The 68,637-nt window shown below is 43.7% G+C and overlaps 1 protein-coding gene across 3 annotated transcripts; it reads right to left on the bottom strand.

Annotated features, from left to right (window-relative positions):
• Nucleotides 1-15,622: 15,622 nt before the first annotated feature.
• Nucleotides 15,623-52,790, bottom strand: GATAD2B (GATA zinc finger domain containing 2B). 3 transcript variants are annotated; one of them, XM_019955053.2, is made up of 11 exons: nt 52,551-52,790; nt 31,174-31,509; nt 26,833-26,962; nt 26,110-26,241; nt 25,681-25,809; nt 25,081-25,251; nt 24,027-24,342; nt 23,171-23,373; nt 22,131-22,241; nt 21,856-21,973; nt 15,623-21,200 (listed from the first exon to the last, which is right to left on the bottom strand). In XM_019955053.2, exons 1-11 carry the CDS (start codon nt 52,586-52,588, stop codon nt 21,067-21,069), a joined length of 1,818 nt encoding a protein of 605 aa, XP_019810612.2. In that variant the 5' UTR covers nt 52,589-52,790; the 3' UTR covers nt 15,623-21,066. The 3 variants fall into 3 exon arrangements, with proteins under 3 accessions (XP_019810612.2, XP_019810623.1, XP_070641746.1); XM_019955064.2 differs by having other exon boundaries at nt 24,027-24,339; XM_070785645.1 differs by lacking the exon at nt 52,551-52,790 and adding an exon at nt 41,765-45,116.
• Between the last annotated feature and the right edge of the window lie 15,847 nt (nt 52,791-68,637).

Here is a 68,637-nt window from a genome sequence, read left to right as displayed (position 1 = left end):
TTCTGCCCGGCTGTGCTCACGGACCGCCTGTCGGGTGTTCACAAAATGGAGACAAGGACGCAGCTCGGAGTCGAGGGAGGTCTGGGCATGACTTTGCAGAGCTGGCTGGCTCTCCTTTCATCTTCCCCTTACCCCATGTTGACAGGGAGTGCCACCTGCTCTGGCTTTGGGCACCCAGAGGGGATCATGCAAAGCTCCTGCCCTGGTGGAACTCATGCTCAGGTGGGGGAGATGCCCGGGAAACCCGAAATGAGGAGTCAGCGGGTGACAGTGTCGGTGATAGAATAGACAGGGATCTTGAAAAGTTTTCTATCTGCTGTATCAAATGACCACAAAAGTCATGGCTCCCAACAACACCAGGTTACCCTCTTAGGCTCTGTAGTCGGAGTTCAGACACGGGTCCCACGGGCTAAGAGCCAGATGTTCTCAGGGCTGCATTCCTATCTGGAGGCTTCAGAGGAGACTCCATTCCTGCCTTTTCCAGTTTCTAGAGGTCATCCACATTCTTTGGCTATCTGATCCCTTGTCTCCAATCACAGCTCGGCCCCCTCTCCCCTCGCATGACCCTGACCTTTCCCCCTGACCTTTCCCTCTGACTCCTGCCAGCCTCTTCTACTGCTGAGGACCCATGTGACTACATGTACCCACAGGCTCATCCAGGGTAATTTCCTTCTTTTAAAGTCAGATGACTGGCCATGCAGTGCAGCCCCCCCAGAAAAGGCCATTTGGACCTTTATTCCTGGGACAGCACCTCCTAACCTGGGACTCGGGGTGTATGCAAATGTAAGTTTCCTTGGAGGTTGGGGAAAGCTTTCACCAAATCTCAAGGGGTCCTGGCCCCAATAGAAAGTTAACTCCTATCTCCAGGGTTATAAAAAGAAGTGCTTGGAATGTCACTTTGGAAAACAGCTTGACAGATCCTCAGAATGCAGAGTTACTGTATGACCCAGAAACTCCATGCCTAGGTGTGGACCTGAGAGACCTGAAAACACAGCTCTGCACAAACTGTACATGAAGGTTCACAGCAGCGTTATTCACAATACCCAGAGAGTGGAAACAGCCCAAATGTCCGTCATCCAGTGAACGGATACACAAACTGTGGTGCAGCCATACGACGGAAGAGCGTTCAGCCACAAAAAGGAATGAAGTACTAACATGTGTCTGCAACGCGAATGAACCTTGAAAACATCATGCTAAGTGAAATAAGCCATGCACACACACACAAATATGTAGTATGAGACCACTTATAAGAGGTATGCTGCTGCTGCTGCTGCTAAGTCGCTTCAGTCCTGTCGGACTCTGTGTGACCCCATAGATACTTAATAGCAAAGACAGGAAGTAGAGTGGTTGCCTGCAGGGAGGCGTGGGAGAGAGGAGGATGGGAGTGGATGTTAATGGGTACAATGTTTCTTCTGGAAGTGATGAAAATGTATTTTGACTCCTTTTGGAAGTGATGTACAATATATTGTGGTCATGGTTTTGCAACTCTGTAAAATATACTAAAGCTATTGATTCATATTAAATAGACTAAAAGTGTTGATCATATTGTACATACTAAGATGGATGAACTTTAAGCTCTGTAAATTCTCTCAAACTGCTGTCTTATTTTTCTGTTTTTAACGTGCATTATTTATCTGGCTGTGCTGGGTCTTTGTCAGTTGCGGCATGCAAACTTTTACCTGTGGCCTGTGGGATCTAGTTCCCCTAGAGAGGGATGGAACCTGGGCCTCCTGCCTTGGAAGCATGGAGTCTTAGCCACCCGACCACCAGGGAAGTCCCCATACTGGTTTTAAAAAGGAGGAGGAGTGGCACTGGGCCCTTAAAGTGCAAAGCCTTTCATTTGATCATCACAGTCCTGACAAGCTGGTCTTGCTCTTCCTCCCACGTTACAGGTCGGGTATCTCAGAGGTGAGGGATACAAGCCCAAGGCGAGATGGCGGGTTAAGGGCAGAGCTTGTGCTTGAACCCAGGTCTTCTGTACCGATGATGGTTCTTTGTCTTGCAGGCCACGTTGGTGAATTCGGAGGTGACAAGGTAGACACAGGAGGTAAGGAGACATCTTCTTACTAGGTACTGGAGCGAGGTCTTGACAGCAGGCAAATCGGATAGAGGGGCCCGGCCAAACGCTGCAAACGCCAATCTGGGCCACACACTGTCCTAAGCCCTGGCCCCACTGAATCCTCCCAGGCATGGGGGGAGGTGGTTGCCATCACATCCACCCCCATTTTTATCAATGAAACAGGTTCAAGATGGAAAGTGAAAATGTTAGTCACTCAGTCCTATCTGACTGTTTGTGACCCCATGGACTGTAGCCCCCCAGGCTCCTCTGTCCATGGGGTTCCTCAGGCAAGAATACTGGAGTGGATAGCTATTGTCTTCTCCAGGGGATCTTCCCAACCCAAGGGTCTCCTGCATTGCAGGCAGATTCTTTACCATGTGAGCCACCAGGTAAATCTTCCTACAAAGGATACAACTTATCAGTTACTTGAACCACATCTTCCTGACACCTCAGGGCCTGTGATCCCATCCAGGCTGCGCTGACTCAGTAGGCCACTCTGGAGAAAGTGTGAGAACCTGAATTGGAGGCTCCAAGACAGACAGATGCAGGGCTGGTGAGGAAGGCCCAGTGGGGAAGCTGCAGGCTGTCTTCCCACAGTCTCTTTTAGGGGTAGCTCAGGCTCAATCACCCACCCTGGACTGCTGGTCTCAGAGGAGGAGGTTGAGCTGGTTGAGGCAGTGTTGGGTGAGTTGATTCTGAAAATGCTTTTGCTTGAGGTGGGGAGCCAGGGAGGAGGCTGAACATGTCAGAGAGAAGACCAGGGATGGGAGCTTGTGCTGAAGAGATAAGGGGTACCGGCTGAGCTGGGTAAAGCCAAGGAGGAAGAGTAAGGGGAAGGGGACTCAGTCTGGGGCCAGCCTGGCTGGAGCTTCTGGGGCCAGAAGCCTGGCTGCTTGTGGCCTTGTGTTCTGCCCCAACCAGATTCCCCACTCTTGATTTTTCTCATCATTGTTTCTCACAGACAACCTCTTCCCCTCTCCCCATACTTCCTCTCATCTTTCCAGAAACTTTGCTTTTGGAGGGCAGAGGATGCAGTTTGGGTGAAGGGGGTCCTACAGAAATAGTTAAGTCTGAAAATTAGGGCCTTCTCCTCTGGTGAAAAGGCACTCCCCGCCCGCCCCCACCCGCCCCTTTTTGCCTGTTTAGATGGTCAGTACGGCAAGAGGAGAGGGCCCAGCTTGCGTTTTCTCTTTCAGATTGGGCAGTGGAGGCTGGTCCCCACCCCCACCTGCCAGTGCCTCCCGTCACCAGGGCCCCAGTCCATTGTCCCAACAAGTGTGGAGAGAACAGCTTTGGAAAGTGACGCTATGAATGATGAGGAGGCTGCTGCGGCCGTGACCGAACTAATGGGATGAGTTCCTTACAGGCCCGGCTCAGCACCTGGGATGGCAACTCCTCTAGGAGGGTGGGGGCTCTGCACCCCTCCCCAGGCCGCCCAGTTCTGGCCCTGGATCCCCAGAGTTGGGCTTGGGGGAAACAGATGCCTCCCCGCACCACGCGAACTTCACTCATTCAATCAGTGTTTGGGAAGGAGCAGGAGGCAGGTCTGAGGCTGGGAAAGGGACAGGGTTGACCCCAACTTTGCCCGCCTCTTATTGGCCTCCAGCCTGTCACCTTCCCTGTTCCAACTGTCTTAGTGTCTGGGTCCTGGCCCTGGAAGGAGGGGACACTGGGGATGGGGGTGGGGAGGGGGCTCAGGCTGAAAGCAGAGAGAGACCCAGCTCCAGGGAAGACAGCAGCCTCCAACCTTTACCCCAGACTTCAGCCCTCTGGACCCTGAGCCCCTATACTGAGCTCCCTCAAGTGCGTGCGTGGGGAATGCCCACAGCCCAGGCTGAAGGCAGGCTGAAGGCCAGGCTGAAGGCAGATCAGAGCTGCCTGGGGAACAACCCAGGACTGAGAGGGCCAAACCTGTGGGGACATGGGACCGGGGCTGCTGCTGCTGCTCCAAGGCTGGGGTAAGGGTCGGGGCCTGCAGGACACAGAGGGAGAAGGAAAAGGAGGGCAGTGGGGGAGAAGTGGGGAAGGCCGGGTGAGAGAGGTGGATGGGAGGATAAGGGGGAAGACATTGGGATGGGAGAGCCAGGGGCAAAATGGGAGAGGGAGGTGTGGGGACACCAAGGTGAAGAGAGCAGAGAGCAGGGAGGGAAGTGGGAAGGACAGGCGCGCACCTGTGGGAAAGAGCTCGGTGGAGGGAGGGTCTGCGAGAGCAGAGACTTTGGCTGCAGTCTGGGGGTGCCAGGCGGAAGGAGAGCTGAGGGAACGCAGGTTAGGAGGGGCTGTGGAGCAGAGGGTCTTGGAGAGGCAGGGACCGGGAGGTTTCCCCACAGATGTCCGAGGCTGGCTGACCCCTAGCCTGGAAGGCTGAGTCATTGCACTCACGGGTGTTTGTGTAGGGTGGTCTGTGCACGTGGGTTCGCAGCTCTGAGCTTGCATTTCTAGGCCTGTAACGTTGGTGTCTTCCATCCCGTGCTTGTGCGTTTGTGACTGAGTCTGTAGGGATGTCTCCTTGTGAGAGTCCGCTGTGAGGGGACAGTTCTGGGATGGGAGCCGTGTCCAGGTCTATGAGACTCGGCTTTCAGTCCGAGTGTGAGTGAATATGTGAGTGCACTCCTCCCTAACTCAGAGGCTGGGATCTCAGCAGTAGGAAGAGAGAGCCAGGAGCCCCGGGAAGCTGACCCTTCAGGCAGACAGGCAGAGGGGCAGACGGGCCAGTGGGGGAGGAGGGGATGACGCCATTGGCCCCCGAGGAGCACAATGCCCACGCCTGGGCCCCTGCCCCGCCACTGTGCCCGCCCCACCCCCTCCCTGTTGCCAGGGTCCGGCTGAAAGAGGCCATCGATTGCAGCGGCCCAGTCGGACAGTGGCGGCCCTGCTCCTTGGACTGGACTGCCAGGCCCTCCTCGTGTGCTTCCCCGAGGTGCCCCCAAAGTCAAGTCCTGCCTCCCCACGCCTCACCCAGGCTGAGAGGGGCTCAAAACTGAGGGGAGGCAGTGGGCTACAGGAGGCTAGTGTGCCCAGGCCTCGCTGGCTGTCCCCACAGGTCCTGTTGCAGGCTCTGAGTTGGCCTTGGTGTGGGACCGCCCACTGGTTCTGCCCTGCCAGGTGGAGGGTGAGCCACCTATGTCCATTTCCTGGCGGCGGGATGGACTGGCCTGACCAATGCCAGCAGCACAACCCTGATGCCCAATGGCTCCCTGCATCTGGCCACCCCACCCTCTCACTGGAGCCTCCCCTCCCGTGCCCACGAGTCCCACTGTGTGGCCCAGAACTGCCTGGTGCTGGTGGGCCCAGATGCAACTGGCAAGTAAGTGACTGGGCTGCTCCTGTGAGGGTTAGGGGGGACGAGAGTGCACGGGGGTACCCACAGATGGCATCCACAGGGCACAGAATTGCCCAGGGTGGGCTAGGCAGTGTCGACTTGGCCATTAGACGCATTATGCACCGTGCCTAGACCGAGGGCCCTTTCAGGGGATCACAAACATGTTTTAACTATAATTTCTTTAAAACCAGAAGAAAAAATGAATAATGAATATATAATAGTGAGCTGTTATTTTATAGTTCTGGATTATATTTGTGTTGATACCAATGCAAATGTAAAACATAATTTTAAATATCATAAAGGTAAAGTGCTCATGGCCTCCAGAGACCACAGACGCAAGACTGCAGGGGTGCAAGAAGGCAGTCAGTGGGGAGCGGCAACCGTGGGCACAGAGGGGAAGCTGGGGCTCTGGGCCAGTTGCTGGTGGCGGAGGTGGGGGTAGCTCTCTGGGTGCTCAGGTGCTCCTTGTGTCCTAGGCCTGGCCTGCTTCCATCAACATCCAGTCTGTCAAGGAGGAGCCGGGCGGATCACCTGTTCCAGCGCATGACCTGGGGAGTGCCTGAGCCTTCCACTTCCTGGGAACACAGCGGCGTGATCTTGAGTACCGCTGACCACAGGTAAGTGTAGTAAGGAGTGTGGCAGGGTGAGGGCCACTGCCCAGCCACGGACCCCTGGTGGCATCCTCCGCATCACTAGCGTGAGCCAGGCTGACCTGGGCACATACTGCTTCGTGGCTCACAGTGTGGCCAATACTCGCCACAGCCAGGAAGCTCGGGTGATGCTGAAAGGTAAGCGAGGACCGGGGGGTTGGAGCGGGCACTGGCAGAGGATGTGGGAGCTGGCGCCACAGGGAGTGGGAGTGGCTGATGTAGTTGCATGTGGTACAGATACTTTGAGTGCTGGCTACATAGAAGGACTGTGCTGGGTGTGGGAATACAGACGTAAGCAGGTGGAAGAGGCTCAGTCCATCACCAGCTTCCCAGAGCTGGCAACTGAGTAGAGAGGGAAGTGCTGTGGGAACCCAGGGCAGAGGCCTCTAACCCAGCCTTGGGCTATGGGCAAAGTTATACCACGCTGAGTGTGGGTGAGTGGAGAGGCAGGCCAAGGTCAGGAAGAGGGAGAGGGTGGCATTGCTTCACGTAGAGGCACAAGAGTTAGAACAGTGCAGCTCATGCAGACAGTTCCGCGTTGCTGGGCCAGAGAGCGGGGAGAACTCAAGGTAAAAACTGATGTAGGAAAGGTAGGTGAGGCCCATCGTGAAAAGGAGTTTGGACTTGACCCAGAGAGGAGTGGGAGCCCTTTTGATGGGTTTAGGGGCTCCTGCGACTCAGCTGGGAGTGGATGCTTCGGGACATTTGTGTTTGTGCATGGTGTGCTCACACGTATGTGCATGTGTGTGTGTTTCCTCCTTTGGGTGAAAATAGCCTTTTACCTGAAACTCCAAAAATGACCCGGAATACAGGCCACGTGGGGTGGGAGAGTTTTGTGCCCACAATGAGGGTTGCAGCAGAACCTATGAAGAGATGGTACCCAGCGGGAAACAGGTAAGACTCATGCCACAGCCTGAAGCCAAGATGCCACCGGAGTGTGAGGGGAAAGCATGCCTGATTATCCACTAGGGGGCCCCGCAGTACAGATAACAAGCGAACGTTGGGCGAGCATCAAGGCAAACTTCTACCGAAAGATGCTTAATTTTTAAACTGAAGACCGAAAGAGGAAGGGGACATCTGTGGTGTCTCTTATCTGGAGCTGACTTAGAAACTGAAAGCAAAGAGTGGGGCTCAGGGGCTCCTTCCTGAGAGCAGAGGGAAGCTGGGGTGAGGCTCCTGTGGCTTTCCATTTCCTGTTCCCGTCGACCATCCCGGGCATGAGGGCAGGGCAGGATGCCAGGCTTCCATGATGATCAGTGCTCCTGGCCAAGTGACTGGGCAGGCACGGGTCCTCCATCCTGCTGGCCACAGAGGCAGGGGACTGAATGGCCAGAGAGCTTAGGCAGATGACAAGCAGGTGCTTGTTGGGCACAGATCAGCCAGTGACTGAGTTACATGACAGCCTACATTTCACAGAAGCAGCTGGGATCGGTGTAGACATTTCCCCAGGGACAGGAGACAGGAGCTGCATACCGAGGCCCCAGCCATCCACCCCTAGAGCGCTTCCAGGGGGCAGGCGTTACCCTGGGCGGGGCACCAGGGACATGGGATTTCCCGGACTTTCAAGGAGCTCACAGTGCCCGGAGGGAATGCTGTCAGCAGTGCTTCCAAGACCCAGGATTGTGTTCCACTTCTGCCAGGCCCTCTGGGGCTGAACAAGTCACTTGCTCGCTCTGACACTCAGTTTTCTCATCTGTGAACTTGGAGAAGTGAAAGCACCGGCTCACAGGCTTGCAGTGAGGATTAAAGGGGCCGGCGCATGGGGGGCTCACAGTATAAAGCCTGGCATGCGGAGGCGTTCAGCCAGGGATGGATGTCATGTGGACCAGCTCTGCCCCACTAGGCGGTCTGCCCAGGTGGAACATGGCCTCCTTGGCCACGGCCAGGACGTTTCAAGACAGTCCACAGCTGGAGCTAGAGCTTTGGGAGGCAAACTGAGGAGTGCCTGGTCCACAGTAGACCCTCAGTATATGGTGGTGGGCTGAATGGAGAATGGGTGAAATACCATGCTAGACCTTGAGCCAGATTTAAAGATGGGTAAGACTTTATACCAGTCCTTCAGGAGCATTTTTTACAATTACATTTGGCTATGCTGGGTTTTTGTTGCTGCACGGGCCCTTCTCTGGTGGTGGTGAGTGGGGGTGAATCTCTAGTGCAGCGCAGGGCTTCTCGTTGTGGTGAGGTCTCTTGCTGTGGAGCATAGGCTCTAGAGTATTCAGGTTTCAATAGTCTTGGCATGTGGGCTCAGGAGTTGCAGCTCCTGGGCTCTAGAGCACAGGCTTAGTAGTCATGGAGCATGGCCTTAGTTGCTCTGCAGCATGTGGGATCTTCCCAGACCAGGGGTCAAACCCAAGTCCCCTAATTGGGAGGTGGATTCTCTGCCAGTTGAGTCACTGGGGTGTGTGTGTGTGTGTGTGTGTGTGTGTGTATGTATGGGAGCTCCGTCAGGTCTAACTCTTTGCAACTCCATGGGCTGTATAGCCTGCCAGGCTCCTCTGTCCATGGAATTTTCCAGGCAAGAATACTGGAGTGGGTTACCGTTTGACCCAGGGATCAAACCCACATTTTTTGTGTCAGGCAGATTTTTTACCACTAGCACCACCAGGGAAGCCCAGAAACTTTGAGAGACGTACCTTTGTATGAGAAGTTTTTTGTTTTTGTCATGCTATGGCTTGTGGGCTCCTGGTTCCCCAATTCAGTCAGTTCACTTCAGTCGCTCAGTCGTGTCCGACTCTTTGCGACCCCATGAATCGCAGCACGCCAGGCCTCCCTGTCCATCACTAACTCCTGGAGTTCACTCAAACTCACGTCCATCGAGTTGGTGATGCCATCCAGCCATCTCATCCTTTGTCGTCCCCTTTTCCTCCTGCCCCCAATCCCTCCCAGCATCAGAGTCTTTTCCAATGAGTCAACTCTTCGCATGAGGTGGCCAAAGTACTGGAGTTTCAGCTTTAGCATCAGTCCTTCCAAAGAACACCCAGGACTGATCTCCTTTAGAATGGACTGGTTGGATCTCCTTGCAGTCCAAGGGACTCTCAAGAGTCTTCTCCAGCACCACAGTTCAAAAGCATCAATTCTTCGGTGCTCAGCCTTCTTCACAGTCCAACTCTCACATCCATACATGACCACTGGAAAAACCATAGCCTCGACTAGACGGACCTTTGTTGGCAAAGTAATGTCTCTGCTTTTGAATATGCTATCTAGGTTGGTCATAACTTTCCTTCCAAGGAGTAAGCGTCTTTTAATTTCATGGCTGCACTCACCATCTGCAGTGATTTTGGAGCCCACAAAAATAAAATCTGACACTGTTTCCACTGTTTCCCCATCTATTTCCCATGAAGTGATGGGACCAGATGCCATGATCTTCGTTTTCTGAATGTTGAGCTTTGAGCCAACTTTTTCACTCTCCTCTTCTGCTTTCATCAAGAGGCTTTTGAGTTCCTCTTCACTTTCTGCCATAAGGGTGGTGTCATCTGCATATCTGAGGTTATTGATATTTCTCTCGGCAATCTTGATTCCAGCTTGTGCTTCTTCCAGCCCAGCGTTTCTCACGATGTTCTCTGCATAAAAGTTAAACCCCCCAACCAGGGATCAAATTCAGGCCCCCCTGCAGTGGTAGCACAGAATTCTAACCAATGGATTGCCAGGGAATTCCTAAATTTTTAATAAAGGACATTTATAAATATGTGTTACAAAATCTCGTAAAACAAAAAGCGGCAAAACAGAATGGGGGTGACAGGATGAAGGACGACAGAGGCCTGGTCCCTCGCTGTTTACAGCTGTACTCCCAGTGTGAGAACAGCACCTAACACAAGGCAGGCCCCAGTGATGACTCGCTGATTCACTTAATAAGATGGGAGAGGGTGCCGGAAAATGAAGATGCTGTTAGACCCAAAGAACAGTGTATTTCAGAAACTTTTGTATCCCTTTTGAGCAGCTGAGGCATGCTCACTTGGCAGGAGGGCCTGGCTCTCTTTCTAAGGGAAGCATCTCCTGCCAGTTTTGTGGTTGACTTAGGGAAGAGGACGAGGTCCCTACCTGGTCTACCTGGTCAGTTCATGTTCTGACACCGCTGCAGACCCTCCAGGGGCACTCTGTGGTGGTGAGGGGCCTGCTTACACCCTTTTCTCTCTCCATCCCTCCAGTTTAACTTGGGGCTTGCTTAGCTCTGATGCAGGCCGACCTCAGAGGTACTGCAGGTTTGGTACCAGACTGCAGTGACTATCGCAATAAAGTGAGTCCCGTGAATTGTTTGGTTTCCCAGTTCATATAAAAATCATGTTTATACTGTATCCTATTAAATAGCATTATGTATAAAACAATGTACATACCTCATATAAAAACGTTGATTGCTAAAATTGCTAACCATCATCTGATAAGGCAGCGTTGCCACAAGTTTTTGATTTGTTCAAAAAACAACAAAACTGCCACAGTATGGGTGAAGCGCAATGAAATGAAGTATACCTCTATTTGTGGGATTCCCTAGTAAGGAACTCACCTGCAATGCAGGAGCCTCAGGAAGACATGGTTCAATCCCTGGGTCAGGAAGGTCCCCTGGAGGAGGGCACAGCAACCCACTCCAGTACTCTTGCCTGGAGAATCCCATGGACAGAGGAGCCTGGCAGGTATGGTCAACAGAGTTGCAAAGAGTTGGACATGGCTGAAGTGACTTAGTGCGCATGCATGTACACACACACACACACTTCTATTTACTGCCATAGGATCTTGGGCAAGTAATTTTCTTTATATGTAAACCAGGAGTAAAATGGAAACACCTCTGGGGTCTGGTCACTTGAGGATTAGAAGGGGCCTCTGGGAGCAGAAGTGTGTCCTGGATTCAAGGGGAGAGTTCTGTTTCCTGATCCCTCAATTTTCTGTTTCCCCCTCTCAGTGGGATCCCCACAGCTGCTGCAGGAGCCAGAGATCCTGTCTGGGGCTCAGAACCCGAGGGTGCAGTGCTGGAATGCATTGCCACAGGCCACCCATGGCCACTGGTCTCCTGGAGCCGCCCGGTGTGTAGCCGTCCTGCCCTGTCCCCCTCCCGGAGTCCCCAGCACTTTGCACCTTCCCAGCTCTGACCAGCTGTCTCCCCTCAGGTGGCTGCTCCGTCAGTGTAGCGGGCATCCAAGTCCTGGGCCCTGGGAACCTCGTGATCTCTGAAGTGATCTCCAGCACTCGAGCATCTACGTCTGCGCGGTCAATCGGCCCAGAACTCAGATCCAACGATAGCACAGGGCATCCTGCTTGTGCAGGGTGAGGCCAGCTAGGGAGGGTCCTGGGCCACCCCACCCGCCACGGGAATCTGGATGAGGGGAGGAGCAGCAGGCGGGTGAGAGGCCAGGCCTCACGGCACCTCCCACCTGCCATCACCTGCCTGGCTCCCTCCGAGTTTGTCCAGTGGCCACAGTCCTTGTCCAAGCCTCCAGGCAGCAGCACCGTCTTCATCTGTGTAGCCCAGCGTGTCCCTGAGCCCTGGCTGGTCTTGCTGAAGATTGGGAAGGGGTTGAGTCCTGGGGATAACATTCAGCTGACCTACAACAGGTACCCGAGGTACCCCTGTTCCACCCCCTCCACCCTGCCTGACTACCGAGGTCCCCTCACCTGCCCCAGGCATCCACCCCTCCACCCCCACCTATATACAACACTCTCTTCCTACATTTACTGTCTACAACCCTTGCAGCTGACTCCACCCACAGGAGGCTCTGCCCAGCCTGATCCACACAAGCGACACCCGCACATGGGTGGTGTGTCCTTCTGCTTCTGGGCCTGCCACTCCACCAGGGCAGGGGAGTCGGAGGGAAGGAGCCCCAGGGGCTGCTTTTGCTTTTCCCTGGTGCGGATACCGCAGAGGACGAGGCCATCTACCAATACATGGCAGAGAACAGTGTAGGCTCCAACCAGGCCAGTGCCTGCCTGGCTGTGATGGTATCCAGAGCTATCCCGTTCCCATGGGCCTGCAGGCGATGGCTCTCTCCACCTCTGCCATTTGAGTATCCATCATCAGCTTTGTGTTGCACATCCGGCCGGTGGGAGGTGGATGTGGGTGGATAGACAGGAGTCCCTGGTCAAGTTTCTCTTACTCTTAGTGATGCCCAGACCTGCCTGGACCTCTGGTACTTCCTTTTGCTCTTCAGCCCCCTTCTTATCCTCAGCCTTTCTCATCCTGGCTCCTGCAGCCCCCTCCCTTCTCTCCTTGGAGACCTAGCTGAGGCTCTGTGCCCACTTTGTGGTGATGGGGGATGTTTATAGTAAGGCAGAGGGATGCTGGTTGCCAAGCTTCTCTGCTTCTCAAAGCCAGCTGGTCCAGAGCTCCAAGAGGCTGTGGGCAAAGGCACCTCTTGAGCACGTCTTCTCCAACCTGGAGCCTGCCACGGTCTATTCCATTCATGTGCGGGCCTACTCAGCAGAGCGTGCCAGCCAGGACTCGGCCTCCATCCATGCTTCCACCATGGGCAGCATGAGCGACAGCTTCTCCAGCCCTGTAGAGGCCCTGGCCTCGGGCAAACAGAGCTGCCAACCAGCTCATCTCGTTTCCTCTGCAGCCCCTGCTGCCCTCGGCTTCCCCTCCAAAGCGCTCAATGTCACCTCTGTGCAGGCCTTGTGGGAGCTGCCACTCCAGCTGGGTCTATCCAAGGCTTCAGACTCTTTCACCACAAGCTGCCCGCTGCCCGTTTTGAAGGGCCCTGCTTCTGGCTGGCACTGTCAGTTCCTTTCTCCACAAAGGTTTGGGTGAGGCCCGGAACCGTCTTGCGCCCCCCCCTCAGTGAGGTCTTGCCAGGCACTGAGCGTCCTAGTTCAGACAGCCTGTTCCCTATTTTCTGCCCCTTGCAGAGCCAGCCGCCCGCTTTGAGATCAAGCTCCAGGCCTTCAGTGGCAATGGGGATGGCAAGCGCAGTTCCCATGTTGTCTCTCGGCACAACGTGCCCCTGGATACCCCTGGGGAGTGGGATCCAGTAGCAGGCCTGGGGTCCAAGAAGGCCCTTACCGTAGGACCTACGGCCGTCGATCTTCAAGGAGGAGGAGGCGCTGAGCTTTGCCTCCATCTTGGTCCTCTGACAGATGGCACTGTATCCACAGATCCCAAGGCTGGGTGCTCTTGCAGCCAAGATGAGAGCAGCTCGCTGCCTGGGGTTGTGGTGGACATACACGTGGGCCTGGCTGCCCTCATCATCTGCCTCCTCTGTCTCCTCCTAGGCTGGAGACATAGGTAAGAGCCAGGATGGCTAATGTGGAGAACTGCTAGGAAGACAGTCTGCACTATGGCGGCATAGGTCCAAAGAGCGGGGAAGGGCTTTTATCCATGACTATGCTGTTTTACCAACGAGACTGAGGCAGCGAGGGAGGGCCAGTTCTTCTCAGAGGTGTGCGGTACTAGGAGTGGGAGGAGGCCTGGTGGCTGCATGAAACAGGGCAGAGAGCACTGGGGCTCCCAAGGCAAAGGACAGGTGGCAGAAGTGGGCCAGAGCCAATTCCTGCTCCTCTGTGCACAAGGAAGGGTCCGGCTCCCTGTCTCTGGGGAGCACAGAACAGGATGAGAGGCTGGGGCGGATGGATGCTAAACCAGAGGGAAGCCCAGACAGGCCACGGTGCTCATCCTCTCCATCCGGGCGGCCTCTCCTGCAGACAGGAGTCACAGGAGTGCTGAGCAGTGCCTCCGATAGCCTGGGATGGAGCTGGGGGCTGCAGAAGCCAGGCTTCGAGTGGAGGGAAGCTCGGGGAGAAGACTGAACTCAATACCCAGGTGAGGGGGACTCTAGTGAGGGGGACTGGGGAGGAAAAAGTGGTGTGGTGGAGGCCCTGGGTCTGAGGCCTGACCACCGCCTTCCCCCTTTAGTGACCACAGAGCAGCCACCCTTAGCCTAGGGCCCTCCAAGTTGGCTCCCTCCCAGATGTCACTAACTGCAGCCCTACCTAAGAACCTACTTCACCTTTCCCTGCCACCCTGGAGTCAGGAAGGAACCAAAGGTCCCTCAGCCCCCTCCATAGACAGGGGCAAGCCTGACTGTAGGAAGAGAAAAGAGGACATGATGTCCGCTTCTCCCTCCTCCTCAAGAAAGGGGGGAATCTGTGTCTTCCCCAACACACCAGGTAACTTAAAACTAAACCATGCTCAGGTGGGAGTTCTCTCCGTTAATCCCCCCTCATAAGCCCACTGAACATATCCTCATGATCCAAATATGAACACCCCAAAGGTAGATAGCTCTCAGGGTTCCCCCCGAAGGAGGAAAGCAGGGCAAGGGCCACATCCTCCAACCTGAACCTCCTGTCTGAAATCTGTCTGTCCTGTGCCCAAGCTGGAGTCTGACCCAGGGACAGGCATCCTGTGTGTCCTGGTGGTTTAAAAAGGCAGGTGGGCAAAGGGGCTCCGGGTTCCTTGCCACTTTGTTCCGACACCAGAAGCATGTGCAACATCTAAACTCACGTGCACCGCTTCTCTCTGCAACCAAATGCCCCCTCCACCTTTCCAGATCCAAAGCATTGGCCCCTTCTCAGGAGGCACCCCTCACCATTTTTCTGTTTCTGAAAGGAGCTACTGGTTTGCACTGCGGTTTTGGTGGCCTTGACTCCCTTGTAGAATGAGCACAGAGGCTGTGAAACACCCTAACATCTATTCCCCTCCGTTCAAGGTGTGCATAGAGCCCGTCTTTCCCACTCTGCCCCTGCTGGCCTGTGCCAGTGCTGGCCCCTGGCCCTCCTTGTCCAGCCCTACCATGCCCTAAAACTAAAACCCCAGGCTCTCCTTCAATCTGCTGGTCTTGGTGGGATCCCAATCACTGTCTCCCCTGTGCTCTTGTAGAATGACGTTAGTACCAATGACAAGACTCCAGCAAGGCTGGGCCTTGCCCCGCCCCAGCCGCCCAAGGAGCAGCAGCAGCTTTGACTAAACAATGTGGCAGAGGACCAAGAGGTTAGGAATAGCCCCAAACTTCAGCTCCCTGAGGAAGTGCTATCCTCTCCTCTGGGTGGGCCTGGTTTAAATGCTTTGCTGGACCTAAACCAAGATGGAAAAAATAAATTAGGATCTGATTAATGCTCTGGATTGAAAGGAGAACTTGGGGGAGTGGGCTTAGCGACATAGTAGGACAGAGCAGCTGCAGATCTTTCAGGGGATGCTGCCCTCTGACTAAGGAAGTACATATGCAGCTTGCTAAGAACAGTGTGGGCTGTTTTAAGGTTCCCCCAGAGAGACCAGCATGCTACGAAGAACTGCTACTGGAGACGAGAGCAGCGTTAACGAGAAGGGCCAAGGACGACTAGGGTACACCTCTCCGTAGGACATGATGGAGGTCCAGCCTCTGGGTTAAATGCAGCCTCCTTCAGGATACCTTTAGACCTTAAGTCCTCAGGTAATTAAAGTGGGATCAGTGGCTTCCAGAACATGGATCTACATAAAAGTGAGGGGAACAAGAATACACAAATAGTTAAGGGTTTTAAACCCTCACAACTGAAGAAAGGACACAAACTGTAAAGGTACCCCAGAGACTTCAGGGAGTATAAATCATAGCCAACCTCCAAATCGCCCCTAAAATTTCTCCCACCAAACTGCCATCCCCACCCTCCACCATGACTAAAGCACAAGCCACAGGAAAGTTTAGAAACCATTCCTTTCTTTATTAAACATAGCTTGCAAGTGATAAATATTACAAAGTTTTTTTTCTTTTAATCCTTTCTCCAAAAATTAGCTTATTATTTGAATCTGTCACTGCTGAAATGCTCAGCAGCATCTGAAACAGATGGGAGTGTATTTGCCTTTTTGAAAACCAGTTTCTATTGGTCTTAGTTTTTTCATTTTAATTCCCAAACACAATGCAGAAAATCAGAATGAGTTTTTTTTTTTTTTTAAAAAAGGAAACTTAAAGAGTTGTGCAAAAGGGTCTTGTTCCCCTCCCACCCACCCCATTCAGAGAAGGCCATTCCCCATCCCACCTCCCTGCTCCCCACCCCCCACCACCAATCTATCCTTCCACCTTCACCAGGGCTTCCCCACCATCCTATATCCTCTCCAGGCTTTACCAGCCAAGAACCTACAGTGGGAGTACTCAGCCCAGGCTGTGGGGGAACTGGGCCCCTGAAGGAAATAGCTGTTGAGAGAGCTGCCTTTAAGGGGGTTCAGATGATATCTGAGGGAAGGAGACAAGATGTGGACTGTATCTGAGCTCTCCAACCAAGAAATGGGGGAAAGATCTGCATTCTGTAGCTCACAAAGGGTGTGAGTGACCACCAACCTGGGGTATTCATTGGTCAACCACCCTTGAGGGCAGTTGCTTGTGAGGTGGGGCTTGGGGCCTGGTTCCTGCCCTTGGGTAACTAGAGCATGAGGGCAAGTATGTCCCAGATTTAAGTGAAGTTCGAAACATCACTCTGCTGCCCTTCCTAAACCAAAAGGAACAGCAGGGGCCTGGCAGCTCTCCAAGGGCACCGTCACACACATACCCACTTCAACACTAGCCACTCTGGTTTCCTCCCTGGTTTTTCAGCCCAACACTTTCCTCCCCTCAACTTGTTTTGTTTTCAGGTGGGGAAGAAAGCTTTACAAACTTGGTGGCTAGAGGATCTCCCCTCCTGCCATCACTTCACAAATAAAACTGAGACCCCAAAAATCAGCTCTATCAAAGGTCACATAACAAGTCAGCAGGAAAGCTTGAGACTAAACCCCGGGTCTCCAGACTGTGACACCATCCCACCCGCTTTATGCTGTGGTTCTCTTTACTCTCCACAGTCTGGACTAGGAGTCTCAGCTTTTGCAGTAACCCAGCCTCACCCCAATTTGCAAACCCTAAAACTGTGCACAGATGGATATGGCTCTCCCCTAAGGGAGACTTTCTTAGGATGACTTGTTTAAATTATTTCTATCATCCCCTGATAATCCACCCTCAAAGGCCCATGAAACTAGGTTATTTTTTTGGGGTGGGGAAATCCCTTGCATAAGAAAGCTTGACACTGAATTTTGTTATATAGGTATATTGTATATATGCTGATGCAATCAGAGAAAAAAAACAGTGCAAATACAATTACAATTCATAATAATACTTGGTTTCAATGCCCCCGGGAACTGCCCCATTCCTCGGCTACCTCCCAACCCCCAGCACTTCCCCACAGTCTCAACCTAATGCTGGGGGGTAGGGAGGGTGGGCAGGTTAGGGTAGGGAGTGGGCTCTGCCAAGGCAGTGCTGGTGACCCGGAGGGACTACTCCAGGGTGGGGAGGCAAGGCACAAATTAGGGGTGGGTGGTGGGGGAGGTGGCATCTCTAAGGAGGGATGGGGTTGGAGCAGCTGCCAGTCTCAGTGTGCTGGGCCCGGCCCACTCCCCTCCCCACCCTCCACAGCCCTGCCTCCCTACCCCCTCCCCTTCCCCAGAAACCCTTTTGCACGGATCATACACAAACGGGCACATTACAAAATGACATAACACAGTTTCACAATATCCATGGCTAGGGCTTTTTTTTCTCTTTTTCAGTTTTTTTTTTTTTCTACACAATGTACAATTCCTTTTAAATGGATCAAGAAATAGCTTATATACACGAATGAGTCCTTGTTATAACATCTCGGCAGCAAATATCATAAGCTAATGAAGGTCTTGTTGGAGGGGAAAGGAGCCTAGGACTGGGGTGGGGGTAGGGGGTGTGGAGAGAAGGTTATGCCTTCTGGAGAAGTGGGGAGAAAAGGGAGAGGTTAGGGAAAAGGAACAAAAGTAAAATATCAAGAAGCATCTTTACAAAGCAGTTCTATAGCTAATTCCTTTTAAAGGGGAAAGGAAAGGTAACCAAAGCAGGAAAACATTTATCTCTGTGTCTTAAAAAAAAATTGTCTACCATACATACATCCAAAAAATGTGGAAAAATACTTATTCCAGGGATGAAAGAAGTCCAGATGCTGTGGTCAAATGACAAAAAGAAAAAGAAAAAAAAAAAAGACAAATAAGGACCTCTGTCCCTCAGTTTTACCAAAGCCTTACCGCTCATTCACCTGTATCAGGCTTAGAGAGAGTAAGCCACTGTCCATAAACTACTACTTTTTAAGCCTCTGGTGATGGAGGAAGCCAGGCAAAACTGGTGGGATCCTCACTCTAGTATCACCCTGAGCTTCAGTGCTCCAGGGGTGAAGGATAACTCTGTACAGAGGGTCTTTCTTCCTATCTTTAGGGCATGAGGTTTAGTGTCTATGGGGCCCAAGGCCTGGGGATGGACAGCAACAACAGACTTGGAGGGACACAAGGCAATCAGTGATGAAAAAGGAGAGAAATGAGGAAGACAGGATGGGGGAGAGGGAGGAGAAGGGAGGAGGTGGAAGGCTAATACTTCACCATGATTAGAGGAGCCTCACCCCCGTCACTAATCCCTGGGAAGGGTATGAAAATGGGGATAAGAGAGGGTAAGAAATCAAACCTCAGCGATTGAGCAAAGGGTCACGGAGCTATACCAGTCAACAAGCAGCCTCTATGTAACTGACCCTGAGGGGATAAAAACAGGGAAGACTCCACCCTCTCCCCTATCGCCTCAGCACCTTGGCAGGCAGGCGACTACAGGCTTTCCTTCCCCATCATCCCCATCTCTACACATCTTACTTCCAAACCCCATTCAAAGGTGGCCTGGCTCCCAGGGAAGGGATTCAGCTCAGGGCAGGGACAGCCCCCAGCCAGACGGTATTGCACATTCTCTGTTCCTTACTTTTAATCTCAACTGACAAACTCGGGCACCTCGTACCTCTGAGCACCTCTGAGCTGGGGGAGGGGAGACATAACAGAAATGGCACTTCATCATGGGATGGGGGGAGGGAGGCTAGACAGACATGCCACAAGGCAAGATGACTTGCAGGGAAAATATTTTTTAAAAAGCTTCCAATTTTGTGGAAGAGAGAAAAGCAAAACCAAACGATTTATCCAGTGCTTTCAAAGCACAGAGGGCAAAGGAAAGATGTAAGAATATATCTTTATATATATATATATAATTTTAAAATAATCCCAGACCCAGTTCCACTAACCCCCCTCCCTCTCCCACCACTTAGTCAGGGGTTCCACATTCCCCAGAAAAATACTCGAAACAACCCCATCACTACCTGTTACTAGCGTCTAGCTTCCAGATCATTTCACCACTGGGGAGCCCAGACACAGGCTGCATCTCTGCTCCTTTATTAAGTGCTCAATGAATTGGGGGAAAGGGAGGAAAGAAAAAAAGCCAGGAAGGCCCGTAGGGCCAGTATAATCACCCACAGTGGCTCTGGAGTATGGGGAGTAGAAGCCAGTGTGGGGGGAACTGAGCCTGATTCCAGCTCCTCCTATCCCCTCCCCAAACTTTATGGGGAGGATGTGCAGTTTGTGTGTGTGTTAATTTTAAAAGTGCCTTCTTACTTTAAAAAATTATTTAATTTTAAAAAATAAAAATGGGGGAACCTCTCCAGGTGGCTTTCAAGGGCAAAATGTTACACTCCTCTTCACACCTCTCTGCTGAGAGTATCCCTTCCTCAAACTCTGGCAGCTTTTATTAGAGCTGGAGAGGCAGGTGGACATGCACTATGAAGTGAGCAGAAACCCCTACCTTTAATGGGCTTCCCTTACCTCAAAAACAGCCTGGTCCCTTCCCCTGTCCCCCATGGTGTGGGCAAATGGGATGCTAATCTCCCCAATCCCCAGAACAGCAACATTGCACAATTCAATTCATTCTCTACATTAGTAGCACTTAAGAAAAGAATAAAAACAAACAAGAAAGCAAAATTTATAGAATTCTGGGGAGAAAAAAGACAACTACTTTTATAGCACAGGTCCAGGATTGGTTTTGACATGAATTGTTCAGCTGTGAGCGGTCAGCTCTGCAGTTAGCGCAGCAGGGCCAGGGTAGGGCTCCCACCTGATTAGGTGCCCTCACCCTCATCTCCTGGCGCTCAGAAGGTAAAGAGACAAATGGGAAAGTCGCAACTATTGGGAGGGAATCCTCTCTCTCTTTCTCCCTCTATTTCCTCCCTTTGACATTTCACTCACTCATGCCCATCCAACTTCCAGGACACCCAGCAAAGTCAAGCTGGGAACAGCCACTCTATATTACAGATGGGGCTGTGGTTACTGAGGGCAGATTAGGATTTTTAAAAAAGAAAAGAAAGGAGATGGGGATGGGGGAGAACTTTACAAAAAAATAAGATGAAATAATCTGGGGCTAGTTGGCCTGGAATAGTCTTCTGCGTTTCCACTGGGGTCAGGAGACTAACCTCATTCGCCCAGCATCCAGAAGGCTAGGATGTGGTCTCAGTCCTCCTTGGCTCAACATGATGTTCACTGTCATGCCCCTTTCTCTCTCTTCTTTATGGGTCACTTTTAGAGTGGTTAACTTTTAAAGCTTCTCCTTCCAGGCTCTTTCCCCTCATTCTTAGAGCCCAACTTCAATAGTCAACACTGCCTTCTGAACTGTCCAGCTCAGAGACACCCCATAGCTGGTGTGCTATTCCTCCCTGTTTGATGCCACCACCTCCCCCCAACCCTGGGTTAAGTGCATTAAAAACTTTTGCCCCTAACACTCCCAGTCATGTCCTACTTGGCAGCTGGGGACCCTACTGCAATGCTCCTATCACTTAACTGAATGTCATTTGTGTTTACAAAAAAGAAAAAAGACAAAAGAAAAGAAAAAAAAAATACTGGGTGAAAATAAAAAGGTTTAACCGTCCACTGAACAAAGGGAGGACACACAACATCATTAAAAATGATAATAATAATTAAAGCATAAAAACAAACTTTAGAAACACACATCCAAGGGCTTAGATTTCTCCCCAGGACCTCATTCTGACCTCTATCAGAGGCAGAGATCCACCTCGCTATTAAAACTGAAGAGAGAAAGTGGCAGAACAGATCGCAGCAGTGTAAACTAAAGGGGAGGTGGCGGGGCAGGGCGTGTGTTGTCTTGCTGATTCCTACTTTGTGTCTTCTGTTTTCTGTTTTGTTTCCGTGTATGGTAGGCACCAGTACAGGCACTGCATGCGACGGAAGTTGGGGACATGGGGGAGGAGAGGGTAAAGGGTTCAAGGCTGGGGCAGTATGAGTGGAACAGGCGTTATTTCTGTCCACTGATGGACTGCGATATAGACCGGGGAGGGATCATGTCTAAAAGGTATTCCCGCTGTCGGTCTGCCAGACTGGGGGCTTTGTGTCCTCCAATACCAGTGTTCAAGTATGCAATGTTGACACCTAGACCCAGGAGACAAAAGTGGAGGCAGGTATTAAAAGAAATGATCCCTTCTTCCGCAATACCCTGAGGCTGCAGTCTTGGAGATGCAGAGGGAACATTAGAAGTTGTCTACATCCATCCAGACTCAATTAAGCTTTATTTCAGTAACAACTACCCACCCTGCTCCCCAGCTTTAGGTAGGGAGGCCTTCCCCAAACTTCAAACCTACCAGGATTAATCAACATGGTCTTGATGGTATAGAAGAGTCAAAGAAAATAGTGGTGAGAGGAAAATAATCAAGACAAAGAGAGGGGAATTATTGAATCAGCTTTGGTTTGGGGGCTGCTGACTCGGAAGAAACTTCCCTAGGTCACTCAACCAGGATCAGGACAGTTAACCCTGATATTCTGGCCAAAAGAGATCAATAACCACATGCCCACCAAAAGGGCACACTAGAGAGGACCATGTCATTTTCACCACCAAAACCTTAGTGTACTGTGCCTGGCATGTAATATGGATTTAGCAGACGTTTGCTGAGTAACAAGAGTGAAGGGAGGAGGGCCTAAAGAAAGAGCAGAAAACAAAAGACCGAACCAATCACCTAAAGGAGCTGCTAAAGAACTGCAAACTAGCCAGTCAATTCCCGAGAAAAGTTCTCAGATCAACCCTTCTTACCTGGCATACCAAGGAGGCCACCCGGCACAGACAGCTGGGGTGCCTGTGCAAAGTTGGAAAGCATGGAACGGGCAGATGTGGGAATACCACGCTGGAGGCTGCTTTGGGGCTGCGGAGCCTGCAATGAGGAGGAGACGAGCAGTCGTAACTTTGCCACGATGGAAGGTGTGAGGGGGAGGAAAGAATATGGGAGTACAGAAGAGCAATATGATTCTCCACAGAACAAAGGACGAACTGTAATAAATGACTGACAAAACCTCAAGAGAAATCCTCACCTGCCGGAGCGTATGATGTCTCATTATGGTCTCTTGTTTACTGACACTGGACACAGCTGGAGCCGTAGTTGGGGAGAGGGCTGCCTGCTGCTGTAATCGCTGTTCAATTTCCTGTTGGGAGTCATCAGGTCAAGTTGGGCAGGACAGCGCCCAATTTCCTAACCAAAAAACCTAGAGGTCTTCTTATCTCTAATGCTGCCAGCCAGTTGGAGGGATATGGAAAAGGCAAAAGAGTCTGGTGGGGTAGTTGCACTAGGATCTCTGGGTACAGCAACCTCAATGCTTCAATACTTAAGGAGTCCCTCTCCCCAGGAAAGCTGGCTCTCAGAAGCTGGCTGGAGATCTAGGTGGTGGTGATGAGCTGACTAATGTAATTAATTAAGGCCAATGAGTTACTGAAGTTTTATTTTTGACTCCTATCTACCCATTTTCCAGAAGACCCATGATGCTACCCAGAGGGGTCTGATGGGTGGTGGGGCAGAAAATAATCTGAGCTTCCCAATACCTCTTCCCTGCTCCAAGATATTCTCATTCTATTAATAATGTATGAAGAATTCACACACACTAGCAATCACTAATCTTCACTGAGCTACTTTATAATTTACCCTTCCCTTTGTCATTTCTTTGTCAAATATGGACTGCAGATAATTACTTCTCTAAAAGAGAGTTCTAGTACAAATATAAATCCTTTTCACCAAAATCCATTTGTTTGAGGAAATGAAGTCAATAATAGAGGAATTTCCTCAGTGCTATCAGGGAAAGCCAAGATTCTCAGCCCTTTGTCCCTTTCCCTTAACCTCAGACATCATGTGTCATTAAACTCTTACTCAATCAGAAGTAGTCAAAAGGAAATGGGAAAGGCAGAATGGTAAGAAGGGTATAAAGGGAACTCAGGCCTCTAGGTTCAAGGAACTTCGCTTCAGAAACCTAGATCACCTGGACTGTAGTGTTCACACAGACAACTCCTCTAAACTAGAAAGAACTGCCTTTTGGTAAAATCCAACCTGGTCAGGTGGCTGGTGAGAAGTCAGAATTCTTACCTGTTCCTGCTGTAGGGCTTTAACAAAAGCATTTTTCAGCCGGTTGGTGTGTTCTGCCTTTAGAGCCTTCTTCTGGTTGGAGGTCATACACTGCTCACACAGAATCTTTCCATTCTTCTCCTGCTTCCAGTGAGGGGTGAAGTCTGTGCGGCACTGGGCACAAACAAAGGGTTCGACCCGCAGAAGAGAGGCACAGCTTTTCCCTAGATGCCAACAAAAATAATAATCAGTGGTCTCACATTTCCACTCCATCTCCTGTTTCTCTTCATCAGATGAATCTTTTTCCAGGAGTTTACTCTGCTGAATTAAAAAAGTGACTCTGAAATTTATAAAATATTTACATTTCATTTGATTGCAAAGTATCACTTTAGGGAATTAGATAGTACCATCAGTTCATGGGGTCGCAAGGAGTCGGACACGACTGAGCGACTGAACTGAACTGAACTGATCCCTATTTACAAATGAGGAAACTAAGTCTAAGAAACACAGCTCCAAATGACAAAACTGGGATGATAAAAACCCAAGTTTTCTGATTTCCTATTATGCAATATTGAGAAGAAAATGTGTGTCAGAGTCAAAGGGCTCCAGCCTGCACACTGCAAATAGAGAGCAACCCCTGCTTGCTGCCACTAGACACAGTCCCTATGCAGCAATGAAGACCCAGTGTGGCCAAAAATAAATAAGCTTTTTGATATGCTGTTCCTAAATAGCCTCTGAATAAAGGATGGGAGTGGTTTGGTAAAAGTCAGGGAGAGGTTATTTAATATTACACAGTATCATGTGATACTCTGTCCATACTAATCAAGTTTGGCAACCTTTTACTTAGATAAAAAGACTGGCCAACAAACAGCCTTACCTTGGCTGTCGATGACACTCTGTACGACTTCCTCCAAGCCTACCATGTAGATGAACTCGCTATTGGCTGCACTAGGCAGGAAGTGAAGCAAGGGAGCAGGTGGTTTAGGGGGTGGAATCTCCAAGAGTGTCTTTTCCAGCTGTTTGCGAAGAGCCAATTTGGCTGCAGCCTGTGAGTTGGCAGCATCTGTCATGGCGCTGGGGCTGGGGAGTGGTGAGGACACCCTGTTCACGGTCCCTGGCTGGATATGGGAGGCAAGATTCATATAGATGGCAGAGGATGTTGTGCGCTGACAGGGAACAGAAGAACTTGACTGCTGAAACAGATTGAGTGTAGGGGTCAGTGATGATATGTGAGAGAAAGCATCAATTTTTACTTTTGTGGCAGAGAACATTACCTGATCCTAGTCTGACCTACACAGCTTCCCCCAAACTCAGAAAACGACACGAGGTGTCCCACTTCTCCACTGAAAAAGGATTTTGGCACACAGGAGAGGAGAATGACAGTGGCTATGAACTAAAACTGCAAAGATTCAGGATTCTTTGTTTTACATCCTTTATGCTTCTTATTCCTTAGATCCCTCTAGTTCTTTCTTCTAGACATATTTTAGCTTATTGCTGCTCATAACCCTTCTCTGCATATAACCCTTTTTCTCTACTACTATATTCATGTGGGCTTTCCAGGTGGCTCAGTGGTAAAGAATCCGCCTGCCAATGTAGGAGATGGAGGAGACTCGAGTTTGATCCCTGGGTTGGGAAGATCCAATGGAGGAGTAAATGGCAACCCACTCCAGTACTCTTACCTGGGAAACTCCACGGACAGATGAGCCTGGTGGGCTATAGTCCATGGGGTTGCAAAGAGTCAGACACGACTTAATGACTAAGCACGCACATGCTATATTCATAAAATTCCTCATGATTTCACTTTTGGGACCACTGCCAACCCACCAAAATTTCCTTTGTTGTCCTAGTCCAAAAACTTAAAATCTATGACCTTTTCAACAGGGAAAGCAAATAAAAGATTTTTCTGTTTCCATATTAGGGCTCCCTCTTACCGGTTGGTAATTGATGGTGGGATTCATATTGGGTGTTGTGGTGCGTACAAGGCCAGGCTTAGGCGGGCCCCGCTGACCCTGTAGCTGGGCTGGGTTTGGCGCAATCACACGTTGAGACATTAACATGTGTGGGAGGGTGGTATTGGTCGCTGAACGGATGACACTGTGACCCTGAAGTGTGAAAAGATATGGTCGTAGGTGGCAAAATGCCTCACAAAATGCCAAACAGAAAACACTGTCTATAATATATAGCTAAGTAGAAAGATAGTCATACTTGGTAATTCTGTCTAATGATCTATGGGATAAATCTGCCATCACTGTAAAATTTGATTAGTAGTTAGGAATTCCCTGGCTTTTTTGGTATAAACTATCTTAACCCTCTATGGAAAAGGGCTAAGAAGTAGAAAGACTACAGTGGAAAGATCAGTTATTCATCCTTCTACTGTAGACTAAATCATGCCATTAAGGACCAACAGGATTATCGATAATAATGACATGTCTATCAAGGCCAGGTTCTTTCTGTGATCTTCACAAAAGACCCAAAACCGAGATAGGATAACAGAGTTCCCTGAAACTAAGATCACACTATGGGTAACATACCTGTAATGTTCTCAAATTCTGTTCAACCCCTTGGGCCCCAGGCCGGGAGGGAAGCTTGGACAGGCCTTGCTGTCCCACATGGGCAGGAGATGGCTGAACAATAGATGCTGCATTCTGTACAACTGGAGTCTAGGAGAGAGGAGAAAATGAGACAGTGGAAAAGGCTAGTAATCAGAGGTAGAAATCTGGTACACTTCTAGACTTTCAAAACTCCTTGTCAGTCTGAAGCTCCTGTTGACCAGAAGGGAAAATGAAAAAACAGAAGCATAGTTTTCTTGATTAAGGCCCCAAATAAAAAAATAACACTGTTCCTAGAGACTAAACCCCAGGGGACCAGAGAAGAATGAGCCACCCTGCCGAATCTACCTGGGGTAGCCCATTCTGTTTTTCTTTGCTTTCTGCTAGTCCTTTATTTCTTGGGCACAGTACCTTCTGAACCACGTTCTCTTTCTGTAGCTGACTCTGTCTCAGTTTCTTTAACAGCACCAGTCGGGCTTCTTCCAATCGCAGCTCATCTCTCAGCTGCTTGATGAGTTGCTGCCGTTCTTCAATGCCTTTCCCCTGAGGAAACATGGAGACTATCAGCTATAGTAGCAGTTACTCAGAGTACACTCCTGCAAGATGATCTATTCTTCTAGGTCAAAAACCTTCATCTTCCACAAGAAGCACAGGTGCAATGGAAATTGTTACCTTTGTGTTCCTAGCACACAGTCTGGCACAGTGCCTGGTATTCGTTAGGTATTCAAAAATAGCTTACAGAATGAAAGAAGAGATCATATATAAATGCTAACCAGATTCCTGGCAGAAGAATGGCCAAAGGGAGATATTGCTTTCCTTGAAAATAATGTTCCTTAATCTTTTAAACCCATGTTTCCTCCAGAAATACATAAAAACTTAGGAATTCCTCCATATTTGGAGAGCCAGGATACAGTATAGAAGGTATTTCCAGCTAAGAGTTGAGTTTACATGATCTGAATTATGAAGTTTTCATTTTCCAAAGATAAACTACACTTTTCCAAACTTTCTTCTCCACTTGTAGTTATTTAGATCCAAAAAGTAAACACTGAAAGAAAAAAACCAGAAATGGGACTCTCAGGGAATTAAAAAGAATAGTAGAAGCAAGAAATGATGAAAGGAATCTCTTTTTTTTACCTTAAACATCTCTAGGTTGGCTGCTTTGAGTCTTTCTTCCATTCGGGAGCTGGAACGGGGGCTGGAAGCCTCATTATCAGACAAAACAATGATGTCTGGGGAGGGAGTTAGCCTTCCTCGGTCTGGTTCACTGGACAAGAAAAGGAAAAATTAAGCTATTTCCAACAAAGTTCATAGAAAATTTAAGAAAACTTTTCTACACTGAACAAAGAAATCCAAAGAAACTTAAGTCTGTTCTGATTCACCCAGGGAAGACAGAGACATCCAAATCAAAGGATAAAGAAGAAACCAAAATGGAAGTGTTGACAAAACCACAGCAAAAGAACTTTTCCCATCTAAATTCCTTATAGAGGATCCAGACACAAAGACACTGAATGGCTTTAGGAATGAAAGTAAAAGATAAGTGTTTTTATCATACCAATTTTAATAAAAATTCCAAGTGCTTTTCTTACTCAGTCTCCTTTTGGGTTGTCTTGAGGTTCAAGAAGGAAATGGTTAGCCTGACAGGGGAAGAAAGGCAAAGGCAGTAGAGCCTACTTGTCCACCCCAGGTACAAAGGACACGTTGCTAAGGGGGCATTATATCAGAATGATGATACTGGTAAGAACATGATCCTGGCTATCTGAAGATTTACAAGAAAGGAGGTTATGTGGCAACTCCAGTGAAGTCTGTCCTGTCAAGGGTAAACCAAAAGGCCAAAAGAAGGTACTGTTGTCAGTGGCTTGAGAGAATGGACAGTGCTAAGTATAATGTCTACAGCCTTCTGGAGGATTGAAACTCCACAATTAAATGTATGGGTCTTGTACCTACTTGCAAGTTCTACTTACCATCTTCCCTCAGGAAAAAAACTGTCTCTGAAATGACTCTGAAATCTAAACCTTTCACACTGGCTATGCCCTCTGGCCAATCCTAGTTATTAGACAACTATAGTTTTGATCTTTCTGGGGCTAGTCTTAAAAGCATCTTGTCCCTCTAAAATAAAAAATGGCACTCACTTTTTAACACCTAGATAACAAGAATCCTGAAAATTCTAACTGCCTGAGATTCCCAAGTCAATGACCATATCCTATAATTCTCTCTTGATTTCTTAATTCAGATATCTTCGCTGACTACTTTTTCGAAATCTACAGTGTAGTCAGGAGTGTGTAGGTCTAAAACAATGTATTCTTAGGTCTTACTTAAACTTGTAACTCAAACCTTTTATAACCACAGATCTTTAGTCCTGAGAGCCTCTTGACCATTTCTCAGGGGTTCTTGTCTCAGATGCCATTGGGACTTGGATGCCTTTTGAACAAGGCACCTTGGATGGTTGGGATAGGCATTCAATTCCTCAACAGGGTAAAACGGAGGTTACTAAAACAACCAAGCTTAGATGAGGAAATAAATTAGGAAGACAGTGATAATAATAACTATCTTGGGAATTACTAAATTCATCTGTATCACTTTATAACCACTGGTCACAGACACAAGCTGAAAATGTTGGGTTACAGAAAAAAGAAGTCACTAAAGGGAGAAACGAACCTTTTATACTCTAACCTCCAGTTCCTGGAGTAATGGTCAGGCCTAAACATACTGCATTTTTATTTATCATTTCTATAGTCCTTCATGCCCCACCCCCATCCCTAACATGAGTAAACAACTTTGAGGTCTGGTAGATTTCCCTTTCTTCTACATGATTCCCCAATGTTTACATCAACAGTCAGAAGCTCTTTCCATCCTGGCCTGGCTGGATACACACCTCACAAATTATTTCTAACCTAAGGAATTCTTCCTTGCTCAAATGAGTGCCACCGATTACTTAAGGACTATCCAGCAACAGAATAAGCAGAGACATTACAGTATGGAGATTTTGGAATTGAGAGACATTTATCAGGAAGCTGTATCTGAGAAAGGAGAAGGCAATGGCAACCCACTCCAGTATTCTTGCCTGAAAAATCCCATGGATGGAGGAGACTGGTGGGCTGCAGTCCATGGGGTCACTAAGAGTCGGACACGACTGAGCGACTTCACTTTCCCTTTTCACTTTCATGCATTGGAGGAGGAAATGGCAACCCTCTCCAGTGTTCTTGCCTGGAGAATCCCAGGGACGGCAGGGCCTGGTGGGCTGCTGTCTCTGAGGTTGCACAGAGTCGGACACGACTGAAGTGACTTAGCAGTAGCAGCAGTATCTGAGAAAACCCTAAATGATATTTTATTCCCAAATATAACTGATGTATATTACATAAACAGCACAGATAAGGAAAAGCCCAAGTCAAGTTTCATTCCTCAATTTGTTTTTTTTTTTACTTTTGACCTGGAACTCTAGCTTTTTCTTAAACTTTTCTGGGGACAGAAGTTATTTTGCTACTTTCCCAAACATACATATGATTTACAATACTTGCTGTTCTTAAGTATGCTGCTGCTGCTAAGTCGCTTCAGTCGTGTCCAACTCTGTGCAACCCCATAGACGGCAGCCCACCAGGCTCCCCAGTCCCTGGGATTCTCCAGGCAAGAACACTGGAGTGGGTTGCCATTTCCTTCTCCAATGCATGAAAATGAAAAGTGAAAGTGAAGTCACTCAGTCGTGTCTGACTCTTAGCGACCCCATGGACTGCAGCCTACCAGGCTCCTTGTCTATGGGATATTTCAGGCAAGAGTACTGGAGTGGGGTGCCATCGCCATCTCCATCTTAAGTGTGAAACCCTACCAATTAGATATTATTGAAAGCCAGACCTGCTGCTGCTATCACTTTGTAACTCAGACTGGCAGATTCTCAGAAACTATAAAACTCCTAATCTTTATCCAGGTAATAAAAACAAAACCAGAACTGCCATGTCTCGATAGCATTCCAAAACCTAAGCAGTGCTGGTTTCATGCATATCTTATTTCATGGATACCATAACTTGCACAATTGATGGCAAAAAAAAGATATTTAGGCAATTATGATATGGCTATCGTGTCAAGAGCCCTTCCTTCTTTCTGCTTTTAAAGTCCCTCCTCCTTTTATTCATATCAAAGAAACCACTGTGAGCAATCTATCAATCTTATTTCTTCTTACAAAAAGCTTGAGGCTAAGTGGAAATAGCTGTTAGTGTATCTGGTCTGGTGAAAGGGAAGAAGAACGACAGGATAGACAGGGCCTATTTTTTTTCATGCAGAATGGGGATCTAGGTGGTTTACATCAAGCCTCTTTTCTTGGAGAACATGAAGAACAGTTCCTAGTTTCCAAAGAATCAAGTTTCAAAGTTTCAAAAGTTCAATCCTCTAATAAAATTAAATGCAATGGGAGAGTTTTCAGGGTACTCTAACTTTCAACAGAATTTATCTGTGATATAGTATAATTCCAACAACACTGAGATCTTACTAAAATGTGTAACAATGTTTCTATGAAAAATACATTTTCAGTTCCAAATTTGGATGTAAGGAATCCACCTAACATTTCTCCTCTTCATTGACCCCAGTGAAGGAGGATTAGTCATTTGCTCCAGAAGGTTAAGGGTGACTATGGGGCAAGTGGATTACTCAGGTGCATTATCTCATTCATCTAGTTTTCTTTTTTTCTAAAAAGGTCTAAGGATTAGTCTATAATATTTTGCTGATACTACATATTGCTCCCCCAAATTTTTCTCTTCTTCCACAACCTCTACAGAACTTTTCTGATGTTTCCTAAGGGTTTTTAATGCTATTACCAAGAACATTGTTCCCCTATTGGGTGTGATTTAAAAAAAATAACTCTGGGACAATACTAAAAGTTACCATGAAAAGGTAGAGAAAGAAACCTAAGTAAGATTGTAACCATTCCTTGTTTCTTCTTTCTTGCTATGTGTATGTGAGAGCAAGCACAAGCATGAGTGTACTTGTATAAGTGAATGTGTATGCATGTTTGGGGTGTGGGGAATGTGGCACAAATGAAGTAAAAAATGCAGATGATTAGCACATGAAGAAGATAGAACACACAAGAAAAGAGAGGCCCATACTCTTTGAGGTAATAAAAGTTGGGTATCCATAATAAACAGATCCCAAAACTCCTGGGATGATCTGAAGAAATGACTGTTTTTGCCTCCTACAACAGTCTAAAATTAGAGCGTAAGTATATTAACTCACTTCTAGTTGGGGTACCAACTCTTACTGCCTCCTTGATCCAGAAATGGCTACTTTATCTTAAGGATAATAATTTTTAGAGGCACTTATTTTCATTTGGAAACAAGTGGAATTCCTGGTCAAGCCAGATGGCACAGATACACCTTCATTCAAGAAGCTTTAGGAAGAAAAACCCCTTCCTCTCATTGGAATCCATTCCTTTTTCATAGGCTTAGTTTATGAGAAGACCTTAACTATGGAGGCAGTTGAATCAAGCCATACCTCCGTCTGGCACTCATATCTACGGGTTCATCATTGATGTTTTCTTTGCCTGGCCTTCCAGCAGTCCTGCTGTCTCCATGAGGCCTGAGATTCCCATTAAGCTTCTCTTCATAGCCCTTGACTCCACTGCCATCTTGTTTAGTGGGTAACTCATGTGGCACCTCAAGATTTGCCAAATCCTTTCGTTTGAGCAGTGCCAACATTTTCAGACGTTCCATGGCCTCATGCCCCTCCATTTTGAGTCGTTTAGCCAGGACATCATCTCGCTCATCAGCTGGATCCAAGCTCCGCTTCAACAGATTCAGGCGAAGAGCATCCTCTGTCATTCTATCCATCCTATGGAAAGAAACATTCGAGTGCAATCAGAATAAAGTCCCTTAAATAGTCCACAAGGAAAGAATAATCACAGGCATATAAATGGAAGGTCAAAGTTAACTGAGCTAACGTTCTAACCCTATAGCTTCCTAGATGATCTGTATTAAAGGAGGTATCATCTCAACCTCAGCAGTGAAAGTAAACCTTCAAATGCCTTCCAGTAATTGAGGTTCTTACTGTACAGATGTCTGATACCAAAGACCATACTCACTGAGATAATCCATTAAGAGCCTACATCTCTCAAAAAAGTAAACATCCTTTTGTGACTGGTCTTTTGTGTATGCATGCTCAAAGTCAGAAGCTTTGGTTTTAACTCTCCTGCCAAATTCTTCTCATGGAAAAGACTCTTTTATGAACGGGAGGTTCCTCAGGTCACCCATGCATATCTTTAACTGGCCTATCTTACTTGATGGAGAAATATGAGAAAGATTAATTAGACAAAGGGCATCTAACAGGAACCCTCAGTTGTCTGGATACAGCAAGGGTCAGAGGGGCCCTCAAGTCTCTACAGATTCAGTATCTTAGGATACTTTGTTCAGCAAAGAACTCAGGCACATAGAAGATAGAAGGCACTACGTTCTTCACTCTCACAGCAAAATTATTACAGGCAAGCTACTTATCATTTTTCCTTCTCATTTTGATTTGTTACACTAACAAAATCTAGCTACAAAATTTCTCCAACACTTGCAAATCCAGGGTTACCTTCCTGGTAGGAAACAGCAATGTGACACTGGAAAGAAATCTCTGATGCATCAAAACACATGTTCAAACTGCTGTTTACTTTTACAGGTCAAGTACTTAAAAGTTACTTTACCTCCCCAAATCTCAATTTTCATCTGTAAAAGTGGGTACTCAGAAAAGCGTTCAGTAAAATTTAATTTCTATACCCTCAGGATATAACTTTCACACATAAGATACAAGATTCAGCTTGATAATTCACAGACTCAAATAGTAGGACAGAGCAGATTACCAATGTTAATTGGTGCTCTTACAAAGAAAAGTATGTGTGTGCTTGTGGCATTTTCCTTCCTGTAGTGCAGAGTAAAATATAACTCTTCTAATTATAATGAGGAAAAAGAGTAACCAACAAAAGAATTTCCAACAAAAGGAGACAGAACTTTTGGAGAACAGAGAGAAGTCAGAACTCAGACCTCTGAATTTTCAAGTCATGTTTCTTAACTCTCTTTTTCAAAGAACAGCCTTGTTGAGATATAATTCACATTTCATACAGTTCATCTATTTAAAGTGTATAATTAAGTGGCTTTTAGTATACCCAGAGTTGCGCAATGATCACCATAATCAGTTTTAGAATATTTTCATTATCTCCTCCTTAAAAAAAACCCCCATACCCATTAGCAAGTCATTCTCTTCCCCCTTTACCTTTATACCTCACTAATAGAATTTATCTCTAAACTTGCCTATTTTGGACTTTCATATAAGTGGAATCATACAATATGTAGTCTGATTGGCTTCTTTCACTTACCATTATGTTTTTCAGATTCATTCATGTAGCATATATCATTGCTTCATGTTTTTTATGGTCTAATGATATTCTATTGTATGGATATATATTTTGTTTATTCATTTATCAATTGATAGACATTTGGGTCTTTCCCCCACATTTTAATTTTATTGGCTGCGCTGTGTGGCATGCAGGATCCTAATTCCCTGACGAGAGATAGAACTCATGCCCCCCGAGGTGGAAGCACGGAGTCTTAACCACTGGCTCACTAGGAAGTCCCCTACTTTTTACTATTATGAATACTGCTATGAACTTCTGTACACACGTTTCTGTACGGACATGTCTTCAATTCTCTTGAATATATACCAACAAGTAGAATTGCTGGGTCCTATGGTATTTAACTTATATGCAGAGTATATCATGAGAAACGCTGGACTGGAAGAAACACAAGCTGGAATCAAGATTGCCGGGAGAAATATCAATAACCTCAGATATGCAGATGACACCACCCTTATGGCAGAAAGTGAAGAGGAACTCAAAAGCCTCTTGATGAAAGTGAAAGTGGAGAGTGAAAAAGTTGGCTTAAAGCTCAACATTCAGAAAACGAAGATCATGGCATCTGGTCCCATCACTTCATGGGAAATAGATGGGGAAACAGTGGAAACAGTGTCAGACTTTATTTTTCTGGGCTCCAAAATCACTGCAGATGGTGAGTGCAGCCATGAAATTAAAAGACGCTTACTCCTTGGAAGGAAGGTTATGACCAACCTAGATGGCATATTCAAAAGCAGAGACATTACTTTGCCAACAAAGGTCCGTCTAGTCAAGGCTATGGTTTTTCCAATGGTCATGTATGGATGTGAGAGTTGGACTGTGAAGAAGGCTGAGCGCCGAAGAATTGATGCTTTTGAACTGTGGTGTTGGAGAAAACTCTTGAGAGTCCCTTGGACTGCAAGGAGATCCAACCAGTCCATTCTGAAGGAGATCAGCCCTGGGATTTCTTTGGAAGGAATGATGCTAAAGCTGAAACTCCAGTACTTTGGCCACCTCATGCGAAGAGTTGACTCATTGGAAAAGACTGTGATGCTGGGAGGGATTGGGGGCAGGAGGAGAAGGGGACGACAGAAGATGAGATGGCTGGATGGCATCACTGACTCGATGGACGTGAGTCTGGGTGAACTCTGGGAGTTGGTGATGGACAGGGAGGCCTGGCGTGCTGCGATTCATGGGGTCGCAAAGAGTCGGACACGACTGAGCGACTGAACTGAACTGATGGTAACTCTCTTTTTAACATTTTGAAGAATTGTTAGGCTGTTTTTCCGAAGTGGCTGCACCATTTTACATTACCACCAGCAGAGTATAAGGGCTCCAATTTCTCCGTATCCTCTTAATTCTCTTTAAACAGCTTCAGATATGAAACATATTATAACACATAGAAACACTCATTAGCTGCAGGTTCCCCAAAGATTTATTTTGACATGTGTTATTTCTGAAGTGGTTTACCTCTTCAGAAAAACACCCCCAGATGGACTGACTGGAAAGTTAAATGAACATCAAAAAGTTAAGCCCTAATTGCACAGTAACAATGTCTTGGGTAACTTGATCAACACCTCATAGTGAGAGTATGATTGAGAATACCATGAGGAATTGCAAAAGGTAAAAAATCAACTAATTATACACCTAGGTGAAAAAAGTACTTCAGTAAAGTACACAGCAAAATATATGAATGTGTGTTAATACAGTAGACTGTTTTGAGATAAATTATATTTATGCGCACTGAGGGAATGACAAAATGATAAAATTCAACCACCTGGTGCTGGCTGGAAATTGGGATGCCATCATTAGCTTGGCTTCTTCAACTGATGGTTATACAAATAACTAAGTCAGTTCAAATAACTTCCCCTTTATTATAATGACATAAATGGGTACACCGCAAGTTGTGAGAAACCAGAACCAGATATTTGAATGTCTGAGGTAAGCAATCTTTCCCAACAGATGGCTTGACAACTCTGATTAAATTTTCCTTGCCCACTCTTGACTTTACTGACCCAATTGTATGTACTCACAGCCATGCCTGCCTCAAAATACAATGAGATATGGATGACTCTTTAAAACAACCAGATTAAATGAAGTCAGCCAGATAGAGAAGGATATAAGTATTTTACAGTTCCACTTATATGAGTTACCTAAGGCATATTCCCCCTGGAGGAGGGCATGGCAACCCACTCTAGTATTCTTGCCTGGAGAATCCCATGGATAAGAGGAACCTGGTGGGCCACAGCCCATAGGGTCAAGAAGAGTCAGACATGACTGAAGTGACTCAGCAAGGCATATTCAAGGAGACAAAGCAGAATAGAGGGTATCAGTGACTTGGGGTGGAGAGAAGGTAGTGAGGAGTTACTATTTAATGGGAACGTTGTCTCTGGGATGAAGAAAAAGTTCTTAAATGAATAGTAGTGACGGCTGCACAACACTGTGAAAGTAATAAAAACTGAATTCAACATTTAAAAATGGTTAAACTAGGGACTTCCCTGAGGTCCAGAGGCTAAGACTTTGTGCTTGCAAAGCAGGGGGCTCAGGTCTGATCCCTGGTCAGGGAACTAGATCCCACATGCTACTACTAACACCTGGTGTAGTCAAATAAATAAATCAGATAAAAAATAAATATTAAAAAAATAAAAACAAAAAAGGTTAAAACAGTAAATTTTATGTTATGTATAGCTTGCCACAACAAGGGAAAAAATCCAATTTAGTAAAAACAGATGAAAAAAGGCCATGAGTGGTATTTTCAGGGTGATGAAAATGTTCTAAAGCTAGATTGTAGTTATAGCCACAGAACTCTGTATATTTATTTTAAAGAAGAACCGCTGAATCATACACTTATACGCCAATAAAGCTGTAAAAATAATATTCAATGTGAGCTGAGTTAGTGCTAAGTTGCTTCAGTTGTGTTCCACTCTTTGCAACCCCATGGACTGTGGCCCACCAGGCTCCTTTGTCCATGGGCTTCTCCAGGCATGAATAATGGAGTGGGTTGCCATTTCCTGCTCCAATGTTAAGCTGGTCACACACAAATTCCTCTCCAAAAAGAAAAACAAAAATTCTGTAAAATGAATGTTGTATGTTGTCTTTTAACACCTAATCAAACTTTTCTGCTTTTTCCAGGCTTCAAATAATAACCATATTTCTTAAGTACCTACTTAAAAGCCAAACGTGTTACTAGACACTTTATCATGCTTCCTTATTTAAATCTCTTCACAAGTTACTAAGTGGTATTATCTCTACTTTAGAGGTGGAAAAAGTGTCAAATCAAGTATCCTAAGACTGGAAAGCTTTAGACAGTGAATCTAGAATTCCAAAGCATGTCTAGCTCACTTCAAAAATCTATTACAGGGCTTCCCTGGTGGCTCAATGGTAAAGAATCTGCCTGCCAATGTAGGAGACATGGGTTTGATCCCTGGTCTGGGAAGATCCCACATGCCATGGGCACTGCAACTAGAGTGTAGCCCCTGCTCTCCACAACTAGAGAAAAGCCCACACAGCAACAAAGACCTGGCACAGTCAAATATAAATAAGTAAAACTGAAAAAAAATCATCCACACTAAAAAAATCCTAATTTTACAGCTATTCCTCCCCACCCTGCCAAAAAAAAATCTATTATACAGTACATCTCCCTGCTCAGAGCAAAATAATCTTAAGAAGCAGTGTTGTGGATTCATGCATTTGCACATGTATCCAACCCATCCATCCCCCACAGACATTAAATATATACAATGTGCCAAGTTCTGGGTTAGGTACTAGAAGTAAAGGTGAAAAAAAGACCAGGTTACTGTCTTTAACAATTTCATTCTGACAGGAGACAGATGTGTATGTAACTAAAGTACTCAGATGTTACAAGAACTCATTATCTCTGCCTTTGCTATATCCTGCTTTTTCTTCCTCATACTGAATTCAATTCATCCAGAGGCAAAAGCTAGAAGCCTGGAAATCATCCTTAACTTTCCCAGACTCTTAAATCTAAGTCACTAAGTCCTATCAATTCTATTACCTTCCTCTCAATGAGAAAATTTAGCCATTCTCTTGTATAAGGGATGTTCCCAACACAGGGACTGAACCTGGGTCTCCTGCATTGCAGGCGGATTCTCTACCTTCTGAGCCACCAGGGAAGCCCCAATGAGAAAACAGGTAGTGCTGGCATGTTGCTATTGGCAGCCCTCTTGGTCATGAGGGAAGGCAGTCTGCAGATAAAGCAGATGCTGTGCACTGAAGAACATTGAGAGGAGAGCTAATCACATAGCTGTGCCACCAAATCAAACTACTCTGAAGCTAGTCCTATTAAACAGACCAACAAATTCCTTTCATGTTTAAGCCAGTATGAACTGGATTTTCTGTTACCTAAACTGAAAATATCCAACTGGATAGACAGCTCTGTCAGAAATGCTGAAATGAAATCACGGTGGAGATACCCAATAAACAGGTGAATATATGGTACACAAACAAGAGCACCAGAGTTCAGGCCAGAGCTGGGGATAAATATTTGAACAGGTAAAGAAGAAATTCTTTCATTATTATTTCATTATAACTGAAATAATGTATGGGGATGAATGAAACTGAATATACAGTCGGAGGAAGAGCCAAGGGTAGGGCTTGGGCAATACCTACATTTAAGGATTGGTTGGTCAGAGGAAACTAAGAGAGCTAAGGGAAAACTAGGAAAGCATGACACGTCAACAAATGAAAGAGTACCTGTGTCCAACAATTACAGCAGAAGAATGTCCAGCTTTAAATTCATTGCTAACTGTTGTAAAAAATAATGGCCAGATGGTGACACAGCTTTAGAGTCATGCTTGTCAAGTTTTCAACTCACTGTTACCCCCAAATCAAAATACAGGTCTGCAGTGAAGACTTTTAGAAGAGCTTGAAATGGAAGAGGAAGGAGGGTTAGAGGTGAGCAAAACGAATTAATATCTACTGAGTCGATTGCTATTTAGTAGGCAATATATAAGGCCCTGTATATGTATTTCCTCATTTAATCACATTAAAGTTTTTTTTAGTGAACTAAACATTATAGATTGGGCTTCCCTGAAAGCTCAGTTGGTAAAGAATCCACCTGCAATGCAGGAGACCCTGGTTCAATTCCTGGGTCGGGAAGATCCCCTGGAGAAGGGATATGGAGGAGGAAATGGCAACCCGCTCCAGTATTCTTGCCTAGAGAATCCCATGGACAGAGGAGGCTGGCAGACTACAGTCCATGGGGTCATGAAGAGTCAGACATGACTGCAGTGACTTGGCATGCATACAAACATTACAGATACTGTTGAAGCGCCCTGTGTAACTTTCCCACCAAACCATTCTACCCTCCCTTCTTCCCTCCTCAGAGAAAGGCATTATAGTGGATTTGTTATCATTCTAGTACATATATGAAAGAAAGTGAAAGTGAAGTAGCTCAGTCGTGTCCGACTCTTTGCGACCCCATGGACTGTAGCTTACCAGGCTTCTCAGTCCATGGGATTTTCCAGGCAAGAGTACTGCAGTGGGTTGCCATTTCCTTCTCCTGGGGATCTTCCTGACCCAGGGATCAAACCCAAGTCTCCCGCATTGTAGGCAGACGCTTTACCCTCTGAGCCACCAGGGAGAATATATAGTATAGTTTGTATATTTTATTTGTTTAGGATCTTAGTTCCCTGACGAGGACTCAAATCCAGGTCCCCTTAAGTGGAAGGGTGGGGTCCTAACCACTGGACCACCAGGGAATTCCTTAGTTTGTGTAATTTTAAAAGTAGTTCTTATATGTATCCTTTTTCATTTGCTTTTTTAATGCTTAATTTTTAATATTTAAAATTTATCCAAGTAAATATATGAAGCTCTAGTTAATTTGTTTTAACTGCTGTGTAGAATTCCATAGCAAAAAATACTTGATTTAGTAATGCTATCTCCAGTTCAGCATTTAGGCACCAATTTGTTGATGTTAAAACCAATGCTGTGATTTCCGCTTCTAGTCAAGATGGTGTAACACAGGCCAGATATGACCGCTCATCTGAAACAAAAAACCTCTAGACAAAACACCTGAAACAAAGTCTTCAAGACACTGGACATGAGGCTACCAAGGACAGTGATCCCAGAGGGACAGGACACAAATGCAATAAGCTCTGTAACTCACTTGGTCACTGCCACAGGAGCATTTCTAGGACACGATGCAGGGATGGGAAACGAGGAGAGCCAGGCAGACTCTTGAGTTGAAGAGATGGAGATGAGGGTGTAAGGGTACAGTGAGACAAAGACAGCTACATTTCAAAAAGGACAAAGTACCACAGAAGTTAAGAGCTGCTGAAAGATGGCTATCATAAAAAAGACAGGTGAAGTACTGGGCACGTAGAGAAAGTAGAATCTTCACACACTGCTGGTAGGAATGTAAAATGATACAGTCACTTTGGAAATTGCTTGGCAGTTCCTCACACAGTTAAACATAGAGTTACCATATAACACAGCAATTCCACTGCTAGGAGAACCAAAAAACATTATCTCTACACAAAGATCTGTACACGAGTGCTCATAGCAGCATTATTCATAATAGCTGAAAAGTGGAAACAACCCAAACGTCCATTAACTGATGAACAGATAAACAAAATGTGGTATATTCATACAATGATACACAGTCATTGTATAAACACTGTATAATAGCCATAAAAAGGAATGAAGTGCTGATACATGTTACAACATAGATGAACCCTGAAAACACTATCCTAGAGCAACTGAACTGAACTGAACTGAAGTAAAGGATGCCAGTCACAAAAGGCCCTATATTGTATGATTCCCTTTACATGAAAAGGCAAATCTATGGAAACAAAGTAGCCAGTGGTTGCCTAGAGCTGAGGAGAGGGGCAAAATAGAGAATGACTGCTAAGGGGTAGGTGTGTTCTGTTTGGAGTGATGAAAATGTTCTAATTTTAGATTGTGGTAACATTTGCACAACTCTGACTATACTAAAACCATTGAACTGTATATAAATGGGTGAATCTTATGGTATGTGAAATATATCTCAATAAAGATGTTTAAAAACACAAGGGATGATAACAAGAGCAGATTCGATTATTAAAGGAAAAAAAAAAGACTACTGAACCAGAAGATATGGCAATAAAAATTATCCAAAATTAAACAAAGAGAAAAAATTAAAAAAATAAAAGTCTCAGGGGACTAGAGGACAACTTGAAGCAGCCAAGTATACAGATTTAACTGGAGTCTCTCAAAGACTGGAGAGAGATGAAGCACACAGAAAAAAAAGTATGAAGAAATAATGGCCAAATGAATAAATGATGAAAACTCTAGGTCTACAAATCCAAGAATCTCAACAAACCCCAAGCATGAGAAACATGGGGGGAAAAAAGCCCACACCAAGGGACAGCATAATCAAATTGCTCAAAACTACTATAAACAGACTTCCCCGGTGGTCCAGTGGTTAAGAATTTGCCAATGCAGAGGACACAGGTTCAATTCCTGTTCTGAGAAGATTCCACATACCTTGGGGCAACTAAACCCCTGCATGGCTATGACTAAAACCTGCACATTTAGCGTCTACGCGCTGCAATACGAGAAGCCACAACAACGAGAAGCCTGCGCACAGAAACGAAGACCCAGTGTAGCCCCCCCCCCAAAAGAACCAAAAAGAACTACTACAAAATCTTGAAAGCAGCCAAAGTGAGAGAAGGAAAAGATATGTTTACGTGTAAAGACAAGGATAACATCAGATTTCTTGATGGAAACAATGCAAAAGAGAACACAGCAACATCTTTAAAATACTGAAAGAGAAAGTATCTGACAATCTAAAACACCATACCTGCAAAAAGTTCTTTTAAAAACAAAGATGAAATAAAGACTTTTTCAGTCTTTTAAAATTTCCTTTATCAATCTTCTCTTTTACAATTTATATTTATTTGTATCATAAAAGTTCCACTAGGACTTCCAGGATGACTTCCCTGGTCATTCAGCGGTAAAGAATCCATCTGCCAATGCAGGGGACATGGGTTCGATCCCTGGTCTAGGGATACTCCACATGCCTTGGGGCAACTAATCCTGGATGCCACCAACTACCGAGCCCCAGCTCTGGAGCCTGCAAGCTGCAAATACTGAGCCCGCACACCACAACTAATGCACCCAGGCACTCTAGAGCCTGTGCTCCACAACAAGAGAAGTCACCGCAGTGAGAAGCCCTCACATTGCAACTATAGGGCAGCCCAAGCTCACAGCGACTAGAGAAAGCCCTCCTGTAGCAACAAAGATCCAGTGAAGTGAAGTAAGTAAATACAATGTTTCTTAAAATTTCTTCTAATTATAGCCTCAAAGCTTATTTTGTCTGAAAACTATATACATAGTTCTGTTATATAGTAGGTAAGCAACAAGGATTTACTGTGTAGTACAGGAATTATATTCAATATCATATAATAAACTATAATGGAAAATAATCTGAATTACTCTGCATTACATCTGAAACAGCGTTATGAATCAATTATACTTCAATTTTTAGAAAAAGTATTATTAACTACAGTCACCATGCTATATGTCACATCTCCATGACTTATTTTATAATTGGAAGTTTGTAGCTTTTGATCCCCTCCCCTCATTTTTTGTCTCACTCCTCCCACCCCACGGGGCAACCACCAATCTGTCCTCTGCACCCAAGAGTTGGTGTTTTTGTTTTGTTTAGATTCAACGTATCAGTGAGATTATACAGCATTTATCTTTTTCTCTCTGACTTACTTCACTGAGCATAATGCCCGCAAGGTCCATCCATGTTGTCACAAATGGCAAGATTTCTTTTCACGGCTAATAATTCCATTTTGTGTGTGTGCATGTACACACACACAGCATTTTGTTTACCTATTCATCCACTGATGGACACTCAGGTTGCTTCCATGTCTTCACTATTGCAAATAATACTGCAAAAAACACGAGGGTGCATTATCTTTTCAAGTTAGTATTTTTGTTTCCTTTAGATAAATACCCAGAAGTGGAACTGCTGGATGATATGGTAGCTCTAGTTTCAATTTTTTTTTTTTTTTAGGAACCTCTATACTGTTTTTCAAAATGACTGCACCAATTTACCACCAACAGTACACAGGATTCCCATTTCCCATCCTCACCAATACTAACTTCTTGTCTTTTTGATAACAGCCATTATAACAAGTATGAGATAATATCTCACTGTGGTTTTGTTATTTCCCTGATGGTTAGTGATGCTGAACACCTTTTCACATACCTGTTGCCATCTATATGTCTTTTTCTTTTTCGGCCTTGAGGGATCTCAGTTCCCCAATCAGGGACTGAACTCATGCCACAGCAGTCAAAGCCTGGAATTCTAACCACTAGATTGGCCGGGAATTCCACATCTGTTTGTCTTCATGATCATTTATTCTTACTCTCCTTGACTAGTATCTACTCATACTCCTAATTCTAACTGTATGCATGCGCTTGGGTTCAATTGTGTACCTTTTCTCTATCTGCACTCACTCCCTACCCTACATAATCTTATATATTCCACATAATCTCATATATTCCTATAGCTTAAAAAAGCATCCATATGCTAATTCTCAAATTTATATTCCTAGACCTTATCCCTCCTCTAAAAATTTTTTTACATATATTCAACTGTCTAAATGATATCTTCATTTGGGTGTCTAACAGGCATTTTATGAACTTATGTCCACAACTGAATTCATGAACTCCTGGGATAAAAACTTTCTCTTCCCCTAGTGCTTTCCTCCTCAGTAAAGGACACCACCATTTAACCAACTGCTCACATCAAACTCCATGCAGTCATTCTTCATTCCTCTCACACCCTACATGCCTTCCTTCTGTAGATTCTGTCAGCACTCCTTTTTAGATATATTTCAAATTCAACCCCTTATCACCACTTTCATGTTATTATTCTGCTGCTGCTGCTAAGTCACTTCAGTCGTGTCCGACTCTGTGCGACCCTATAGACGGCAGCCTACCAGGCTCCTCCGTCTATGGGATTTTCCAGGCAAGAGTACTGGAGTGGGTAGTCCAAGCTATTGTCATCTCCTGCTCAGACTGCTGCAATTTTTTAAACTCCGCTTCTGCCCTTCTCAGTCTATGTTCCATAGAGAAATCAGAGGGCTCGCTCTAAAATTTAAGTGGTATCATATCTTGGCTCAAAATGCTTTAATGGCATCTGTGGTGGTTTACAAACACTGTCTCCCCAAATTCTTTCAAAGTCCTCACATCAAGAGGTGGTGGTGATGGGGATCTATGTTCCCTTCTTTTGAATCTAGGTGGGTTCATGACTGTTTCTATCTGTAGAATATAGCAAAAGTGATGCTGAGTGACTTCTGCCACTGGGTCAAAAAGCATTGCAGGTTTTGTCTTATTCTCTGGAACACTGAAGTCTGGAAACCTGAACTGCTTTCTGAGAAGTACCCCTTCCCAGAGGCTGTCATGGTGTGAAGAAGCAAAGCCTCAGGGAGAGGTCACATGTAGACACTTCAGTTGGCAGGTCTACTCTTCAAGTCATCTTAGCCCAGGCACCAGACATGTAAGTCAATGAGCCTTCAGATGATTCCAGACCCCAACTAATACCTCTTCCCCACTTCTGCAGCTTTCCAGCTGCAGCCCCAGACACTGTAAAGCAGAAACAAACCATCAGGGCTGGGCCAAATTTGAATGAATTCCTGACCCACAAAATCCAAAAGCACAAAAAACAGCTGTCTTAGGTTACTAAGTTTAGGGTAACTAATTTGTTATATATACAGCAATAGTAACCAGAAGAGCACTGCAAGTCTTTATCATAGTCTCTAAGGCCCTACATAATTTGGCCCACTATCTTTTGACTTTACATCTTCCAATACCCTCCCGCTGCTCCCTTTCCAGTCTGTTTAGTCTCCCTGTTCTCTCCTGTTAGCCATGTGGCTTGCTCCCTTATTTGCTTCATATCTCAGAAAGATTTTCCCTAATACATCTACTAGGGAAAACAACAACAAAAACAATTATCACCTTTCGTCATTCTTCTGTAACCCCTTAAAAAGTTTTCTTCTTCTTCTTGGTAATTATGACTACCTGGCATATTAGGCTTATATATTTTGGTCTGTTTCCCATCCACTAAAATATAAGCTCCATGGAATAGTTTTTTTTATTTTATTCAGTGCCTGGCCCATAATATGTACTAGATAATATAACTACCTGCTGAATAGAAGACCACTATCTTCACTTCTTAAGATATTCTAGTTAGTTCTTTTTTTCCAAATCTGTCTCTTCCAAAGTATTTTTTCTTTTCTTCTCAAATCTCTGTATTTAATAGTTTAAATACATTTATTTTATATAGTCAATGGCTCTATTCTCTGATGTTTTCAGTTCCTGCTGCTGCCTGTTGTATCTGTGACTTTTGTTCATAGTAAATGAATTGTTTCCTTGTGCTTTTTGTTATTTTTTAAGAGCAGCCTGTCTTCACTAGGACTTTATCTGTAAGAATCCTGTATGGTTTGGATTGTGGACCTGTTCCTCTAGAGCCGTTTTCATGTGCTTCTGCCAGCTACTGCAAGGATATATAAAGTGTTTTGAATAATTTTTTGTACTTATTTCTCAGCTTAGCGATCTCAGACAAAAATAATTTAAACTCATATGAGTTTGGTTCATACTTAAATTTTCAGGGGAGATTTCCACCCACCTCTAGTCAAAGCCTAGGTTGAGATAGAAAATTTTTGTTTCCTTGAACTAGGGGATGGAATTTGTTATGGTCACCTCCCTTCCCTGAACATGTGCCTTTAAGGATCCTGGCTTTCATAGGGGATTCTCACCTCTATTTCTGTTCCGTACAGGCCTAAAATGTTGTCTCTTGGACTCCTCGTGAGCATTAAAACCAAGTCTTTTAGGGACTTCCCTAGTGGTCCAGTGGTTCGGACTCCACGCTTCCACTGTAGGGGGCCTGGGCTCAATCCCTGGTTGGGGAACTAAGATTCTGCATGCCGCACGGCGCGGCTGCAAAAAAAAAAGCAAGTCTTTTGGTTACTGAAACTAGAAAAGCCCCCCAGAATTGCCACAGCATTAAGTCACATGCACACTGCTCATTTTTAGTTCCCTTTTATTTTTGGGGTCCCTGAGAATTTTCCTTACTTCTTTCAGTTCAGGTTACGTGTTTAAAAAAAAAAAGTTTATTCTACCCAGCATCACTAGGTGGTGTTTTGTAATGGAAGTGCAAACAGTTTTAGTAACATGGTATGCCATATTCCGGAGTCAAAAATGATGGTCTGAAAATTTTAAATTTATTTTCATAATAACTAGGCTCAGAGCAGAAAGGCTTCCCAGCTTACAATAAACAAAACAAGACCAAAGACTACTAACTGCAAAGAGAAAAACACAGCTTTACCAACAGAGAGATCCTGCTGTCACCTTAACCCATGCATCTAAATTGGCAGTGTAAACAGTGAATCAGGTATTATGTGCCTCTTAATGTGATGCAGTATGAAGATACAGCATCTCCCATGAAGTATTTTTCCAAAAACATATAAACTTTACATTGAAGTCCAGTTTACAGGACATACAGAGAATCAGAGAACAAGCTACATGATACCATACAGAAACGATCTGACAAATCTACAATGTAGAACATGCTGCAAATCAGCTAGTCTGGTTTCTTCAAAAGCTGACATTAAAAATGTGGTGGAGGAGAGGGCTGCAAACCATTCTAGATTAAGAGACACGAGAAGGCAATGGCACCCCACTCCAGCACTCTTGCCTGGAAAATCGCATGGACGGAGGAGCCTGGTGGGCTGCAGTCCATGGGGTCACGAAGAGTTGGACACGACTGAGCAAGTTCCCTTTCACTTTTCACTTTCATGCATTGTAGAAGGAATGGCAACCCACTCCAGTGTTCTTGCCTGGAGAATCCTAGGGGCAGGAGAGCCTGGTGGGCTGCCATCTATGGGGTCGCATAGAGTCGGACACAACTGAAGCGACTTAGCAGCAGCAGCAGCAGCAGCAAAGACATACCAAATACAAGGTATGATATTTGATTAGAGCTTGGTTTAAAAAGAAAATCTACAAAAGATATTCTGAGGAACAACTGGGGAAACTCCAAGTAGACTGGGCTTTAGATAGTATTAGGGAATTATTATTAATCTTGTTAGGTGTGATAATGGTACTATGGTTGAACAGAAAATTGTCCTTGTTTGGAGAAGCAACTATATTAATATGTTTTCTATGGCTGTTACAGTAAATTACCACAAACTAAGTGACTTAAACAGTACAAGTTTATTTTTTTTTAATATTTATTTACTTGTCTGGCTGTGTTGGGTCTTAGTTGCAGTACATGGGATCTTCGCTGTCTCATGCCAGACCCTTCATTGTGGTGTACAGACTCTCTAGTTACGGCATGCAGGCTCAGTAGTTGTGGTGCATGGGCTCAGCTGCTCCGTGACATGTGGGATCTTAGTTACCAGACCAGGGATGGAACCTGCGTCCCCTGCACAGCAAGGCAGATTCTCAATTACTGGATCCCCAGGAAGTCCCTGAACAGTACAAATTTATTATCCTACAGTCTGGAAGTCAAAAGTCTAAAATGGGCCTCACTGGACCAAATTCAGGTCATCAGCAAGGCTTCTTACATTCCTCCTGGAATTTCTAGAGCAGTATCTATTTTCTTGCCTTTTCTAGCTGACCACCTGGCTTTTCTTGGCTCATGGCCACTTCCCCATCTTCAAAGCCATCAATGTTGGGCCCAATCCTCATGTTGCCATAATTCTGACTTTCTTTTGCCTAAGATTTTCCATTTTTAAGAACCTTTGTGATTACACTGGGCCCACCTGGATAATCCAGAATAATATCCATATTTTAAGGTGAGCTTATTAACAACATTAATCCCATCTGCTGTCTTAACTCCACTTTGCCAAGAAACTGAATATATTCAATCATTCTGGGGATGAGGATGTGGACACCTTGGGGGAAGGGGCATTATTCTAACACTGCAATCTTCAGTATTAGGTGGGCCAAAATGTTCGTTCAGGTTCTTCCTACATCTTACAGAAATATCCATAAAAACTTTTTGACCAACCCAATATTTAGAGGTAAAGCCTAAAACTTACTTTGAAATGATTCAGCAAAAATATGCATGTTACGTATCAATAAAGCAAATATGGCAAAACATTGTTGACTCAAGATAGTAGTTACAGGACTTTCCTGGTGGTCCAGGGGTTAAGAATCCACCTTGCAATGTAGGGGGACGTGGGTTTGATCCCTGGTCTGGGACCTAAGACCCCCATATGCAGGAGAGCAACTGAGCCCATGTGTCACAACTACTGAGCCCACGCACCACAACTAGAAAGCCCTGGTGCCACAATTACTGAAGCTCACCCACTGCAACTAGAAAGTCCATGTGCCAAACAAAAGATCCCACGTGCAACTAACACCTGACCCAGCCGAAAAAAAGACAGACACATCAGATGAGAAATTTGGACTCCTCACTTCTTGCTTGTATATTTAAAAAAGAATAAACAGTATGTTTTATCAGTTCAGTTCAGTTCAGTTGCTCAGTCATGTCCGACTCTTTGTGACTCCATGGACTGCAACATGCCAGGCCTCCCCATCCATCACCAACTCCCGGAGTTCACTCAAACTCATGTCCATTGAGTTGGTGATGCCATCCAACCATCTCATCCTCTGTTGTCCTCTTCTCCTCCTGCCTTCAATCTTTCCCAGCATCAGGGTCTTTTTCAGTAAGTCAGTTCTTCACATCAGGTGGCCAAAGTATTGGAGCTTCAGCTTCAGTACTGTCCTTCCAATGAATATTCAGGACTGATTTCCTTTAGAATTGAATGGTTTGATCTCCTTGCAGTCCAAGGAATTCTCAAGAGTCTTCTCTAACACCACAGTTCAAAAGCATCAATTCTTCAGCACTCAACCTTCCTTATGGTCCAACTCTCACATCCATAAATGACTACTGGAAAAACCATAGCTTTGACTAGAGGGACCTTTGTTGGCAAAGCAATGTTTCTGCTTTTTAATATGCTGTCTATGTTGGTCAAAGCTTTTCTTCCAAGGAGCAAGCGTGTTTTAATTTCATGGCTGCAGACACCACCCACAGTGATTTTGGAGCCCAAGAAAATAAAGTTTGTCACTATTTCCATTGTTTCCCCATCTATTTGCCATGAAGTGATGGGGCCAGATGCCATGATCTCAGTTTTTTGAATGCTGAGTTTTAAGCCAGCTTTTTCATTCTCCTCTTTAACTTTCATCAAGAGGCTCTTCACTTCCTCTTCGCTTTCTGCCATAATGGTGGTATCATCTGCATATGTGAGGTTATTGATATTTCTCCCAGCAATCTTGATTCCAGCTTGTGCTTCATCCAGCCCGGCATTTATCTGCTTTCTAACTTTTTAGAAATAGAACTTAAAAATATATACATAGCTCTGGCTTGCCTTTGCTACCTTGCCTTGTCTTTGTGTTCTTTCTTAGAACAAAGATTCCCTTTTCAACCGTACACACTTAATAAAACTAGTTGCATATTAATAAAATACGTAAAGACTAGTCATCAAGTCTACTATATTCATCTATTCAGGTTCAAAAGTGGAGTGGTAAAAAGGAAGAAAAGAGCGATTTAGGGAGAGCTCAGACAACAGAATGCTATGGCGTTCAGAATGTGGCAGTCCTAGTAAACAAATCCTTATGAAAATTATAAACAAAAAGTGCAGAAACTATCATCTGTTCTTACATTTTAAAAGAGCGCAAATCCTGGTTTGCTTTCTACCACTGGGAGACATCAGCCACAGGTCTACCAAGACCTGTTCACCTGCAGATGTGTTGCTCTGCTGAATCACTCAGTCGTGTCTGTCTCTTTGTGACCCCATGGACTGTAGCCTGCCAGGCTCCTCTGTCCATGGGGATTCTCCAGGCAAGAATACTGGAGTGGGTTGCCATGCTCGCCTCCAGGGGATCTTCCCAACCCAGGGATCAAACTCAGATCGCCCACACTGCAGGTGGATGCTTCAGGTCTGAGCCACCAGAGAAGCCCAGATAATATGTTAAATATCTCCAAATGAGACAATCCAACAACACAGAAAAAAAGTTGATGAAATGAAAACCTCCATCTCAATGAAGGGATCAAGTGAAGATTCTCTTCAAATCAAACTGTTCTGAAGCATCTAGTATGTACACAGTAGTAAAAAATACAAGCAATTCGAGGATTAATTCAAGGATCATACAGTAATTGAGAAATCTGGAGATGTGTTTACCCTCAGAGAAAAAGTGACCTAGTAATACGAGTTTTAAAATGTGGATGACTTCAAGGATAGACTCTAGGTTTCAGACTAGATAGCTGGTTTCTTCCCCCTTCTTGCAAGATTCTTCTTGCTTCTGCCACACAAGTTACACAAATGTGAGGAGGAATCCTTTCCTCTATCAACCTTATTCTTTCTCTTGTATTCTGTATTTATAATAGATATCATTTTTTTAATTAAGTTAGAAACTCTGAAGTTATGTGAGATGACTCCTTCCTACTTCACTCATTCAAACAAGTAATTTTTTCATAGATTCTAATATACATATTTTTTCTCTATTTTAACCTCTGGTATCAGGGTGTATCTTATAACCAACAGCATTTGACAAGTGACAGTATTTCTTCTTTCTTATTGGTTTATAAACTATTGATACATCTTAAAATCAATGGCATCTTCACATGTGCAGCAACGTGGATGGACCTAGAGCTTCTCGTACTAAGTCAGACAGAAAAACACAAATATCATATGATATCACTTATATGTAGATTCTAATGTATGACACAAGTGAACTTATTTACAAAACAGAAACAGACTTACAGACACAGAGAACAAACACGGTTAACAAAGGGGAAAGGGGGTAAGGGAGGGATAGATTAGGAGCTTGGGATTAGCAGATACAAACTATTATACATAAAACAGATAAAGAAGGTACTGTTGTATAGCACAGGGAATTATATTCAGTATCCTGTAATAAACTATAATGGAATAGAATATGAAAAAAATACATTTTTATGTATAACTGAATCACTCTGCTGTATACCAGAATCACAAGAATGTAAATCATCTACACTTCAATTTAAAACCAAATATCAACAGCATCTTAGAGTCCATGAAATACAATATTTATGAAATGCCTAACATTTATTATTAGCATTTTTCTAGGCACTGAGGATACAACACTGAACAAAGTCTCTATCTTCATGGATTTCAATCCAGTGGGGAAAAGAAACAATGAACAAATTAACAACATGAATAGGTAAAGTAGAGAAAAGATCGCTGAAAAAAGTTAAGCATGAAAAGGAGATGGAATGTCAGATGGGAGGAAGAGACTATTCTTAAAAGCAGAATTAAAGTCCTATCTAAAAAGATAACATTTGTGCTAAATCCTAAATTAAGTGGAGAAGTGAGCTCTGCCTGTATCTGGAAGAGAATATAACAGGTAGAGAAAAAAGCAAGAATGCTGCTTGAGACAGAATGGTGCTTAGCATATGGCAGAAACAGTAAACAGGTAAAGATGAAGTGCCATACCCAAGAAGGAGAGTGGCAGGAAACGAGGTAGGAGAGGTAATCCAAGGGCCAAACCAAGGGTGTATCTTGAAAAAAGAGCCAACAGAAACGCTGGTGTACTGGATGAGAAAAAGTAGTCAAGCATTACTCCAACACTGTTATCTCCACAATGAATGATCATGTTTTTTATGAAAACGGTGAATAACACAATATGTTTGGAGGAAAAATGAAAGATGTAGTTCTACCATGTTAAGTCTGCAATGCCTATTAGACACAAGTCTAGAGTTAAGAGGAGATGTTTGGCTGAAGACACAAATTCAGGAGTGATAAACATACAGACAGAATTTAAAGTCACGGGGTAGACAAACTCATTTAAGAAGTGAATGCAGGGACGTCCCTGGTGGTCCAGTGGTTAGAACTCCACAGTCCCAGTGCAAGGGGGCAGGGTTCAATTCCTGATTAAGGAACTAGGTTTCACATGCCATAGCTAAGACCCGGGGCAGCCAAATGAATAAACAAAAAAAAAAAAAAAAGAGAAGAAGAAGAAGTGAATGTAAACAAGAGAGGAGGTATCAGGGCTGAGCTTTGGGGGTACTCCAACATTTATAAATTGAACAGAATATCTAGCAACTAAGATTGAGGAGCGGTCTATGAGGTAGGAAGGAAACCAGGAGAACATGGTGTCCTAGAAGCCAAGTGCCTTTTCCCCTACAAATCTAGATCTCTCTAAAAGATCTAAACATCTCTGGAGTCTCTCCACTCTTTCCAACTTTCCTGCCATCCCTTAGTTCAGAACATCATCTTTTCTCTCCTAATCTATAGCAAATATTTTAAAAGATCTTATGGTCTCAGTACCTAAGTCCCTCGCCCCTACCTTTCATTTTCCATATAGCCAGTGAAGTGATCTTTAGGAAAAAAAAGAAAAGAATCCAATCTCATTATCCCATATTTAATATCAAAGACTCCTCATTATCGCCAACACTGGCACACAGGTCCCTACATCATCTTGTCCCAATTTACCTTTGCAACCTTGTGGTCTGCTACTCCTGCTCTTAAGTATTTCATGAGCTAGGCCCAACTACATATTCTTTCATTCTTCCGAGCTCTTCTGTATGCTACTTTCTTTCCCTAGTAAATCCTCCAACTCTTACTTTAAGACTACACAGATATTTCTTTTATTAATAGGGTGACAATATGTCTTGGTTGCACGGGACAGTCCCAATTTACACCTGGTGTGCCCTCCTGATGGTAACAGTGATTCTTTCACCTTTAATAGTGCCATTCTGGAGGGTAAATTAGATGGCTGTCCTATCTATGAAAACTTCCCTGTTCCCCTAGGCAGTTTTTTCTCCCGCTCTGTTCTCAAACCATTTTTGAACACGTCAGTACCTGTCTCATTACTGAATTACTCGTCCTTTTCCCTTTAAAAACTGTGAGCTCCCAGGGGGTCTGGAACCTTATGTATTACTCATTTTCTTATCTCTTGCACCTAATCTGTTCATAAAACGCAGTCAAAAATGTCGGGTTTCAAGGAATTCTATCTCCTGTAAATACTCAGAGAGAAGGTAGTCAGAGGAGAGAAAGAGTATGGTGTTGGGCAGCAAGTCTGAAACTGGGAGCCAGTCGCAAGAAGGGGTAATCTGTTCCAGGATTAACAGCAAAGGGTAGATACAAGAAGAGGAAAAGAAACTTGCACTCAAAAGAGGGCCTGCCACCAAAATGTTTTCAATCTATTAGAGAAATATGTTATACTTTCAAAAATTCTTATTTCAGGTATTACAAAGAAACATTCCAAAGTTACATGTTTAAAAAATATTAAAAAGCTACTGGAGTTCAGAAAAAACCTGTGCAAGTCTAGGAAAATGTTTATGAAGCTGGAATTTAATTAGTTCAGGATACTGCCATCCTTATGGGGCAAAGATATAACTGAACAGTAAGCTCCTTACCATATCTCTATTTCCCTAGTTGCAAACAAATTCCCTATACAATATTAATATGTTTAATAAATGCTTCTGATGATTAATATAACTTACATTAGTTTTTTTAGTCTGCAATGTACTCTTACACACATTACGTTTTATATGAGGACAACATCTCTGTAAGACAGGCAGAGTAGTAAAACTGTCTCAGTTTTATAGATGAAGAAATCAGGCTTCCTGGGATTTGTAGACTAGGTTTCTAGCTTGCCAGTTTCAATACAAACTCATCTTCACTTTCTGAAGAGCAATGCTACTCAAACTGTGGTCCACAGACTGGTGCTGGTTCATGAACTGTTTATTACCGCTCTGCAACAAGATAAGCATAGAAATTCAGAGTAAGCATTTAGAAATTTGTATTTTAATTTGACAGAGTAATTTTATGCCTGTTGAATCTAACAAAAAAAATACTGGGCTTGAATTTGGATATCTCTTTTCCAGTAATTCATCTCATTATATTTACAAAAGTATTGGTCTATGCTACCTATATTAGAAAACCAAACAAAAAGTTGGTCCTTCATCACAGATGGTTTGGAGAAGTATCATTATAAAGGGGAATGTAGATCAATATGTCACTCATGGATGGAACTCAATAACTTTAACTTTGTCATTTTCCTTTTACTTTATATCCATGTTTTGCTAAGTATCATTTTAGACCCTGTATCAGAATTACTTTAGATACGTGTTTAAAATAAATCCTCCCAAGCCCATTTCAAAGTAATGAACTGGAATTTCTCGGTGAGGAGCCAAGAAATCTACATTTTATCATGTTTTCCTGGTGGTTATTAGGTACTCCATATAGTTTAAGAATTATTGTTCTAAACTTTCATAATAGAAACAGGCAAGTAAGTAACCTAGGGAATATATAATTAAATAAAGGAATAGAATGGGAAATTCTTGAAGAGATGGGAATACCTGCCTCCTGAGAAACCTGTATGCAGGTCAAGAAGCAACAGGTAGAACTGGACATGGAACAGTGGACTGGTTCAAAACTGGGAAAGAAGTATGTCAAGGCTGTATATTGTCACCTGCTTATTTAACTATATGCAGAGTACATACATCATGTGAAATGCTGGGCTGGACAAATCTCAAGCTGTGATCAAGATTGCTGGGAAAAATATCAATAACCTCAAATATGGAGATGACACTACCCCAATGGCAGAAAGCAAAGAGGAACCAAAGAGCCTCTTAATGAAGGTGAGAGAGGAGAGTGAAACAGCTGGCTTAAAACTCAACATTCAAAAAACTAAGATTATGACATCTGGTCCCATCACTTCATGGCAAACAGATGGGGAAGAATGGCAACAGTGACAGAATTTATCTTTTGGGGCTCCAAAATCATTGGGGAAAATGACTGCTGCCACACAATTAAAAGACACTTGCTCCTTGGAAGAAAAGCTATGACAAATCTAGATAGTATATTCAAAAGCAGAGACATCACTTTGCTGACAAAGGTCTGTATACTTAATGCTATGGTTTTTCCAGTAGTCATGTACGGATGTGAGAGTTGAACCATAAGGAAGGTTGAGTGCTAAAGAATTGATGCTTTCAGACTGTGGTGCTGGAGAAGACTCTTGAGAGTCCCTTGGACAGCAAAGAGAGCAAACCAGCAAGGAAATCAACCCTGAATATTCACTGGAAGGACTGATGCTGAAGCTGGAGCTCCAATACTTTGGCCATTTTAAGTGAAGAACCGACTCCTTGGAAAAGACCCTGATGCTGGCAAAGATTGAGGGCAGGAGGAGAAGGGGGTGACAGAGGATGAGATGGCTGGACAGCATCATCGACTCAATGGACATGAATTTGAGTAAACACCAGGAGATAGTGAAGGACAGGGAAGCCTGGTGTGCTGTGCAGTCCATGGGGTTGCAAAGAGTCAGACACAACTAAGCAACTGAACAACAAGGCGTTAACCACGTTTTTCCAATCTCCTTCAGAATTTATCTATTATATTCCGTTCTTCTTTGGGCAAAGTAGAGAAAATGTAGGCTTTCTTTAGGAATGTTATGCTTAAAACAATATTTAAATAATAGTTGAAGAAAACAAAAAAAAATTTCCGTTTTATTAGAGGGCACCAATAACAACAGGTGGTAGGAGAGAGGAGTTTTAAATGGTTGCAACTTTTCACACTACTCTGAAAAACATGATCTCTTAGGTACATTTCATACACACTACTCAGGAGAGCCTCTTTTCAGATAAATGGTTTTTTCAAGTGATATATTCACCACACAAATTTGCAAACAGTTGGGGGGAAGTGCACTTCAATAAGAAGCAAAGTAACATGGTGTGCATTGGGGACAAAGGAGCAGGGGACATAGAAAGGTGAGTAACATTTGAGTGAGGCTAAATATCAAAACTATGGGCTAAGAACCATAGAAACAACACTTCATTTAACTCTCAAAACACTCCTATGAATTCCATATTATCTCCAGCCTATGAATGAAGTAATTGAGACTTAGAAAAGCTAAATATACCTGTCTAAAGTCATATAATACACAGGAGGAGCGTGTGCGCATGCTCAGTCGTGTCTGACTCTGCGACCCCATGGACCACAGCCCGCCAGGCTCCTCTGTCCAAGGAATTTTCCAGGCAAGAATATTGGAGTGGGTTGCCATTTCCTCCTTCAGGGAATCTTCCTGACCCACAGATTGAACCTGCATCTCCTGCATTAGCAGGTGGATTCTTTATTTACCACTGAGCCACCTGGGAAGACCCTACAAATATATAGGAGAGCCATGATTAAAACCTATCACTACACCAAGGAAGTGGGTTTTCAACTCTCATGTCAATTTTTTTTTTTTTAATTGATGGTGGTCACTTGTAACATTCTATCAGTAAAGACTTATTCAATTACTGTCTGCCATAGGTGAGTGTGAGTGATAGTCACTCAGTTGTGTCCAACTCTGCAATCCATGGAATTCTCCAGGCAAGAATACTGGGGTGCGAAGAAGGCAATGGCACCCCACTCCAGTACTCTTGCCTGGAAAATCCCATGGATGGAGGAGACTGGTAGGCTGCAGTCCATGGGGTCGCTAAGAGTTGGACACGACTGAGCGACTTCACTTTGACTTTTCACTTTCATGCATTGGAGAAGGAAATGGCAACCCACTCCAGTACTCTTGCCTAGAGAATCCCAGAGATGGGGGAGCTGGTGGGCTGCCGTCTATGGGGTTGCACAGAGTCGGACACGACTGAAGCGACTTAGCAGGTAGCAGGTAGCCAGGAGAGAGCGGAGGACAGAGAAGCTTGGTGTGCTTCCATGGAGAAGCAAAGAGTTAGACAGGACTTAGCAACTGAAAAACATCAACAATGAAAGGAAAGTTTAAGTAAGCCATAACTAATTTCATTCCTTTTCTTGTATGTGTGTATTCTGGAAAATATAGCTATTTAAAATGTTTTTATGTTAACATGCAATCGATTTGCTATTCTTATTTTTAAATAGTTTAATTAATAAATACGTCTTTTTAATTTCTCAGCTTTTTAAAAAAAAAAAAGAATACTGGGGTGGGTTGTCATTTCCTTCTCCAGGGGATCTTCCCAACCCAGGAATCGAACATGGGTCTCCTGCATTGCAGGCGGATTCTTTACCATCTGAGACACCAGGGAAGCCTACTAGTAAGAAACATTTCTAAGTATAAAGACAGGTCAACTTAAAAAGTATCAGCAGATACATGTTTGACTTTATTTTATAATATATAGACGATACATTAGAATATGTAATGAATCCATACACCTTTTCCAAAGGAATACACGAGACAGAAGTAGCAATAAATTATAAATGACAATCATCAATCAGATGAAATAATTTAGATGAAGCTTCTCTCTCTCTCAAAGAGATGGGGCCTGGGAAAGTGGTCAGGATGGAACTACAATGTGCTTTTAACTTTGTATGAAGAATAAAATTCAGTTCCATGTTGCTGAACATAGTTCTGTTTTTGCCAAATAAATCTACTTCAATTACTGTCTGAATGCTTTATTAAAACTCTGCCATATGGATAAGAAAGCTGTGGTACATATACACAATGGAGTATTACTCAGCCATTAAAAAGAATACATTTGAATCAGTTCTAATGAGGTGGATGAAACTGGAGCCTATTATACAGAGTGAAGTAAGCCAGAAGGAAAAACATAAATACAGTATTCTAACGCATATATATGGAATTTAGAAAGATGGTAACAATAACCCTGTGTATGAGACAGCAAAAGAGACACTGATGTATAGAACAGTCTTATGGACTCTGTGGGAGAGGGAGAGGGTGGGAAGATTTGGGAGAATGACATTGTAACATGTAAAATATCATGTAAGAAACGAGTTGCCAGTCCAGGTTCGATGCACGATACTGGATGCTTGGGGCTGGTGCACTGGGACGACCCAGAGGGATGGTATGGGGAGGGAGGAGGGAGGAGGGTTCAGGATGGGGAACACATGTATACCTGTGGTGGATTCATTTTGATGTTTGGCAAAACTGATACAATTATGTAAAGTTTAAAAATAAAATTAAATTAAAACCAAAAAAAAAAAAAAAAAAAAAACTCTGCCATAGGCACAACATATGAGAACAGTAGTGCACACATACAAATTATTTACCATATACACACTCTCATAAGCAGAGTAGTAAAACCAGAGAGATTTTAATTCAGTGGCCTGTGAGGGTAACCACTTTTTTGCGCTTTGAGGAAATTAAGAGCTGGGGGGTGGTCATGAAAGGGCAATGGCAGTGATCTGTAAGCCCTAGGAGAGACTCACAAATGTTTTTGGCTTCACAAAAATTTCTCCAGAATATCCCTCAAGGATATTCACAGCTCTGTATACTAAATTAGTCATAACAGAGAAGGGAGAATGTTATAAGTAGTAACCTAGCCAGATATTTATTCCACAAAGAGTAAGTTTAACAAGTTTCTCTTAATGAAAATTCTTATACTTTAAAAGGGGCAAACATAACCATACAATTAATTCTACCCCTCAATGGGGCTTCAGAGATTAATAGGCTCATGCCTTCTACTTGCAAATGTGAGCTGAATGAACTGCAATTTGACTTCCACCAAACCAGAAATTGTATTTCTAGGTCCTGCCAAAGATCACAGAGCAATGGTTCTGTACTGCACATCTCCAAACTACCCTGATGCACACCAGATAGCCAAGCTCCTTCCAAACTATCTAATGCTTCCTACAGCCAATCATTTCCAGCAACTAACTCGACACTTTCCTAGGATGGAAGCTCTCTACCTCGGTTTCCTAAAGGAACTTAAACATATACAAACCAAACTGCAAAACAAATTCCTCAAACGGGGGTAAAACCCCTAAGGAAAGACAAAATGGCTATAGTGTATGTTAGATGCGACAAAGAGTGAAGCTATCTTCTAATGTACCATTTTACTGGATCATCTTAGACTCTTCCACATAATCCTGGAGATAACAATCTCTGGTATTCATCACTTGATGGAACAGAAAAGGTTGTGGACGAGGGCTTAAGAAGAGTAGGCATCAATGTGAATATCTAAGTCCTATTAACTATTTCTTCTTCTTTTTTTTTTAATATTTATTTTTATTCATTTGTCTGCAGCGGGTCTTAGTTGTAGCATATGGGATCTGGTTACCTGACTAGAGATTAACCCAGGCCCCCTGCATTGAGAGTGCAGATTCTAAGCCACTGGACCACTAGGGTAGTCCCCTCTATTAACTATTTCTCATTAAAAGGAGGTTTAGAAAACAGGGAACCAAGAGAGACCACCTGATCTCTGCATAGGACACAGAGCACAGCATAGCTTATACTACAATATATCTACGATATATCTAGCAATATTATCAGTCATAGGTTAGAAATTAACATGACCCAACTATAGAAGACACTGCCAGATTACTAGAGTGTTGACCAAAATGTTCATTTGGGTTTTTCCAGGGACTGTCACAAATATCATTAAAGCTATTACAAAGCCCCAAGCCTGCAAAGAAAGAAGCTGAGATCCAAAGAAACCATAATTCACTTTTATCAACTTTCTGCTGAGTCAAGACTTACTCTCCAAATGAAAGATGCAAAAATCACATATATGACACAATCAGAATCTGTCTTGGGTTTCCCTGGTGGCTCGGTGGTAAAGAATCCACCTGCCAATACAGGAGACACAGGTTTGATCCCCGGTTCAGGAAGATCCACATGCCATAAGCCAGGTGCCGCAACTATTATTAAGCCTGTGCTCTAGAGCATGGGAACCGCAACTACTGAACCTGTGAGATGCAACTACTTAAACTCATGTGTCCTTGAGCCTGTGCCTCGCAACAAGGAAAGCCACTGCAATGAGAAACCTGTACTCACTGGGTCGTACTTAAATTGATCTACACTGAAACCAAGGCACATTAACCCTTTCACCTAAATCTTGATTTATTTTTCTGATACAGCATGCATTTGCTTATTTTTGCTTTTCTCCTTCCTCCATTAAATTATAAACACCATGGAATGAGGGATCTGTCTACTTTGTTCACTGCTATTATCCTCATTTTTGAGATAACTTCTTGGAATGTAAAAGACAACACTAAACAAAACCACTCAATGATTATGTGTTAAATGAATAACTGGACCCTTCATTTACATGATGTTTTGGTAGGGGAAGAGGGAGATGAGACTGAGCAAACTATACAGTTCTAACTTAAGCAGAACTGATTCATTTCTACTATTTCAGGATTATTCAGCCTTCTTACTAGTTGGAAGACTTATGATGATTATTCTCTGTGTAAACATCTTCCCATTTCTAGAGCAAGAAGCCTCAACCCCTGTACAATATCCCACCCACCCTCATTCTAGGTAGTCAGTGCAGTTTTTGCTTTGCATTTTTCATTTTCATTCACCTCCTTGGGTCACATTAGAGAAGGTTATGGATCAGATACACATACATGGGTAATCAACACCAGGGCACCAAGAGCTCCTAAAATGATTTTTGTGACTATGATTTTAGAATGGGAAAATATCAACACAGGGCATCTTCAATAAAGAAGACCCTTAAGACCCTTAAGGGCTTCCCTTATGGTTCAGCTGGTAAAGAATCCGCCTGCCATGCGGGAGACCTGGGTTCGATCCCTGGGTTGGGAAGATCTTCTGGAGAAGGGAAAGGCTACCCACTCCAGTTCTCTGACCTGGAGAATTCCATAGACTGTATAGTCCATAGGGTCACAAAGAGTCAGACACGACTGAGCGACTTCCACTTTCGCTTTATGACACTTACAGCAGGAAAGAACAGTTTCTCAGCTGGCTTCCTGCTGTTTCAATTTATTTTCTATTAAATCTGATAAGCCTTCTTGAATATAATACTTTCCACTATTACTTACTACCTGGCCCCCTCTACTCTGCCCACCTAACCAAGTTACTCTGCCCCAATCTTCCAAAAGACAGCCTCACTTTTACATATGCATATACTACTCTCCTAGTCCTTCCCCTGACACACTTCTAAGTATAAATTCCTGTTCTTTATCTGATAAAACATATTCCTGAGTTAATTAATCCTATCCAAGTACTTATTCTTCCAATGTCCTGATACTGTGGCTCACTGCCCATCAAAATTGATTCCCCCTCCTCCTTCCACAGTAATGGAAATACTGGCTACCCTAGATGTTCGGCTCACTATATTTCCTAGGTTCCCTTGGTGATTGTTAGGCTACATTCTTGCCAATGCAATACAGAGAAAGTGATATGTGCTACTTTCAGCCTAAAAACTATAAAAAGTAGGCAAACTCTTTCATGCTTTTTCCCATTCCTATTGGCTGCCACACAGTTTCAAGCCTGCAGACAAGGACAATACCCTAGAAATTGATCCTCCTGCTAGTGGTATGAACATTTCTTGGGAATTTGTTGGATACACAAACTCTCGAGCCCCATTCCATATCCATGAATCAGAAATTCTGATGATAGGGACTAGGAACTTTCTTTTATGCTTTAACAAGTCTTCCAGGTAACTCTGATGCACACTACAGTATGAGAATCATTGTTCTAGAGATCAGCATAAATCAGTATAAATAATCAGTAAATCAGTATAAAAGAACCTGAGTTCCTGAATTACCACATGAAATAACAGAGCATCAGGAGGCAATCACTTTGGGCAATTACAAAGTGTTTTACAAAGTGTAATTACAAAATTACAATTTGTTTCAAATTGTAAAAAATACTTTCTATTTTCTTTGAGCTCCTGCATTTTTATCTTTGTTGCAACTGTTAGCCATATTCTCCCAGTTTTTAAAACTTTTTGGTCTCAGGATCCCTTTAAGAGGACACTCCTAGGGACTTCCCCAGTAGTCCAGTGGCTATGACTTCATGCTCCCAATGCCTGTGTTTGATCCCTGGTCAGGAACTAGATCCTACATGCCATAACTAAAAGAGTCTTCATGTTGCAACTAGAGGTCCCATATGTCACAATGAAGATCCAAGATCCTGCATGCGGCAACTAAGGCCTGGTGCAGCCAAATAAATTAATATATATACATATGAAAGAGGACACTCGTAAAAATTAAAACTCCAAAGAGAGTTTGCTTGTAGGCTATAATATCAATAGTTACCATATTAGAAATTGAAACAGAATTTTTACAGTATCAATTCATTAAAAAATAAGCCCACATGCCACATTAATATAAATAATATATCCTTTATTACAAAATAACTATTTCTCCCAAAAAAGAACAATTTAGTGATACTAGTGGCATTGGCAACCCACTCCAGTGTTCTTGCCTGGAGAATCCCAGGGACGGGGGAGCCTGGTGGGCTGTCGTCTATGGGGTCGCACAGAGTCGGACACGACTGAAGCGACTTAGCAGCAGCAGCAGCAGCAGTGGCATTATTTTACAATGTTGCAAATCTTGTTAATGTCTGGCTTAAAAGACAGCTGGATTCCCATAGCTGTTGTTGCATTCAATCTGCTGTGATATGTTGTTTTACCTGAAGTATACGGAGAAAAAAATCTGGTCTTAAACAGATACATAGTTAGAAAAAGAAGGGTATTTTTTTTTTAAAGCCTTTAATGAATTCATTATTTAAAAAACTTTTTTAGCTCTGAAATGATTTTAAACTTAGAGAAAAGTTGCAACAATAGTTTTGAGAAGTCCTATACACTCTTCCAATGAGTCAACTCTGGCGTGCTGCAATTCATGGGGTCACAAAGAGTCAGACACGACTGAGCGATTGATCTGATCTGATCTGATACACTCTTCATTCTGTTCTCCCTAATGTTCATCTCTTTAAAAAAATTATTAAAATTGAAATATTTTTAAATTAGTTAAATTTTAATTAAAGTATAACTGCAGTGCCAACATCTTTTATAACCATAGTATAACATTCTGAAACCAGGAAATGAACAGTGTCGATACAATACTATTAACTACTCTACAGGCCTTATGCAAATTTCATCAGTTTTCCTACTCATAGCCTTTTCAGATCCAAGATACAATCCACAATCCCACACAGTATTTAGTTGTCATCTCTCTTTGGTCTCCTCCAACCTGTGACAGTTCACTAGTACTTTTTTCTTAAATAATGTTTATTTGTCTCCATCAGTGTCTTGGTTGCAGCACATGGGATCTTTGTTGCATCATGTGGGATCTTTCACTGTGGTCTATGGATTCTCTATTGTGGCACACAGGCTCTCTAGCTGAGGAATGAGGGCTTAGTTGCTCCAAGCTACGTGGGATCTTAGTTTCCTGGCCAGGGATCAAACCCACGTCCCCTGCATTACAAGGTGGATCTTAACCACTGGACCAGGGAAGTCCTTTATTAGTCTTTCTTTACTTTCAAATTTTTGAAGAGTACTAGCCAGTTCTTTTGTAAAATGTTTTTCACTTTGGATTTGTGTAATGTTTTCACGTGATTACACTGAGACTATGCATTTTTGGCAATGTCACAAAAGTGATGGTGTGCCCTTTTCAGTGTATCAGGAAATGTGTTGATATATTGAACTATGGGTGTTGTTAACTTTAATCACTTGACTGAGGTGTCTGCCAGGCCTCTCCACTGAAAAGTTATTATGGGAGATACCAGGGGTTACATTAAATTCCATTTTGCATCAAATTTCCACCTACTAATTTTAGTATCTATAGATAATACCTGCCTGCAACAATTATTACTGTAGTACTTGCCAGATGTTTCCAAAATACTTATATGTTAATCTGAATTTTTACTGTGATAAATAGCTGTCCTCATTTCCCCATTTATTCAAATATTTATTTACCACAATATGGACTTGTGCACATTTATCTTATTCCATGGTTTATAATCCATTATTATCTTTATTTATTTTATTCTTTAAATTGTCCCCAGATTTGGTCACTGGCAGTTCCTTCATGTTGGCTCCCCAGTTTTTTTTTTTTTTTTTTTTTAAAGCATTTCATTACTTTCTGGTATCACATGCTGTTTCAGACTCATGTGAATTTTTTCTTTTCCTTAATCATTTCTCTAAGGAGTTCTGGTTCCTTTTATTTCAGACGGGCATCTAGAAACCAAGAACTGATGTCAAATGTGCTCACTGCTATGGTGAACAAGGAAACAGACACACGCACACATAAACACACCTCTGCATCTTTTTCTATATTTATCTGTATATATGTGCATATGTATGTATACAGATTAAAACTCATATGAGTTCATACTGATGTGTGTGTGTTAGTCACTCAGTTGTGTCCAACTCTTTGGGACCCCATGGACTGTAGCCAACCAGGCTCCTCTGTCCAGGGAATTCTCCAGGCAAGAAAACTGGAGTGGGTTGCCATTCCCTTCTCCAGGGGATCTTCCTGACCCAGGGTTCGAACCCAAGTCTCCTGCGTGGCAGATTCTTTACTGTCTGAGCCACCTCATATTGATGCTGCTACTGCTGCTAAGTCACTTCAGTTGTGTCCGACTCTGTGCGACCCCATAGACAGCAGCCCACCAGGCTTCCCTGTCCCTGGGATTCTCCAGGCAAGAACACTGGAGTAGCTTGCCATTTCCTTCTCCAATGCATGAAAGTGAAAAGTGAAAGTGAAGTCCGCTGAGTTGTGTCTGACTCTTCGAGACCCCATGGAATGCAGCCCACCAGGCTCCTCCATCCATGGGATTTTCCAGGCAAGAGTACTGGAGTGGGGTGCCATCGCCTTTTCCGCCTCATATTGATGAGTGGTACTCTAATACTCTTTTTTAATTGGTCAGAATTGTGGATATCTTCATTTTTGATATAGTCAAAGCTCAATACACATGGCTAAAGGACTTGAATAGAAATTTATCTAAAAGATACACTAATGGTCAAAAAGTACATGAAAAGATGCTCAACATCATTAGTCATTAGAGAAATGAAAACCAAGACCACAGTAAGATACCAATTCATACCTACTAGAATGACTACTGGAGAAGGATACGGCCACCCACTCCAGCATTCTTGCCTGGAGAATTCCATGGACAGAGGAGCCTGGCCAGCTACAGTTCATGGGGTTGCAAAGAGTCGGACACTACTGAGCGACTAACATTACATTACATTTGGATGACTATAATCAGAAAGTTGAAAGTAAGTGTTAGTGAGAATGTGGAGAAAGTGTAATCCTAGTATACTGCTGGCAGGAATATAAAGTGGGATATCTGTTTTGGAAAATGGTTTAGCAGTTCCTCAGAAAGTTAGGATTATCAAAAACAGAATTACATTTGTCCCAGGAATTCCATTCATAGGTAAAGAACTGAAAACAGGTATTCAAACAAAAACTAGCACAAAATGTTCACAACAGCATTATTCACAATAGCTAAAAAGGTGCAAATAATCCCAATTGTGAACTGACAAATGGATAACCAAAACGTGGTATATTTCCAGTGGATATTATTCAGGCATTAAAAGGAATAAAGTACTGATACATGCTACAACATGGATGAATCTCAAAAACATTATACTAATACTAATGGGAAGCAAATGCTTAATGGGCACAAGTTTCCTTTTGGAATGATGAAAATGTTCTGGAATTTGACTTAGGTAGTGGTTGCAAAACTGTGAATGCACTAAACACCACCAAATTATACAATTTAAAATTGTTAATTCAGTTAAGTGAATTTTACTTCAATTAAAAAAAAAAATCAACCAGTTTCTAAAGGTTAGCTGCAAAGTGAAATCTGAAATTTTATCAATAAACTTTTCATACTGTTATTTTAAAATCCACTTTAAAATCTTATACTCTGAATGGATCTTTTACCCAAGCAGGGTATTTTTACATCATGTATTGATCATCTGAAAAATTCTGATCCACTAGAGGTCTATGGGGTCGCACAGAGTCGGACACAACTGAAGTGACTTAGCAGCAGCAGCAGCAGAGGTCATTCTGGTCATCGAGAGGAAAATTTCAAATGCCAATACAGTTCATTATTTTATATATATATATATATTTATTTTTTTTTTTTAATCACATTTGTCCATACCACAACCACTCTCATCAGAAAAGTATTTAAGTCCTAGACACTGTCAAACTCATGGTTTAATTTTTACTTGAATTTTATCATGAGGCACAAATACAGTCAGGTGCTTTCCTTGAAAAATTTCAAGAGTATGTCTGCCAAAAACCTAAATCTAAAGAGCATAGTTCACAGATTATTCTTTTCTTTTTTTAAAACTTTTTTAGGCCAGGCCATGTGGCATGGGGAATCTTAATTCCCCAAGCAGAGATTGAACCCGTGCCTCCTGAATTGGGAGACGCTTTCACCACTGGACTACCAGGGAAGTCCTGGATCAATTAACAAGTAAAAACAATGTTCTATGAAGAAAGCAGCTAGGTAGCTTGCAACCTGATTGCACTATTCCTTGAGGTAACCACTGTACCTCAATATGTAGCAAAAGTGCTTTATAAGGATTTCTCACTTTATCACACAAAATATTTGAAACCCATGTTCTGAAAAATCATGATTAAATAAAATTTATTTTTATTGCTTCAAAAACATTGCTATCAAGAACATTCTTAAGTGAAACAAGATTTTTTTTTTAAAAATCGCAAATTTAAACTGCATGGCAATGAAGAATGACTACTAGAGTACAGTTTAGTGCCAATGTGTTAATTCATCATACTAAGGCATCACAGCAGTTTCACTCACCACTGCTTCTGGATCATCAGTGCAAATGTCAACAAAGGGAAAAAGGCAAAATAATGCCTCTGTATTACTGTGAAACAGTTTTCATCATGAGACTCCCTGTAAGGGTCTCAGGGATCCCCAGGAGTCTGTAGACCACACTTTGAAAACTCTTGGCCTACTCTAACTAACCCATTACTTTAATAGGTAACCTATTAATTCATACTATTTTTCAGGTTTAATGCAAACTCCTTGGCAGCAAACCTCTCTTCTTTCTTTGTACTTCCCTTATTACCCACTACTATGAAATGCCCTGACAGACCATGAAAGTACTGTTATTGCTTAACCAACTCCAAATGGTACTTTCCTTCACCTAACTCATATCAGCTACGTCAATGGACCTCTTCCCACTATTCCTCACACTACAAAATCTCATTCCTAAAAACCTAAGATGATTAATTCTTCTAGCCTATTTTAATTACTTCCCTTTTGATTTCCAGAACTTGCTTTCTAGCTCACTTTTCCAGGAAAAAACAAAAACAACAGACTCTTGATCTAGAAGTCTGAAAACTTTTTCTGTAAAGGGCCAGATAATAAATATTTTAGACTCTGTGGGCTAACTTCTCAACTCTGCTGCTGTAAGCAAAAGTGTGTAACTGTGTTCTAATAAAACCTGATTTATAAAAACAGGCAGTAGCTGTAGTTTCTGACTGACTTCTGATCGAGGCTCTTCCAACATATAGGTTAATCAACCCAGTGTAACACAAAAGATGCCAAAAGTTTAAAAAGAGGTAGTTACTGACTGGCTAAAGAAACTAATAGGAACATTGAAAACAGTATACCCAAAACCAATAGAAAGGAATATTAGTAACAGCTGCTAACATTCACTGAGCTCTTATTATTTGCTAAGCACTTTCATGCACTGGAGAAGGAAATGGCAACCCACTCAAGTGTTCTTGATGGAGAATCCCAGGGACGCAGGAGCCTGGTAGGCTACACAACTGAGCGACTTCACTTTCACTTTTCACTTTCATGCACTGGAGAAGGAAATGGCAACCCACTCCAGTGTTCTTGCCTGGAGAATCCCAGGGACGGGGGAGCCTGGCGGGCTGCTGTCTATGGGGTCGCACAGAGTCGGACACGACTGAAGCGATTTAGCACCAGTGCTAAGTGCTTTACAATGCATTATCTCATTTAAATCCTTTAAAGGAGGGCTTTAATAATTTAAGTAATTCTCCTTTTACACAAGAGAAAACAAAGACAGCTAAGTAACTTTTCAAGGTCTTAGTCTGTAAATAGCTAAGCCTTAGTCTGTAAATATATAAGACCTGTGTTTGAGGTCTCTCTTACTGCAAGCCCATGCTTCTAATCAACAGACTATTCTATCTTTCCAAACTGTTAAGACAGTAATTCTAAATAAAAGCAGACACACTGTCATTGTTTACCTGTTGAGTTTAGTACACAAACCTTGACTCACATCCTTGAATGAAGAGCCTACATGACCTAGTCTTAGATGATACACTGTTAGGTCTAACAATATACACCAAGGACCATAAAGACTCCTACGTTTGAATGTGACAGATTACGATGTCCTGCCTAAAAACAAAACTGATGAATAGGAGGTAAGCAGCCCTCTCCCACTGTCATCTTATAATAAATCAGCCCAAATATATTATTTTATACTAATATATTTTATAAAAATATATTATAAAGAATTATAGTAAATCAGTTTAAAAGTTCTGATATATACCAAAGAGAGGCTGACAGACATTAAAAAAGTTAAAATGAAGGAGACAAGAGGTGGTCAAAAGGCATATTTTACACACTCTTCAAAACTACTCTTCAGTCACTCCTAAATAGTAACTAGCGCCTTTGGGAATTAAGAAAAAAATCTTTCCTTTAATAGAATCTGTTAACTTATGCCTCATTGATTATAGGAGTATGTCAAGGCTGTATATTGTCACCCTGTTTATTTAACTTCTATGCAGAGTACATCATGAGAAATGCTGGACTGAAAGAAGCACAAGCTGGAATCAAGATTGCCGGGAGAAATATCAATAACCTCAGATATGCAGATGACACCACCCTTATGGCAGAAAGTGAAGAGGAACTCAAAAGCCTCTTGATGAAAGTGAAAGTGGAGAGTGAAAAAGCTGGCTTAAAGCTCAACATTCAGAAAACGAAGATCATGGCATCTGGTCCCATCACTTCATGGGAAATAGATGGGGAAACAGTGTCAGACTTTATTTTTTGGGGCTCCAAAATCACTGCAGATGGTGAGTGCAGCCATGAAATTAAAAGACGCTTACTCCTTGGAAGGAAAGTTATGACCAACCTAGATGGCATATTCAAAAGCAGAGACATTACTTTGCCAACAAAGGTCCGTCTAGTCAAGGCTATGGTTTTTCCTGTGGTCATGTATGGATGTGAGAGTTGGACTGTGAAGAAGGCTGAGCGCCGAAGAATTGATGCTTTTGAACTGTGGTGTTGGAGAAGACTCTTGAGAGTCCCTTGGACTGCAAGGAGATCCAACCAGTCCATTCTGAAGGAGATCAACCCTGGGATTTCTTTGGAAGAATGATTGCTAAAGCTGAAACTCCAGTACTTTGGCCACCTCACGCGAAGAGCTGACTCATTGGAAAAGACTCTGATGCTGGGAGAGATTGGGGGCAGGAGGAGAAGGGGACGGCAGAGGATGAGATGGCTGGATGGCATCACTGACTCGATGGATGTGAGTCTGGGTGAACTCTGGGAGTTGGTGATGGACAGGGAGGCCTGGCCTGCTGCGATTCATGGGGTCACAAAGAGTCGGACACGACTGAGCAACTGAACTGAACACTGATTATATAACTATCTAACCATAACATTATCCCTACTAATCTGCTTCCCAGTACAAAAGAGAAAAGTTACAAGTTAAAGACTGCAAAAAGATATTCTATGAAACCTATCAGTCTAATAAGCAAGCATCACATAGAATTAAAACAATATTATATTTACACACCTGTAAAATGGCTGGTTCCCATGGAGGGGATTACAAAGTAATAGTGTAAGAGGATAATATTAACTCAAAAACGCAATTATTACCTCTAAGAACTAGGGAA

This window comes from Bos indicus, chromosome 3 (assembly GCF_029378745.1).
Source record: "Bos indicus isolate NIAB-ARS_2022 breed Sahiwal x Tharparkar chromosome 3, NIAB-ARS_B.indTharparkar_mat_pri_1.0, whole genome shotgun sequence".
Classification (NCBI taxonomy): Eukaryota; Metazoa; Chordata; class Mammalia; order Artiodactyla; family Bovidae; genus Bos; species Bos indicus.
This window is presented reverse-complemented; position numbering and strand designations above follow the sequence as displayed.

Bases quoted from the DNA above. Each gene is read 5' to 3' on its own strand.
- GATAD2B (XM_019955053.2), bottom strand. From the start codon at position 52,588: ATGTGTGTAAGAGTACATTGCAGACTAAAAAAACTAAT. The intron at 24,343-25,080 runs GTAAGAGGGAGC...AATCTGTTTCAG, and splicing joins CCACCATCAATTACCAACCG to CAGTCAAGTTCTTCTGTTCC. The intron at 21,201-21,855 runs GTAAGAAGGGTT...TCCTGGGTCTAG, and splicing joins TGGCCTCCTTGGTATGCCAG to GTGTCAACATTGCATACTTG.